Source organism: Amaranthus tricolor, chromosome 8, assembly GCF_026212465.1.
Source record: "Amaranthus tricolor cultivar Red isolate AtriRed21 chromosome 8, ASM2621246v1, whole genome shotgun sequence".
Classification (NCBI taxonomy): Eukaryota; Viridiplantae; Streptophyta; class Magnoliopsida; order Caryophyllales; family Amaranthaceae; genus Amaranthus; species Amaranthus tricolor.
In genome coordinates this window covers 15,686,084-15,758,172 of record NC_080054.1, presented here as the reverse complement: position 1 = coordinate 15,758,172, position 72,089 = coordinate 15,686,084, and the positions used below count along the sequence as shown (strand labels likewise).

Here is a 72,089-nt window from a genome sequence, read left to right as displayed (position 1 = left end):
AATTTGTAAATCTAAAGTTGATTTTAGACATGTTTAAACTGTTCAACTGAACAAGACCCAAGAAAAGGTAGCGTCATATATTAAAAGTTGCTTAAAAACCGATCTTCAAGTTAGTTCAACCGGTATGAAGTCTACCCTTATGATAATTGGTACGGAGATCGAGACCCTTCATGTTCATTTTTATTGAAAATAAGACGCGGTATTTAATGATCTTAGCATTCCCTTTTTACCTTACTCTTCCCAACACCCTCAATTCTCAAGCAACTTTATTTTTCCTTACCATTTCTTCTCTTCTTCCCAAGACCCAAACTAATATTATTTTCACCATCTTTTCTTTATAGTTACTTAATTTCAAATCAATTTTAGCTTTTATGATCACACTACAATTTTGTGATTGTGAAAATTTAGTGTATGCTTCCAAAACTTATGTTTTTATAAAATTTGAAGAGTTATACACGAGGGCCCCATTTTTTATACAAAATGTGAAAATAAACAGGGCCACAATATTCTTTGCGCCTCTGTGTAAAATATTATAAAAAGATAAAAAAATTACTAGTAAAATAAACACAAAAAATAAGTAAATTAAAATCACAAAACTCTCATTCTATCAAATCCTATCACATAAGGATGATTAGTTAATGATGCAAATGCATCAAGTGATCAAGACCTTGCAAAAAGCTCACAAGTACAAGACAGTGTTCATAACTTGACATTTACGCCAAATAATCATGAAGGGCAAAAGATGACCAAGCATGCTTTCCAAAGATTGAGTATAACCCCAAGATCATGTATTGGGTACAAGGAAGCCAATATAGCACCAAGGAACAGCATCACGCACATGGAAATGGGAACAACTCATGGTTTCAGAACAGCACAGCAGCAAACTAGCGACCATGCCACCTTGCACGATACGTGGAGACCAAACCAGTACGTCCAGGACCTGGGTTAAAGTGGAAATGGAATCTTGGTACTTGGATCTAGCTATCAAGGTCCTAAAACCATTCTAACAATCCACGTGGAGTCCTAGAAGCCGAGCTGAAGGAGGGCTGCTCGACAATTTGCTAGATCAGAATTGTTCAAGTGTTTTCTTTGTTTTCTGTTTCTGTTTTAAGCACCTAGTAATTAGCACATGTTCTTTAATTAGGTGTGTGATTAGAATATAGCCGTTAAGGTAGTTGAGGACTCTATATAAAGAGGGTCTCACCCATGTAATAGATAGAGTTCAAGCCACGTTTCATATTGATAATTCAATACATAGAGGTATTTCAGAAAAAGTGTTTTTCTGTTTTCTTTTTCGAAGTTGGAGGCAACTTCATCAAAGGCTACGGAGTATCCTTTGATCCTTGGAGTGTTAAGAGTTGTGGAGCAACCTTGATACTTTAAGGAAACCTCGTGTGCAAGGTCTGGGAGGCTTTGTACATATCAGTTTCGTGTCAATCATAGAGGAGAGTCACAGGTGAACACCATCAGAAAATCAAGAACGGAGTTCTTGGTTCTGTTTGTGGTTGTTTCGTGTTCTTTTCATGATCAATTCGTAGTATTGTTTGTAGTAATCATTAAAGCTTCCGCGCAACATTAATCCTTGCATAACCAAGGCCTTAATCAGCCCTGGTTTCGCATCAGTTAACTTCACAAATCATTGTGACAAATAGTGCAAAAAAACATTCAATTGATTTATGCGAAAAACATGTTGATAGTGCGAAAAAACAGGTTGATAGTGCAAAATCACATTAGGGTGATTTGTTAATTTCCTTCCTCAAATCTAGAAGTATTTGATATTTGATGTTTAATTTAATTGGTTTATGCGAAAAACAGGTTGATAGTGCAAAAAAACATGAAATTCTGCTAGAAGTGGTGCAAATCTTGACTGATTTAGACCTTTTGATCTCAAAATCTTACATTTGTTCTGATGGGGGATGGTTTATGGACGGTTAGTATCATATTTCATGTCATTTTCATTATTTTGATCTCAAAATATGAAAATCTTGACTGATTTGTCTTCATGGTTCAGTTTTTCACGTTACCGACCAAGTTGGCAACAAGATTACTGACGAAGCTCTTATTCAATACATTCAAAAGGTCTGCAATTCTACATGAAAAATAATTGTTATTTTCTATGAACATAATGTTGAAAAGTTCGTAAAATTTGAAGGCGGTATGTACGAAGAGAAATTCGAAGGAGGCGCAAGTGTGTCCAGGCCGAGAGGTGAGACCGCTACATGTAGCAATGGAACACACCACCTTAGAACTGACTGTGACGGATCAGTCAGGCTTACTATCCGAAGTGTTAGCTGTACTTACTGAGCTAGGGTGCCGTGTTAGCGCTGCAGTGGCGTGGACTCACAACAGGCGGGGTGCATGCATCATATATGTGGACGATCAAGACGAAATGGGAAGGCTAATTACAGACCAGAAACGGCTGTCTTACCTGCAAGAACATCTGCAGACAGTTGTGGAAGCTCATCATAAGAACGGTGAGAAGCAGACCGTGAAATTGATCACCCCTACCACCGCTCAGACTCACACTGAACGGAGACTTCACCAGCTCATGTTGATTGACGAGGACTACGAGCCGTGCAATAGATGTGGTGAAAGTAGCAGTGATGGTGATCGAGCGAAGTATAAGACCAACCAACCGAATAATGATGGATCGAGCTGTGGATGCACACAAGTAATGGTAGATACTTGTAATGAGAATGGGTATTCTGTGGTAAGCGTAAAGTGTAGAGACCGTCCTAAGTTGCTGTTTTGATACAGTGTGTGCGCTCACCGACATGCAATATATGGTGTTTCATGCAGCCATTTCTTCCGATTCCTCTATTTTAGTTCAGGTAACACCATCTCTTCTAGAATCGTTCCTAATGCCGAAGTAATTAATGTTTGAATCAGAATCATGTTAAACCGTGTGTGTAAACTGATTGCTCATTATGTAAGACAAAAAGACGGAGGTACACTAGACTCTGAAAACGAGAGGCGCAGAGTAAGACAATGCTTGATTGCGGCAGCAGAAAGAAGAAGCACACAGGTATGACTGTCACTTGCACCCCAAACCCCATTCAACTGAACTTAATACTATGAGAATACTGTCAAATAGCTCGGTGAGTTCTGATTTGAGGATTACTCCATCTGTCTCTCTTTTATGTAGGATTACTTTCAGATGTAACCAGGATTTTCCGGGAGTGTGGGTTATCCATAACTAGAGCTGAGGTCGGAACAAACAAGGACAAGGCAACGGGGACATTTTATGTTAAAGATGTTTCAGGGCGGAAGGTAAGCGAAGAAATTGTGGCAACGATAGAGAAACAGATTGACGGAAAAGTTGTGGTGCATGATAAAGCGCCCAGCAAAAGCTTTAGTAGTGGCACAAGAGGAATGGATGACAAGCCAAGGTTGTTGTCCTTAGGCAGCTTGATATGGTCTCGAATAGAGAGGATTACAGGGAACTTTGGACTCGTAAGGATGTGAATAGGTTGCACAATGTAATATGTAAATACTAATTACCAAAGCACATCATGCTTGTAAGTTGCAAGTATATGTCAGTGTACCAGTGCACAATGTTCAAAAAAAGATCATCATCAAGTTTTAACAGTTGTATATGATATGATTAGAAGATGACCAACATAAGAACTAAAGGCATAAGAGCTGAGTTTGATTAAACTTGATAAAATTAAACAATGGTAGAATATGTTCTCCCTATAGTACGTAATCTGGGCTACACAACAACAATGTTAAAGCTTTAATCTCAAAAGACTAGAGTTGGCTAAATGAACCAAAATATCAGTTTCAATGGTCGTCCATATGAATTCACATATCATTTAAACTTAATAGAACTAAACTTAACTTATCAAATATTAATTAAATCAAACTTAATCTAGCTTATAGGTACCGAAATAGTTACAAAGAAAGTAATGAGCAAAATGCAGAGAACAGGCCCTTGGTGAGTTTCAGAGCATTTTCCTCCAACAAAATAGATTATTGAGAGGAACTGCAGATGCAGAATACATTCTGTCCCGCTCAATTTCCTACACTTGTTCTCCAAATGTGAGAGCGTTTGAGAGCAAGTGTAGAAAGTTAGTACGGAGGAAATATAACACGTAAAGCAAGTGGTGCATATATGTGATCACAACGTAGGCAAACAAATCACAAGAAAAAGGGCAGAAACAGAGACAAAAGAGGAATGATATACAAGAGGCATTATATTGATGATTAATCTTACAGCTTATAAGATAGTGTTATTCAAGTAGAACTAAATCATAAACTGAAAATAGTATATTTTTTACAGAGGACATCCATGCGAACCAAATAAACCATAAAAACTGAAACCGGAAATAACACAGAGTGCCCATTTAAAATATATATATATAATAGTTAAGTAATGACATCAAGCATCATCAATATCTTCAACATCAAGCCAGTCACTAGATTTTTTATTCTTATGGGCACTAACCTTGTTGGATCTGGAACTATCCATACTCTTTCTATTGACGATCCTTGAAGAATCAGCTGATAGCTGAATCCAATCACTAGATTCTTTACCGGAAGAGCTAGGGTTTTCATCTTTCTTATAACTAGTGGGAACATCATCTTCCTCCTCAAGGTCACTAAACGATACATCATCATCTTGTCCTATATGATAAGAAGTTCCTTTGAATGAACCTCCTTCAGTGCTATCTTCTTTCAGCCAATCATCCACATCATCTTCATCTTTTTGATCTATGGTTCTAGAGGCACTTGGTGCAGGACTCTTGATGTCCTTTGAAAGTTCCACAGCAACTTCCCTGTCACTGCCTTCAGTTTGGTTAGCATTGGAAGTGGGTACTGCCACTGCTTCCGTGTTCTTAAAAACCTCATCAACAACCACCTTGTCAACAACCGGAATTTCGGCAGTAATGATAGGATGCTTATCTATTGCAAGATCTGCTTCAGCTGATGACGCTGGCTCTACGGCTGATATCTCAACTGGTAAATACTCTGAAGGATTGGCACCAGGAACTGATAAATACTCTTCATGAGAAACCTCGGCAGCATCTGTTGATGCTTTTCCACTTCTGGAGTCAAATGACATCGATTTACCGCGGGTATGGAGCTCTTGGGTTAGCATTGCCCTAGCTTTCACAATCTACAGAAAAGTAGTGAAAAAAAACCCCTCAATTCATGGAACCAAAATGTTTTTTTCAAGAAATCATGTGAAACTCAAAAATCAATGTCAAATGATGACTGAAAAACGGTAGACTGGTCACACATACTCCTTTGCCACGAAATTTGCCTCATTTTTCTTTTTAGTGCGTTCCACGAAATTTTCCCTATTTCTAATTCTACTCTTGATACACACTCTTTCTTTAATTCTAGTCCATACATTTAATTTACATTTTCATCTCATCTACATATTCCTCTTACTTTTTCATAAAATATATCATCTTACCACTTTTAAGTTTTACTTTCCCTAATTTACTCACAGTTTGTAAATTTGGTGGGATAGAGGGTTTGAAGGAGTATTTAAGAACAATTCTAAGGGCATGTTTGGCAAATGACTGTTAGCTATAGCCGAAAATGTTGGCTAGTTTGATCAACTGGAAGTATTACCTAAGAAGTCAACTGTTTAAGATAGTTGTTTACGCGGGCTATTAAGGAGATGTTTGGTGAAATTTATTTGTTGATTGTTGGTTTAGTTAGAGAAAAAGCATGTCAAAAGCCAAAAGCCAATGAAAAAACTACTAGGAGTAGCTCTTTGGTTTTGACTTAAAAGTTAGCTTTTCAACTAGCTTAAAAGTCATTTATTAAACACTTATTTTAGCTGTTTGACCAGCCAATAAGCCAAAAGTCAATAGTCAACCAAAAAGCCAATAAAAAGCTAATTGCCAAACACCTCCTTATCATGAGATAAACATCTTTTCATGTGATATGCCAAACTAACTATTTTGGTTTGAGCCGACCATAAATTAAATAGCATGAATAAATCCTGCGAACTCCAACTAAGGACAAATCATTCAGAGAACAGCAGCCAAACAGACCATTGTTAAGTAATAGGTAAAGTGTTGCATACACATTAGCTTAGATTTGACAGCATCTGACTTTAACTTATAGTGGAAGTGGAATAGTGAATCCCAAAAAACTTTGGTTGGCTTCACAAGTCAGTTCATTCCCAAAATTAGCTTTACAAAAAATCTAGCAGAACATGGTATGCTGCGAGAAGATATTAAACTTAAGGGTCTCTATGAGCCAATCACGCCTCCAAATAAAAGTGGTTATATCCATAGTAAAAACAACATCGCGTCGATTCGTACCAGCTATATTGTAAAGGTTATCAAATTTAACGAACACATATTACCCGCACTATCAAGGCGTAAAAAAAATGTTTTAAGGATATATCATATACACTAACCACATTGCTTCCATTGCCATATCAGCAATTCATTACAACATTTTTGCATCAAGACCCTCCCCCCTCCCCCCTCCAAAAAAGGAATAGATGACAAAGGGTCACACAAAAGCAATGCTAAAATTTTAGTCCCAACATATGGAAGTACATGTAAACACATCAACAATTGTCGGTAAGAAATATACTTTCGACCTTATCTAATGCTAATGTACAATTAAGAAAATTAATTTCAATGATCATCCATACATTCTCCTCTTTCATTCATTTTTAACAATTTTCATATACTTCTACAAATCTCAATTTTTTATGCCAATATGCACTCATGTTGTACAAATCAGAATCAAGCCTTCAACCTATAATTTCATCATTTACACAAAAGCTTGGTAGAAATGACGGCATTAATGCTAGCTCCTTTCAAGCCTTCAACCTATATTTTCATCATTTACACAAAAGCTTGGTAGAAATGACGGCATTAATGCTAGCTCCTTCAATAGAATTTTTAATGTGAATTACATAACCAATATCAATGATCCCAAGAGATAGCTTGATTATTGAGAAATAATAGAGTCTAGATTGTACAAAATAATGGTTGGCATAGACCAAAGACTTCTTTTGACTTGGTATTTCCTCAGTAGGATCACACCAAGGCTATGCCAAATTGCAAGTTCCTAAAACATAAATACCCAAAGCTATACTAGCTCAATGAAAAGGAGCATCAGACCCCAATAGTGTTCAACAAAAACAAATTCTAAACATCAATCAGACTCTGGGAAATTGAACTAACTACTAAACTATGATAATGTCTAAAAAGAAATTACCACACCTTTTACCAAAAAAATGCAAAATAAAGTAGTTGTGATACCCAAAAGAAATGAAAATCTAATCATGCATTTATGTTGCTTTCCATTTCATGTGATGCTCACATAAGAATTTTAGATAACTAGAAGCATCATTCTTACCCTCAATGCCACTACCAATAGTTATCAGTAATTGTGCTAATAGTGTACAACCTTTGCTACTTTAAGTGTCTGTTAAGATCATTCATATGAAAACAGATACCTTGACTTTCCAACACTATGGCTATTTCAGAAAGTGATCTGCCAAAAAGGGTGGGCCTAATCACATGGATGCTGCTAGCCTAGGAGCACAATATAGATAGCATCCATCCAATTATATGACAACACATCATCATCTAATGTCGGTATATAGGAAGTCCCTCTTCTCAAATCTTTAATCATAAAGCTTGTAAGTTGCACCACTATGAAAAAAATGCCCTCAGCATGTAAAAGGATACTAAAATATCAGCTCATGGGTTCTCAAGACTCACTTTTGGATGTAAAAGAAGTAATCAAAAGTGAAAATTGTAATGGTACAACAGCAAATTAAGTAATTTGACAATAGCATTGTTGTATGGACATTTGGACAAGGTTCCAAGCTTGTGAATCAATAAATAGTAAATAGCAACAGCAAAAAGAGTAATATGATGACAAGAAACACAATCTACCTGTGGTGTAGACAAAATTTTAGCATCTTGTATGCTAAGTCTAGGATGCACAAGCACAAAATAAATTTTCCAAAAGGAGCCTTCGTTCATGCAACCCAGGCAAAGTTCAGTTCTAAGGGCAGCCAATTCAGGTGCAAGACGTTCAACAGCCAATGCATGTTCTTGTTGAGCATCTGACAAGTCAAACTCTGAACACAAAAGTAGAAAACTTTATGAAGCTTAAGTTATATGCAGAAAAATACAAAGATTTTAGATTAATATTCAAACTTCTGTAACAACTAATGGGAATTACAATGAAATAGAATTTGGATACAGTAAGCTGAACATTGAATCATAAAAACTTTCTACTCCAATGCTATTAGGTGGCTTCCCACATAGGCGGGACCGCAGGATTAAGAGACTCAGATGTAAGTTATAATTCATTACAACAAAGAAATTAGAATCTATCGTTTAAGCACAGAATATAAAAATTGGGTAATCAAACTTGTTCTTCCATGCGTGATCTTATGGTTGTTATAAGATATAACTTCCCATAAGAAGAAATAAACAATATGACAATAAATGTGAACTGTGATTGTATTGCTTCCAAAAACGAAGAAGAAAGACTTCTCAAGTCTCAACAACCAAAAAAAGAATTCCTCGTCTCCACATGTTTGAAATGAACAATTTGAAAATCATATTAGAATGATCAAATACTTAAGAATGCATAATATTGTACTCATAACTTATGAGTAAAATATTATGCTATCTTAAGTGTTTGATCATTCTAATATGGTATTCAAATTGATCATTTCAAACATGAGTCATAGGCATTGCTCTAGATACAAGTAACCTGAATAACAATCCCGTACGGCAAATTATCTCCCTTAATTATGACGAGCATCTTAAATACAGTCCTTTGTAGCAGCACTTTATCAAACCACATGACAATTAATATCACAACCAGAATCATCATACATATATGTAATAAACATCTTGTTATCAGCACATATTGCATATAATCTTCAAACTGAAAGCATCCAATTCTTCACCAAAAAGTTCAAATAAAAAAACAATTATTCAACAAAATTTACCTTCATCCTCATCATCATCAGGCAAAGGAAAATCAATCCAAGTTTCAGGATGCACAGAAACATCACGAGCAAAAGCCACTACTTCATCAGTAACTCCAACAACCCCTCGCTGTGCATACTCTTCAATTGACAAGTCCTCTTCCGCTGCAAACTGCAGCAAATTCGTCGCAATTTTTGTGAACTCCGAAACCGCCTTATTAGTCGAAAGCTTCGAAATTCCAGTCCGAAATTTCCCTCCAATCTCCGACAAATCATTTCGAATGCCAGTAATTCCGGCAAGATCACTCGTATCATGGTCGGAATCATCAGTGTGCGGATCGCGATCGGAGATCTGAGGGGGAGGAGCAAGAAATGAGGCAACCCCCCAAAACTGACGAGTTAGGGTTTTGGAAAATTCAGATAGATCATCTTTAACGCCGCGAGGAGTAGTTTGATGATCTGATGATGAAGGTGAATCGGAGGAGCGTATTTGATGATTGTCGCCATCGTTAGGGTTAGGAGTTGGATATGGTTGATTATCTTCAATGGTGGTAGTGACGTGTTCTTCGGAGTCGTCAAGCTTAAGAGAGTTGGCAATGGAGTTTACCAGCCATGACATTGCTTCGTGGATTAGAGAGAGAGAGAGAGAGAGAGAGAGGAGTGTTTCTCTGTGATTGAGTGGATCGAAATGGAGAGAGGCGAGAGATAATTAGCACCGACCAGCCATTATTGAGTCAAAAACGACTAAAAATAATGCCAATTTTAGATAATTAGGTTTTACAGTACCTACCCATCATTGTAAACAAGAATGGAATTAAGCTTTCATTTTCTGGAATATACATTAAGAATGTTTTTACTCCTTTCTCTCTAAATTGTAACATGGTACACTAGTGGAAAAAAACGTATTTGTTGCTTATCATTTGCTGCGGTTTTTGTATATACGCAGCAATAACTAGAAAAAAGAATTAAAAAAAAAAGAACCCTTAATTGCTGCGGTTTTGTGCCTTGACCGCAGCAAATACACATGTGCACCTTCAATTGCTGCAGTTTGTTTCATGCCCGCAGCAAATATAGCTTGCAATTTCTTAAGCTTCTGTTTATACGCATTAATTGCTGCGGTTTATCCTATTGACCGCAGCAAATAGGGTTCATAATATAAAACCCTTAAGCTTCTGTTTCATTACCAGTTTACCACAAACAAACGCACGCGAACAGCAGTTTCTTCAAACTTCATCTTCATCAAACTTCATCATCTTCTTCATTGAAAAAACATCGAACATTATCAAACTTCTTCAAACTTTCCAGACTTCTTCAAACATCGAACATCATCATCTTGTTCAAACAGCCGTTCCATTCCATAATTCCCTCAAACTTCTCTTGTTCATTATCAAACTTCAAACATCGAACATTCTTCAAAACATTCTTCAAACTTCAAACTTCATTATCGAACATTCTTGTATTGTTCTTCAAGGTATTATTTTTTCAAGCTTAATTTAAATTCTTCAACTTCATTATGTTTTAGGGATTTAGTTTTTTTATACTAATTTTTTTCATTGTATAGGTTATACACAACCCACCAAAACCCACGAAATTCAAGGTATCCTTTTCATTTTGATTTTGTAAGTTAGGTTTAAATCTTGTTTCATGTAGCCAATCTCATTTGTTTGGTAGATAATTACTTGAATTGCAATCCTTGTCCCCAAAATAAAGTGTTTTTAAAGTGTTGGACAAATCCACCAGTCGAAAAATCCATCTCTCCTAATGATGGCTCCACTTTGACCTCTTTTCTAGTTTCACGGAGGTTCCATCTCCAAGGGCTCAGAGTTGCAAATTGAGGCTGCCGAATTCTTCTGGAAAGACGTTCAGGTAGAAAATATAAAAGGAAACTAGTAAAATGTCTTTGGCACTTTTAATTCTTGAAGCTGACTTTGGTGCCCTCTTTTAGCTTGATGGCAGCATGATCATTATTGCTGAAAATGTGATGGCTGCTATGGGGACTGATGAAAGTGGGGAACCTGTATTAGAGTATGGTCACAGGTTATTTTCAAACTCGTTCTATTGTCGTCTATATTACATAAGGGTACAACTTCAGCTCAAGTATTTTATGTTTCTGTAGATGTCCAAGGTGTAAGTTGCAGAACGTCAGGGTACTGAACAAAGGAATTGACTGGGAATCTGAAGGAAATATCTTCTTGAGGCATGAGATTCATCGAGATGAGTGTTTGAAGATTATGCTGCATGGAAATGCTGATTTTGAGGCTACTGATGTTACTCTTGAGGTGAATTACTAGACATCAATATTTTTATGAAAATTGTCATAAAGTATGTGTGCGTATCATGAACAATATTCTTAATTTTGTCATAACTCCTGATTGTAAGTGCGAGAACCACAAACAAGCAGAACACACCGACAGTCTAAACTTTAGCGTTGTCATGGGGTACTCTCTTGGGGTCTACTGATGTTTTAAATATAGACCTAGCTAACAACTTAGTATTTTAGTTTTTCAAATTAAGAATCTATTTAGTGATACACTAATTCACTAAAAAAAAGCAAACATATTACAAAGTTAAGCATTTGCTTTCCAAATAAAGGTTGAGAAAATTAATGATGAAATTGGCTGGACAACTAAAGATAAAACTAGAAAGATTACCTCTTAACATTAAATTTGAGGAGTACAAGATGAAGATTCTTTATCATCACCGCTTATATCCTAAACTATGCTTATTCTAGTCAGACTGTGCCAACTCTTGGATGTTAACAGCAACTTGCTAGTATAGTGGACCTTCTATCAGTTATGGAAGCATCCTATTTATAACTGATGAGAAACAGTCAGTCTTCAAGATATTTTCTGTGTGCCTTAGATTCATATTTGAAAGTTTACTTCCTTGCCCCAAGTTTTTCTTTGAACTGGAGTAGTTGCCACTCTGTATGAGATAATTGTTGGCTCAATTGCTTCTAATTTCTATAATATTAGGCATTTGGCTTTACTGTAGTTGTATCACATTAAGGCTTATGCAGATGAAGTTACATCAGATAGTATGACTAATTCCAATGCATTTCATTGATTTTATAGATCCTCGCATTTCCTTAAATAACATCTTACAACGTCTATCTGATGCAGACCCTGTAGTTGCATTATACACAGTCACTTGCTGGTTTTGTTAAGTGGGTTCTTATAAGGTGATTGTTTGTGATGCAGGGGAATCATGTTTTTGAGGTTCCTGATGGTTGTAGGTTGAAGGTTACCTCAACAAATCCAGGTTTGTGGAAACACTTATATAATTGCTGATTGATGCATTGGAATTTCCAGCTGATTTTGTTACGTATTTTGGAAATACGAATGATGTGATATCCGCTGAATTGTAGGTGTATCAATGCAATTAGAACCCATCGAAGATGCAAAGAAAGATACGGGAAGCTGGTATTGGAGTTACAAGATAGATGGACCTCATGTAAAGTTGGAAATTGTAGAATCTTAAAGGACATATAGCATATATCTCTATAGCTGATGTGAATAATTGTTCACAGAACTCGGGATTATTTTTCCTTGATAAATTGTAATTAGTATAGATTATTTTTTATACTTTAATGTATATATATATATATATATATATATATATATATATATATATATATATATATATATATATATATATATATATATATATATATATATATATATATATATATATATATATATATATATATATATATATATATATATATATATATATATATATATATATATATATATATATATATATATATATATATATATATATGTACGTACATAATATTATATTATATATACGAGCGAGAGTTTATTATTACAAAGAGATTAATGTTGATTATCTGTGATTATCATTGGATTAATCACTGTTATTACATTGTATTATTATTGCATTATTATAAGGATAAAACGGAAAAAGAAAAAAAAAAGAGAGGTATTTGCTGCGGTTTTGCCCTTGACTGCAGCAAATAATGCCCCACTTATTTGCTGCGGTTTTGCCCCTGACCGCAGCAAATAACCCTCCTTATTTGCTGCGGTTTTTGCCCATGACCGCAGCAAATAATGCCCTTATTTGCTGCGGTTTTGAACCGCAGCATTTAAAAAAGGACATTTGCTGCTATCACTATTGCTGGGGGCCAAAACCGCAGTAAATAATGACAAAAAAACCGCAGCAAACGACGTTTTTTCCACTAGTGGTATCAGATTGCTCAGAAATTCGATCCTTCCTTGCTTGATCCTCTTCATCATTCTCGTTTCTTGAATTGCTGCCTCTTCAATTTGATCATCTTGCCACTTTGATAGACTGCTTCTTTAAATTGCTTCTTTGCATGTATGTATTTTTTCTACATTTTCTTTGTTCTTTCTTCTTCAATCTTTCTTTTGCATGTGATTCTTTGAATCTGTTCTTGCTTTCCATTCATTCAATCTTTGCCGCAATTGCTCACTTTGTTCTTACTAGTTTCAAATTTCATTCTCTCATTCATTCTTTCCATCACAATTATGACTGAAACTCCACAACATATTTCTAATCCTAACCTTACCACCATATTTGGTGGAGTCTATTACATACATCCTTCAGACACTGCTTCCAAGCTTGTGACTGATGTTTTTGATGGTACTTCATACATTGATTGTCAAGAATCCATACTCTTAAGCCTTTCCACTAAGAACAAATTAGGATTCATAGATGGTAGTTTGCCTAAACCTCCTGCCACAGATCATACATACAAAGCTTGGTGTCGTTGCAATGATCTTGTTAAGAGTTGGTTGGTAGCATCGATTGACAAAACAGTCGGTAGAAGTGTGCGATTTAAAAAGACTGCTGCTGATGTTTGGACAGACTTGGCTGAAAGATTTGGCCAACCTTCATCTACCCTCTTGTATTCTTTACAAAAGAAATTACTACTACTTGAACAAGGCAGTGATTCCATATCTGAATTTTATACCAAAATCATGGTTATATGAGATGAAATAAACAATCAAGATCCCCTTGCTATTTGTGCTTGCAATAACTGTATTTGTGCTACAGGTAGAAAGAATTTGAAATCTCAACAAGATAGTAGGGTAATGATGTTTCTTATGAAGTTGAATGATGATTATGTTCAAGCCAGAACCAATATCTTGATGATGAATGAACTTCCTAGTTTGGGGAGTGCATACAGATTCTATGTGCAAGAAGAACGACATAAAGAAATCAAGCAGGTTATTTCTTCTTCCCATGAATCCCTTGCTTTTGCAGCTGATCGAAGAAAATTTCAAGATAAAAATAATTTTACCAAGAGCACATATCAACCACCTCAATTCAGAATGTCAGGTACTAAGAGATCCAACACCTGGTTCTGTGACCATTGTAAGTTGTCTGGTCATACGGCTGATAGGTGCTACAAATTACATGGTTATCCACAAGGATGGAATAACACTAAGGAGAAAAAATATGCACATATGACTCAATATAGTGTTGATGATGAAGACAATCAAGATTCTACTGCTTGTCAATCTGGAAACCTAAATACTGGAATTCAACCCTGGCACAATCTACCTACTGCAACCTCAGCATCTACTTCTGCAGCTCCTACTATAACTCAGGAGCAATATCATCAACTCATGAGCCTTCTCTCAAAACATACCTCAGATACTTCCGATTCTTTGAACAAGACATCTCCAAACAATGGAACTACATTCATGACAGGTAGTTCTTGTCTCTTTTCTGTTTATAGAAAGTGCATGTTATCCACTTTCACACCTATATGGATAATTGATAGTGGTGCAACTGACCACATATGCCATGATTTAAAGTTGTTTCAAAATTTTGAACCTGTCAAAAATCTTGATAACACTATAACTGATCCTGATGGTAGAAAGGTGGCTATTAAACATATGGGGACAGTTAAACTGAATGATAATGTGATATTAGATAATGTGCTTCATGTTCTAGATTTTCATTTTAATTTGATTTCAATACATAGACTTTGTGAGAGTTTGAAAGTTGCAGTTCAATTCACTCCTACTGAATGTATCATTCAGGGTCAACCTTTGATCAATCCACAAGTTCTTGGTAGGATTTTTCATGGTCTATATTGCACCAGTCCTTGGGATCAAGGTTCTTCTCATACCTCAAGACAAATCAGTTGCCATAGTGCTGCTCATAACACTGCTGTAGAAGAATTGAAACTGTGGCATTTAAGATTAGGGCATATTCCTTTTACTCTTTTGAAAACCATAAGGAAAAATGTTGTATCTGTGAATAAGATAGATTGTATTTGTCAAGTCTGTCCAGCGGCAAGACAAACAAGATTTTCTTTTCCACATAGTTCAATCAAAACAATTAAACCTTTTCAATTAATTCATGTTGATCTTTGGGGCCCTTATCATGTAACTACTCATAATAAATACAACATGTTTGTTACTATTGTGGAAGATTTTTCTAGGCACACTTGGGTGCATTTTGTCAAAAATAAGTCTGATGCTGTCACTATAATAAAAGACTTTGTGATTTATGCTGATATACAGTTTGGGTGTGTAGTCCAATTAGTAAGATGCGATAATGCAAAAGAATTGACTGAAGGAGAAATTTTAAGATATTATAATAGCAAAGGGATAGTGTTACAGAAAAGTTGCAGTTCTACTCCACAACAAAATGGAGTTGTGGAGAGAAAACACAGGCATCTCATGGAAACGGCTAGGAGCCTATATATACAATCTAAAATTCCTGTATCCTATTGGAATGAATGTGTTTTATCAGTTGTACATTTGATCAATAGAGTCCCATTAAAATGCATACAAAAATTTTCTCCTCGTGAAAAACTGTTTGGCAAACCACCTAATTTGGAGCACCTCAGAGTTTTTGGGTGCCTATGTTTTGTATCTACTCTTAAAACTCATAGAACAAAATTAGATCCTAGAGCCTTGCCTTGTGTTTTTCTGGGGTACCCCTTTAACCACAAAGCCTACAAAATTCTTGATCTTACTTCTCACAAAATTCTCATTAGCAGAGATGTTGTGTTTCATGAGAAACACTTTCCCTTCCATTTTTCTACTTCACCATTAACTCCATCTAAGTCTACTTTTCCTATTTTTCTTCCTGAATGCACCAATTTTCATCATCCCTCTCTCTATGAGTTGCCTGACATTTTTCAAGCCACTGCACCAGATACTACACATTTCAATACTGACCCAGACACTACACCATACACTTCAAATTTCCCTCCTGACACTTCTTCCTCTTCTTCCTCATCTCCTACCAACATCTTAGACCATTCTTCAACCCAACCAAGACGATCTTCTAGAGCTGTAAAAACTCTTTCACTTCCCACCACCAAATCCATTAATCTAACTCTTCCTTCTACCACTCACTGGTGTAACCTTGTCCAAATAAGCTCTACTCAAACTAATTCCTTATCTTCTTCCTCTATTCCTACCGAGCCACAATCCTATAAAGAAGCAGCCAATCATCCTAGTTGGGTTGCAGCTATGCAAAAAGAACTACAAGCCTTGCAGGAAAATCATACATGGGACATTGTTTCCTTACCTACAGGAAAGAAAGCAATTTCATGCAAATGGGTATACAAGAGCAAACTTAATGCTGATGGTAACCTAGAAAGACTAAAAGCCAGGTTGGTAGCCATGGGATACACTCAGAAATATTGCATTGACTATTCAAAAACTTTTTCCCCTGTAGTAAAAATGGCCACAGTCAGGAGTTTGATTGCCATTGCAGCCTCAAAGGGCTGGGATTTATTCCAGTTGGATGTCAACAATGCTTTTCTTCATGGGGATCTACATGAATAGGTTTATATGAGACTACCTCTAGGTTTGCCTAATCCTGAGAATAAAGTTTGCAAGCTTAAAAAATCTATATATGGGCTTAAACAAGCTAGTAGACAATGGTTTGCAAAACTGGTCCATGAATTGAAGCATCAAGGATTCATTCAGTCAAAAAATGATTATTCCTTGTTCATCAAGAGGCAAGGAAAGGACATAACAATGGCTGCAGTTTATGTAGATGATATCATACTTACTAGAACTAATAATACCACAGTAGATGCACTCAAACAACATCTCAATTCAATTTTTGGGATAAAAGACCTGGGAAGATTGCATTACTTCCTTGGTTTTGAAGTTTCTTACAGCACAGATGGATAATCCTTTCTCAACATAAGTTCACAAAGGAATTATTACAAGAAGCTGCCCTTACACAGATCAAACCAGTGGTCACTCCTCTTCCCTTACATCTAAAATTATCTGCTACTGAAGGAGAGTTGTTCCATGACCCTGAATACTACAGGTGTTTGGTAGGAAAACTTAATTTCCTAGCTAACATCAGGTCAGATCTTTCATATTCAGTCCAAGCCTTGAGTCAATTTCTTCATGCTCCCAGAATTCCACATTACAATGCTCTACAACATGTACTCCAGTTTGTGACTCATTCAAGTACACAAGGCATTCTTCTTAAAGGATCAGAACAGCTCAGATTGCAGGCATTCAGTGATAGTGATTGGGGTTCATATCCTGACTCAAGAAGATCAATTTCTGGCTACATTCTCATGCTAGGACATTCACCCATCAGTTGGAAAAGCAAAAAACAACACACTGTCTCTAAATCTTCCGCAGAGGCAGAGTATAGAGCAATGGCCAGTGCTGCATCAGAAGTCACTTGGCTTATTAGACTTTTGGAGGAAATGGGTGTTGACAAACTAAAGCCAGTAACATTACATTGTGATAATCAAAGCGCACTACATATTGCCAAAAATCCAGTTTTTCATGAACGCACAAAACATATTGAATTGGATTGTCATTTCACAAGAGACAAGGTGATGGAGGGTTTAATCGAACTGACATATCTACCAACTTCAAAGCAACTAGCAGATGTATTCACCAAGTCTCTACCATCAGCACAGTTCAATTCTTGGATGACCAAGTTAGGCATGGTTTCACCAGTTCCTAACTTGAGGGGGGGGGGGGGGGGGGTTAGTACTCCTTCTAATATAAAAGACTGATATACCCTTCATAGCTAGAATAATACTCTATATATAGAGTACCTTCCCATCATTGTAAACAAGAATGGAATTAAGCTTTCATTTTCTGGAATATACATTAAAAATGTTTTTACTCCTTTCTCTCTAAATTGTAACATAGGATATCTCAAATAGAAATTTAAGATACGTCAAATTGGAGTTCACAGCATGTCAAGTATTTATTTTAAACATGCATAAATTGTCAAGCAGACATCAGTCACATATCCACGATTAAGAGTTTAGGGTTTGAGAAAAAAATAATCTAGGCAATGTGATACCATAATAAATTATAAATTATCACTTTAGAGTTATGATTTCATAATCATAACAATAGTATTAGTATTTATAGAGAAACCTTATTAGGTTTCCTATTACTATGATATAATAAGGTAACAACATATTTACATAATCAACCTTCGACATATAAAAATATATACATATATTTTTTATAATATTCTATTTCTAATTGACTTGATTCCCTTAATCATAAATAGTAAGATTTGGAAGAATAATGATTTTTTTTTCTTTCCTTTCTCGGTCAAAACAAATAAGGAAAACATTTCTTATTATTGCTTCCCCTTCCCTTCTTCTTCTTTTCAATTTCTTTCCCTCCAAAATTCGTATCTTAACATATCATTAATCTTTTTTCTTATCTGCCAATATAGTTTTTTAGCCATCACCATCATCACTGATGTATCCAGGACTAAATCTCAGTGAGAGTACAATTAATATAAAAATAATTCAATATGCAAATTAAAAATAATCATAATTATTAATAAAAAATTACGTTTTCAGTTAAACCTTATAATATAATATTCTACAATCTATTTCGAGAAGTTTCCAAAACTTATAACCGAGAAGTAATAAGAATATATATGATCATTGAGAATACTACAAAATACACCCTTTTGAATAAAAGTTACCAATTGGTAGTTTTTTTTTTAATTTATAGAAAATGATATATACAGCCCTAAGGGTTGTATATAAGAAAGAATCTTATATTTAATGTATATAATTTAATATTTTTTTCTTTGAAAACATAAACATTTAATTATATTTAATTATTTTAACATTTATTCTTTTTTGAAAAGTTAAAGTCATTATATAAAACATTAATTGTTTTTCAATTCCTAAATTAAATTTTCTTAAAAATTTTAATATATTAATAATAAAAAAAATTTGTTTATTTCTATTTACAGCCGGTTATAAATATTATTGCCCTTAATTTCTTAATCATTATTAGTGCCGTATGTATATGTTGAGCATTTAGCAAGTATATTAATTATTAAATAAACTTATGTTCAAAAAAATTTGGCAGCATAGTTGGTTTAGTGAGAGCAAACATGATTCGCCTATGATCATCGTTGACTCAGGGCGAGGGTGATGTTAGGGTGAAATGGTTATCTATGACTATATCTATAACCTTTAAAATGTGAACAAACTTCTATCACTATTCACAATTGTGAAATGAACAGTGAAATCACTTATGTTTCCTCTCATGCTCCATTTTCACCGTGAGCTTTCTTTTTTTTTTTTTCTCTGTCAGAAATCGAATTATTGAATGTCACTTTATGAGTTTCTACTACTATATGTATCCACATTGAATGATTGTATACAACACATTTGGTTATTGATATTTAATGGTGACAATGGTAATGAAAATATAATCTAATTTTTAGCTAGATTATTGTGGGATGACTTGGCACATCTCATCAAAACTAAAGCTAAAACTCATTTTTTTTACTACTATTTAATTTGATTAACCAAACACGCTATATTAATAGTTAATTGTTGTTGCAACTTGCAAATGATGGGTTCAAGCATTAACTTTTGCCTGCTTGAGGTTTTAATATATCCTTGAGAGTTATTAATGTAGAGAAGTTACATGTTGATTTGTGAAATTGGAAGTTGTTATGTGTTATGTATCTATAAGGATATAACATATAAGTAACGTGTAGGTCAATATACTGTCATTGGCAGGTTCATCTAAGCTTCCAAGCTCGAGCAGCATCTCAGCTTGGTGGTTCGAAGGACTCATTTGCGTTTCTAAGGCCTTGACGACTACTCTTCTTCATACAATCAGTCAGTCTGAGAAGGGATGCTATGTTCATCATATAAATAGTTATCTTGGTGATGACCCTTTCCTGGAGCAATTTCTTCCTATGGATCCTAGTGATGATTTATTTTATCTTGCCAAGGACGGAGTGCTTCTCTGGTAATTCAATTAATGACGTTGATCTGAAGCATTTTTCTTTCATGCAATTTTGACCTGTTTGATTGAGGTGATGAGAAAGTTTGTATGGTTAATGCAGCAAACTTAAAAATGTTGCTGTTCCTGGCACAATTGATGAACGAGACATAAACACCAAATGGGTTCTTAATCCATGGGAGAGAAATGAGAATCATACTCTGTCTGAACTCTGCAAAAGCCATTAGATGAACTTTGGTCAATATTGGACCCCATGACCTGGTTGAAGGCAGGGTAAGTACCCACGAAGTCAGGAAATATATTCACGTATTCTCTTTTCAAAGTCTGATGTCTGATAGAATTTTCACATTCTTCAATTATAGTGATCGCTTGTGATTACATTGACTAATGTATCGTTACTTCAGCTTTATCATGTAAAGAGGATAATCATCAGAATCTCTGTGAAAGTCATGCAACATGTATCCTTAATTATGAGTGTTTAGGAATTGAGATGATACAACAAGCAACAATTGATTCCGAACCGCAGGAGTAGAGTAATGATTAGATATGAACTTCCGAAAGCTACCAAATTAGACCTAATAATGAAGTTTTTCTTCTGTTTTGCAGCCGCATTTGGTTCTTGGATTAGTTTCTCAAATTATAAAGGTATGAGAAATTGTATTTGGGGTTTGAGACTTTTGATTCTGTTTTGCACGGTCTTTTCATCAAATGTGATAGCAAGGCTATGATTGTATGCGACACTAACAGAATTTTCCTTCATACTGGTTTAGATCCAACTCCTAGCTGATCTTAACCTTAGGAAGCCGCCACAGCTGGTGGAATTGATAGTTATGTTGCACTGAGCTTGAGTTCTTTGATGTGTTTGGCAAGGCTTCGAACACCACCTTAATGGCAATTATTGAAAGGAAGCTAAGGCCGGAGGGAAACCGTATTGATGTTATTGTGACCACATTTTCACCGCATCATTTTGAAGGGGAATGGGATAAATTCGGGGCTTGCCCTCAGACAAAGCCGTACATGGAAGAGGATAAGTCCCTTGAAGGAATGGATGCCCATATGAGGCAAGTAGGGGTTGAAGAAATGAAAAAGGCTATGGTTCTATTAAATGCTGATAATGATGTTTCACGTAAGGTTAGGTTATCAGTGTTAGATATCACCAAGTTGGCAATGTTGAGAGCCGATGGTAACCCCGGTCCTTACATGTATCCCAACCTATTTGCTGATGGGATTAAGGAACGTGTTCAGAATGATTGCGTGCATTGGTGCTTGCCAGGGCCGACTGATGCGTGGAACGAGATCATGTTCGATGTTATGAAGAGATGGCACACTGCATCAATCAAATGAGAGTGATATTAACGTTCTTTTTAGTGCTAACTCAATGTTGAGTTTTTCTTAACCTTTGGGTAAACTGAATAAAAGCATGTTTCTGAAAAATAAAACTATTATAAACATGTTGCCAAATGACATTGGTTAAGGATCTTTGTTGTATTCTTCCTTCTATTTCGACGTATGTGTAACAATGCGTGAACAGACAGTGCCCTGAAGTCCATCCGCCTGTTGCAGGATCTGCAAAAGTGTGGCTACAGTTGTCAGGGTTTTGTTATAGATGGCAATTCTTGTTCTGTGAATCGTTCCAATACTCATGAATTGTCTTCAAACTGTAATTTTTTAGGATGGTGTTATTCTTGGTGCTGTTTTCTTGTTTTTTTATAATGTCTTTTGTAATACTGAGCTTATCAAATCCTATCTATATCCAAGTCTATTCAATAATACTGAACTTAATCTGTTATTAAGATGTACTTCTTAACACTTAATATCTATTATCCTAATAGTTTTAATACATTCTCATTCGTTCATACTAATTATAACAGAAGTGTCAACCTTGCTAACAATAAAATAAAACTAACATTCTATCACCCAAATATCGTTTAGTAGCTTTCACTTAAGGTGGGATATGAAATCAGATATACACAATATTATTCTTGTAAATAACAAGACGGTGTTCTGATTGAGTCTTTATAGCAAACATCATCTGCTACTTCGCATAAATAAAAAACATACATAATTGAGTCATAGTCTATCTTAATTGGAAGCCAAAGTACTATGCAGTCACGGTCATCAAAATATGGGACAAGTCACAATTGCTAACATAAAGTATGTGCTTGATCAGTTGAAAACAAAGTCAATTATATATTGTTTATTTTTAAATAAAATTACCCATATATTCATATAATATTTATTCATAATTTTTAACTTGTAAAGAAGTTTTGAAAATAGTTATAAATAATGGGTAGACTTATTTTAGCAAATATACTTAATAAATGAGTTTATTTAAAAATAAATAATAGGTGAATTTATTTTCAAATTATCAAGTAAAATTTGATTTATTATTGAAAATGTACCCATTTAATTATTAATTAGTTGACCACTTCTTTTATAGAGTCAAAATTAATGATAGAGGTGAGAAACATTTACCATTCAATAAGACTTCTTAATTATTTTCGTTGAACATTCAACAAAGTTAATCAGTTCGGATAAGACTTCCGATAACACATCCATCAAAACCAAAATAATTCCAAATGAACAAATCCAGATGAAAATAAGGAATCCATAACTTTATTATTCATTTGAACCATGATTTAGCCATAAGAAAGTGTACTAAAACTAATCCTAATCAACAAAACTAGCACAAATTTTTGTTAAGTATACAATCAAAAAGTAATAAGAAAAAATAAATTATTCCTTAAAAAGTGATCGTTACTCCAACTGAGATATAGCAGCACGTCCAGGACTTAACATAGCAAATGAAAACCAAGCTTGAAAATTAGGTGACATAATAAATTCACTAGTACCCATATCATTATCTTGTGCTTGCTTATTCTCATTTTGATTATGAAATTTTAATTGATGGGGTTGATGTAGTAGTGACAAAGGAGGTGGTGCAACACTTGTTTTAGGTCGAGTTTGATCGGGTTTAGACTGTTTTTGTAGTAATTGTATGTGATCCGATTGAGCTCCGGTAAGCTTTTGAACAAGCTCACGAAAATGGATAGGTTTAACCTTGTAAACCTTAGGTTGCAATGAAGCATTAGATGGAGGTGCTAACGAAGATAATGACTTCAATTTTACAATTTTTGAAGTCGAGTTTTTATTAAGTGAGTGAAGATCATGGCCATGATCTTTGGATGTTTGAATTTGATGATGCTTCATGATATGTTTAGTTTGATTTTTGAGGATGGATGGATGGATGGATAAGGAAATGAAGGAATTATAGAAAGAGTAAGATATTAGGTGAAGTATGAACAAAATGTGGGTTTTATGGACTTGTACAAGTAGAGGGAAGGTGGGTATTGGGCAGCTGTTTAATAATGTGACGTTTATTAGAAGGTATGCGGTCAATATTTAAGTGCTTGAAGTTATTATAAGTGTATAGTGTTGTACTAACATTAAATATATTGGTAAGATGGAATGAATGTGTAAGAGGATAACTATTTAACATGTGGAACATTTGGCATATGTGATATTATATGGCCCATAAGAGTTGAGTGTTTGACCAGCCGCCTTCTAGTTGGCGTCTAGAGAAGATATGATGATGAGTATGACTTATGCCCTTAGGTAAGTAATTTATCTTCCGGCCATTTGATAAAGCTTATATTGATGAGCTATGCTAAAGATGTTCTTTCAGGTTATTGGGTTGATTTCGGGTTAAATTTGAATCGGTTTAAAATCGGATTTTTTTGTTTATTTTGTATTTTGCATAATTATAAATTATTTTTGAAGTCTGATCAAATTGGATATGGTTACGAGGTTAGGTTCAATTCAGGCTATCAGATCTATTTTGAACACCTCTAAACTATGTTATGCCCACAATGTTTATGCAAGAATACCTTCTGTCTGGTGAAATTCACTACATGTTGTTACCGTTTCTTTTGAGTTATTCCAAAAATTTTTACTTTTTTTTTAATTTTGAAAAAAGTCTTTAATCTCTAGTGTACCACTTTCTTATAATCTAATACACACATTTAAACTATATTTTGATATCGTTAAAACAATTCAATTTCTCTCCTTATTTAATACCAAAATTTACATTTTCCTTAAAAAAGTGTCATTTACATATTGCGAGAAATTGAGAGGGACGAAGTAGTATTTTATTTTGGATTTTCTCATAGGATTAGTTACGGTTTTAATTTTTGCCAAGCCTTGTATTCTCTTTTTATTTCTCATTCGCATATTTCCTATGAGCGGAATACAACAAGTATAATGAAAATGATGAAGTTTATATATTAGTATTATTATTCTACTTAAAACCAAATAACAAAATTAATAAAGTAATTCAACTTTATGAAACATAATAATATAATATTACATTTAATTATAAAAAATAGATCTTTATATAGTTCTTCGTTTCACATATTTTGCTTTGTTTAATATTCTTAATTTTGAAATTTATTCCATATAGTGAGAAAAAAGATAAACAATGCCTCTTCTGAGAGACCGTCTTTATAAAAGACGGCTCTCCAAGCCCAAGCCCAAGCCCAATAATTAGAAAAAAATCTAAAAGTTGATGCACGCGGTTGAGCCTATTTGGAGTTGGTATTAAACCTATTAAAGTTGGTGTTATAACCTATTAAAGTTGGTATTATAACCAATTAAAATTGGTATTTGGAGTTGGTGTTATAATCTATTAAAATTGGTGTTATAACCTATTTGGAGATACCAACTTTAATAGGTTATAATACCAATTCTAACAGGTAATAATGTCAACTTCAATAGGTTATAACACCAGCTTCAATTAGGATTACATAGCGCGCGTTTTTCTGATAGTTTTTTTTCTAAGTAATAATGAGTCGGCCCATTTGAAACGTCTATCTTATAAAGACAGTCTTAAGTAAGAATTTTTAAAAGATAAAAACAAAAAATAAGCTGTTAAAAGTACATGAGATGTAAAGATACTAGATTATAACTATTGTAAATTCATGTCTATATAAAAATTTTATTTTTCTGAAATGATATGTATATAATATAAAGTCAGTGATTAATAGAACACATATTATATTAAATATTAAAAAAATTGTAGGAATGATGGACTAAAAATTATTTAGTTATATATAAGTAGTAAAATAAGTTTGAATGTAAACATTAATTAGAAGATTTATGATAAAAGTACTCGTGTGCTTAAATAAGGACGTTTGACCTATAGAAGCATGTTCATTGATGTTAGTTTGTTAGCTTTTAAGTAGACTTTTTAGTTTGGTTACATTCATGTGTTGAATTGACATTATGTTTAAACGAGTAATAACAAGCCCCGCCCTAGTTGTCCCTATTAGAATAGAATCTTTGAATAAAATAATATTTTATATGTTTTGTAAATTTTTTGATTTGATTATTATTTTGTAGTTATTTAGTTTTCTAAAACTGGAGATTACATTTTGTATATATTCATCAATTTATGAAATGAATGGCAAGAAATTATTTTTCAATATGATATCAAGAGCATAGGTTTTTGATCCTATCATCTTTCGCCTCCCTCTTCTAGCCGTCCACCACCTCTTTTGGTGGCTACCAGTTTATTTATTTATTTATTTATTTATTTTTTCTATCTCCTCCTCTCTTTTTTGTTATTCTCATGGCTTACTCCACAAAATTCCCCACTCAAAACTCCGCTCTTGTTCATACTCCACAAAATTTTGAAAAATTTGAAGGTTTTGACTCATGGACAACCACCACCCATCGTGGTGGCAGCCAACAGCCTCTCTGTGGTGGTCGAAACCACCACAACCCTCCATTCCAACCACACAGTGGTGGGCGTGGTCCTCACTCTTAGCAACCCACTAGAGTTACTTCCTACAACCCTTATGCTATTGGCCCAACTAGAGAAGGCCCACCTTATTTCCCTCCTTGCTCTTATCTTACATGGGCTGGTTGGCATTCTTTATCTTGGGCCCAGCTTCCACATTCATTCGCTACACTCCAGCACCTACTCACCAACGGCCCAAGTCAGATTCTGGGTTTGGAATTTGTAGCTTACGCCTGACGCAAGGTTTTTGTTTGGGTTCTTCATCATCTATGGGATATTTTCCTACCAATATTGATCAAGCCATGCATTCTCTCTCCTTATCTTCTCCGAATGAGCAATATTACATGGATACTAGTGCTACTTCACATATGACTCAATCTCAAGGTAATCTACTTTATTATTCTTCTTTCAAGCATCCTTTACATAATGCAATTGTTGTTGGTAATGGTCATATGATTCCAGTTCAAGGTCATGGGTAAATTTCCCTCCCTTCAATTCCTTACCTTAAAAATGTCCTACATGCACCTCAGGTTATTAAAAATCTCATTTATGTTCAAAAATTTACTTGTGATAATATGGTTTCTGTTAAATTTTATCCTTTTGGTTTTTCTGTGAAAGAGTTGGCCACGAGGAATATCTTTCTTAGATCTAATAGCAACGGCGACATTTATCCTTTCCAATCGACACATGGAGCTTCCATCCCCTCATCCACATCTTCAGCTTTTTCTATTTTATCTTCTAGTATTTGGCATTCCCGTTTAGATCATCTAGGAAATGCGATTTTGAATTCATTGTCCTCCTCAAATTCCATCAAATGTAATAAAATCCAACTTTTGTGTGTCATTCTTGTCCTTTGGGTAAACATGTTAAATTGCCTTTCGTTCATTCTCAATTTATTAGTACTCGTCCCTTTGAGATTCTTCATAGTGATTTATGGACTTCACCGGTTTCGAGTCCTTCGGGCTACAAATATTATATTAGTTTTCTTGACCACTAAAGTAATTTCTTGTGGACTTTCCCATTATTTCGCAAATCTCAAGTTTATGATATATTTGTGAATTTAATGCTTATGTCAATACCCAATTTGAACTCCAAATCAAATCTTTCCAATGTGATAAAGGGGGTGAATTCGACAATAAATTATTCCATCAATTTTGCAATAATCAAGGTATTCATCTTCGTTTTTCTTGTCCTCACACATCTTCACAAAATAGAAAATCCGAAAGAAAAATTAGTTCAATTAATAATATTATTCGCACTTTATTATTTCATGCTTCTCTTCCCCCGTACTTTTGGCCTCACGCCTTAAATACCACCACATATCTTCTCAACAATCTTACTCTTACTCACCTTCTTTACCATAAATGTCCTTCCTATAAACATCTTCGAGTTTTTGGGTGCTTATGTTTTCCTCTAAATTCCTCCTCTAAAATTCATAAATTACATCCTCGTTCGTCTCCATGTGTCTTCTTGGGTTATCCATCTTCACACCGCAGTTACAAGTGCTATGAACTCTCCTCTCATAAGATTATTATATCTCGTCATGTTCGTTTTGACGAAGCCACTTTCCCTTTTTCTCGGTCTTCTAAATCTACTCCTCACGAGTACAAATTCTAAGATGACTCCTTCCCTCCTTTCTTTTTCAAACCCCTCAAAACAGCCCATCCCCAACTCCTACTAGGCCTGCTATCTCCGGCCTAGCAGCACCTACGTCCCCTTCCACTTTTCCCCATGTTGGTCCTCTTACCCATTCTACCTTTGGGCCTGCTCTCAGCAGCCCACCAACATTTTCTCCCTCATTTGATGGCTCTTCTGCCTTGCCATATGGGCCTTCATCAAGTAGCCCAGTTTCTTTGACCAGCCCACAAATAATCCACAGCCCACCTCATACTTCTCTTATATCTATTCGTCCTTCCTCACCTCCCAACCCACCTCGTATCGGTATGACCACGCGTAATCATAATGGTATATTTAAACCCTATCCCAAATACACTTCTCAAGCCCTATCCGTTTCTTTTTCCCCTCTTCCCAAAAATCCCTTACATGCCCTCCGTAACTCAAACTGGAAACGGGCTATGCAAGAGGAGTTTGATGCTTTGATTGAGAATAATACTTGGGATCTTGTTCCTCGGCCCCCTAATGCTAATGTGATTCGTTCTTTGTGGATTTTTTTGGTCAAAATCAAGTTTGATGGTTCTTTTGAGCGCTATAAGGCGCGTCTAGTTGGTGATGGTATGTCTCAACGTGAAGGCATTGACTATGATGTGACTTTTAGCCCAATGGTCAAACCTGCTACCATTCGCATTGTTTTGAGTATTGCTTTGTCTAAGTCTTGGTATATTCATCAATTGGATGTTAAAAATGCATTTCTTCATGGTCACTTGACTGAAAATGTCTACATGCATCAGCCCTTGGGTTTTCGTGATCCTACTCATCCCGATCATCTTTGTCTTCTTCAAAAGTCACTTTATGGTCTTAAGCAGTCTCCACGGGCCTGGTATCAACGATTTGCTGATTTTGTGACTACTATTGGTTTTGTTAACAGTATTTCTGATTCTTCTCTCATTATTTATTGACATGGGTCCGACATTGCCTATCTTTTGTTATATGTGGACAATATTATTCTTACTGCTTCATCTGATTTACTTCGTTAATTTATTATGGCTAAATTGAGTTCTGAGTTTGCTATGAAGGACTTAGGTCCTCTCGGTTATCTTTTGGGCATCGCTGTTTCTCGAAATTCCGCAGGTCTATTTCTTTCTCAACACAAATATGCTACTAAGATTCTTGATAAAGCAGGCATGTCTCAATGCAAGTCTGCTCCTACCCCTGTTACTACTTCTAGTAAACTTTGTGTTGATGTTGGTTCTCCTTATGATGATCCTACTCTGTATCGTAGCTTGGTTGGGGCTTTGCAATATCTCACTTTTACCCGACCGGATATTTCTTATGCTGTTCAACAAGTCTGTCTTTTTATGCATGATCCTCGGGTTGAACATATGACTGCCCTTCAACGCATTCTTCGATATGTCAAGGGTACTCTTGATCATGGACTGTAACTATATAAGTCCTCCATCTCTTCTTTTTATCATACACAGATGCTGATTGGGGTGGTTTTCCTAACACCTGCTGTTCTATTTCTGGCTACTGTGCTTTTCTCGATGATAATTTGATCTCTTGGTCTGCTAAGCGCCAACCTACGATTTCTAAGTCCAGTGCTGAGGCTGAATATCGTGGTGTGGCTAATGGTGTTTCTGAGACTTTTTGGCTTCGTGACTTACTTCTTGAGCTTCATTTTCCCATTTCTATGGCTACTCTTGTTTATTGTGATGATGTTAGTGCTGTTTATTTGCCGGGCGATCCATTTCACCATCAACGCACTAAACATATTGAGATGGACATACATTTTCTTCGGGAAAAAGTTCAACATGTGGATGTTCGTGTACTTCATGTTCCATCTCGATATCAAATTGCCGATATTTCTACCAAGGGCCTTCCTTAGATTGTCTTTGATGATTTTCGATCCAGTCTCAGCGTTCACAAACCTCTCGATTCGACTGCGGGGGTGTATTAGAATAGAATATCTTTGAACAAAATAATATTTTGTTTATTTTGTAAATCTTTTGATTTGGTTATTATTTTGTAGTTATTTAGTTTCCAAAAACTAGAGATTACATTTTGTATATATTCATCAATTCATGAAATGAATGGCAAAGAATCATTTTCCAATAGTCCCATTATATGAATAAATTACTTTGCTCCATTTAATCTGAGGCAAAACACCTTGGTAATTTTTTTATTAGTTTCAAGTTCTAGTTATTTAGCCTGATAAAAGTTGATAAAAGTTGATTAGATTTGAACTTATTTAGAAATAAGTAGAGTTGAGATGAGTTAGATTATTTTTAAAATTGTAAAACAAAAAAAATTTGTGTAGCCCATTTAATTAAAGAGTTAATTTTAGATCAAGTCAGTTTGTATAACATGAATTTTACTCATTTAAAACATTCCTACTTGCCGTAGTAATATATTGTTTACACAAATCATAAATTGAAAGTTTGAAATTGAGACATAAAAATAAGGTGTTGTGTATGTTGAAAACCTTAACACTATATTTATAACAATTTTACAAATTTTTGTATGAAACGGTTTCACTAAGAGACATGCTCTATATATAGATTGAATAGTCCAATTATATAAACTACAACTCGTCTTGTGAGATTGCCTCAGCATGAGATATTTTTATAATTAGCTCATTTCTATAATTGATTATGTTAAATAAGCGTGGGCCAGTTCAACAGAGATGATTTTACCATAAGACCATTTTATTTAAAAATTTGCATATAAACTATCAATGTATAAACTCTTTGTTTCGAAGTCTTCACACCAAAAGACATTCTCTCATAAAAAGGCTCCATTGATCTTTAGTCTTTTACGGCCCGTTTAGTAGGTGGTATTAAATGGTGACAATGGGAATGGTTTATAGTATAAAATTTCATCAAAAGTTCCATATAATTTCCATGGTAACAAAACTTTGATCGCACATAAGTTTTTTTGTTTACAAATTTTCATTACCACCTAATACTACATCTCCCGGTGGTAATGCATTGGAATGAATTTTATGAAGAAAATGAGATGATTGAAGTTGGACAAGCATGACCATCAAGGTAGTCAAGAGATTTTTCAACCAAAATTACTTTAGTTTTTCATTTCTATTACCATCGTTTATTACGACCTACCAAACGGACCGTTAGTGTTTAAATTGTTGTCCAATAGTGATGATCAAGGAGTCCGAACAGGGCCTAATTTGCTGTCTTTTTTGTTCTGTTGTCTCTTTTATGTCTTTTATTTTGAGATCTTAAACCCGTGGGCTGAATTGGCCCAATCTGTGGGAGGGGACCATTCACAGCTCCAATGTTTTAAACTCAGAACATGTTATTGTATATCTATTTCAATTTTTCTTTCACTAATTCTATATGAGGTTATCTTACACTATTTCAACTTTAATTAGGTCAATCTAAACTATTTTTAAAAAAATACAGTTATATTTATTTGTTTTTTTAAAAAACCACTTTCTATATGTAAGTTCAATTTTCATTTTTTGTAATGTTTTTGACTAATGGGCCATTTGTATGGATCCGTCTCACAATGAGACGGTCTCTAACAAGACAGACTGATTTTTTTTTCCCGGTCACACTATATTCTCGTTTAATCTTATTTGCAAATTAAAAATTTTAACATTCACTAATTTATTTATTTCTTTTTGGCAAACAAAAATTTTATATTTTTAAGCCAAAACATTCAAGATAGTCAAAACTAAAGGACCAAAACCACCTTATCCTACATCAGTATGGAAATAGGGCACACCTTCTAATTCATCTTTTCTCATCAACACATCATTTTTATTCATTTAGTTTTTGTCGTCATGACTAACATTCAACAAAAAATAATTTGAGAACTAAGTCTTGTATTAACAGTGAATCTCTTATATGACGGCCTTACTTCTGCGACCACTTCTAGCCCAAGCCACAATAAAACATTTACGAATAAAATTTATATAGTTTTTAAAAATAAACTTTTAGATTTGCCATTTTAAAGCTTAGCATGGTTTTTAAGTCTAGAAATAAGGTGATTTAAGGCTTGGTGTTGGTAGGTGAGATCGAAGGTCGCACGGGTGTGGCGGCAGTCTCATTGGAGTTTATTATTTGTATTAATTTGTGCCTGTACCATTAGATCAAGGGTTCGAATCTTGTTGCCCGCCTCCCCTCAGACTACTTGTACTCAAAATCAAATAACTACTTTTATAAATTAAAATCTTTTTTCAAAATAATGCTTTGGAGGAACTTAATTCTCTTTGTTCAATGAAAAGAAAAATAAAACCTAGCATATATTATATTTTTAAAACTTTTTTTAATAGTAAATTGTTAAGTCGTATAGCGCTTTATTCGACAAATTGCTTTATAGTTTACTGATTAAAATTTTGCTTTAGGATTTTAAAACTTTTAAAAAAGAAAAGTATAAATCGATATATTTTTATTGTTGATAAGGGTATTGGTCCGTCTTTTTTCTCTTATTTCCGAATCTTATTTTGGGCAAAACTCATTTAGCTGATGATAATAAAAGAAAAGTATAGCATAAACTTGAGTTTTGGTTGTTCACAGAAAGACTAACACAGTATGCTTGAAGGAATGAGAGTGTGAAATGAAAGCCGTCGATGTTGGCCGGTGATAAGTGCAATTATTTGCACTTATTTATATCATTTTAATCTCCTTAATGATGTTCTTGTTAATAATTTCATGCTTATTTTGAAGATTCATGCTACTTAACCATTTTGGTTATTCATGTTAATTTTGAGTAGTTTTGATTCTTTTAAGCATAATTCTTATGGTGTTAATGATGAATAATGATGGAGTTTACTAGAGGGATTTTAGCTCGGTTGAAAATCTTATACAAAGAAAATGAGAAAAAGAGTAGAAGAGTGTTTATAATGCAAAAGTTTTGAGGTGAAATTTGATACATGTCTACTCTTTTAGTCATAACTTTTGATAGGAAGATTGTATTGATGCAAGGTTTATGGCATTGGAAACTAGACTTCAAGAGCTTTTCAATGATATATTATATGCCCAATTCTGACAATCGAGCAAGAAATGACGACCGTTTGAAGTTTGCTGAAATAGTCAACCAAAATAGCCGACTCGGCATCCTTGTTGTGGAGATGGCCGCCGACTGGGCCTTTTCTTCTGGATTCCGTGCAGCCCGTTTTTTTTAATACTTTAATTTTATATTATTTTTTTTTATCTTTATTTTTAATTAAATTCGTAGAGTTTATTTAGTGGTTAATAAGGAAGATTTGAAGTGAAGCCTCCTTTGGGGGAGCATAAGGAGGGAGATTGAAAACTTCTTCTCCTTCCTCCTTCCTCCTTCCTCCTTCATCCTTCATCTTTCTCCATTAAATACCATTTTTAATTCTTGAAAGGTTTTAATTTCTTGTCATTTTAATTTCTTATCTTTGATTTACTTTCTCATATATTAGTTTAATCTTTCTTTATCAAATTTGTATTAGTTTAATGTTTCCTTGTCGTACTTTAATTGTTTTGTTAGAAATTGTCATTTAATAAAAGTAGTATTGTTATTCCTATTTTTGTCTTTTGGATCTTTAATTGTGTGTTTCATAGTTTAATTATTGTTTTTCCTTTAAAATTTCATTATTATCATCTTTTATCATGCTTAGTTTCATTATAAGATTTGTGTTCATAATATTGTTTCCACCATGAATGGTGAGTGGATCCACATTTTCTAGGGTTATGGTTTGAACCTATAATTCAAGTATGATTTGGTAATTGAAAGTGTCTATGAAATTAGGATTAAAGTGATTGAATTATGCCAGTAACCCTAAATTAAATATGCTTTGTTGGACTAGTCAATAGAACTATCGTGTAAGATTATAATCAACTTTGCTTTAGGATAAATTTTAGTTAAATTCTTATTATTTCATTCAACAAAACTAGCATGTGAAAATTGAACTAGTAGGGTCTAAATCTAATAGTTAATCAACAAAGCGAGAGTTTGAGACTAACAAGATCATATTTAATCACATAATTTGTTGGCCTCTCAAGGTTTTGATGATGACTTCACTTTTAAATAAACAAACATATTTTTAGAGATTGTTTTGTAGGTATATATCCAATTTTGTTGAATCGTTGATGAAGCCTATGACTTGGTTCGTGGAAGATGTACATGTCTTAATATGTCCAAGATGTTAGATAAGTGTTATAATGTTCAAAGTAGATGTACAGTCTACTGTTCCTAAAATGAACATTCTGACTGAAGTTGAAGCTGGAGACAGTACGCTGTTCCTACGTAGCAGGTCTGGAGAATAACATCGACTAGAAAATTGCGAATTAATTATTTTCTGTTTTTAAGTTGATGTAATGGTTTAGAATTAATTTAATTGCTTAAATTAATTAGTAAGTTAATTGGTAAATCTATTTTTAGGTTTTCTAAAAATAGCCCAAGACTTTTTCTTAATTAGATTTAGATCTCCTATTTTTTAGGATCTTATGTTTTTAACTCCTATGCTATTTTTAGCATTAAGGAAACTGATTTTTCTTTGAGCAAATAACAGCCGGACACTTTCATAAATCCACCACCTTTTGTTTTGAGAACGTGGGGGTAGTGGGAGGTATGTCTGAGGAAACTGCTGGCTGTTCCCACTATAAATAGAAGGGACTTTGCTCGAACCAAAAAAATCCAAGAGGATCCAAGAGTGTCCATTAAAAGGGAGATCATTTTAAGAAAAATATTTTCTGTTTTTAAATGCCAATTAATTTATTATATTTTTCTTAAGTAATTATTTTAATTTTTAATCTCTTGAGAATTGGCCTTGCAAGGGTTGATGTGTGAATTGTTGTAATTAGACTTGTGGGAAGTCTAAGGGTATAAGAAAAGAGAATTGTGAGAATAGAGAAAGAGAAAGGGAGAATAGAGAAAGAGAATTAGGCCTAGAGAAGAGAAGCTTCAAGTGAAGCAAATTGTTTTATGTAATTGTAATTGATTGCCTAAAACATAGTGAGAATTTTGAAATCCCGGGGGGTCGTGGTTTTTCCTTCTTATTAGGCCAAGAAGGTTTCCACGTAAAATCTTTGTCTCTTTTTTATCTTTTGCTTTTTAAGTTTATGTTTTATTTTGTTTGTTAAAATTCCGCAAGTTAGAGCAAAAATGTAGTACAACTCAATACACAACAATTCACCCCCCTCTTGTTGCATTTGATCATCTCTTCATATTCCAACATAATTAATCCGACATTTCATAGACGCTAATAAGAGTTTGATCATACAAGAATTTAGGGGATTCTCGACGCTCTAGATCTTTTAAGATATAGTTTTAAACCCATTTCTTATTGCATTTTTAGTTTATTAGTCAAAACAACCAATCAATCTTTTTTCTCTTCAAATAATATAATTAGTAGAAATAAACAAGTTATTTGTCCTAGGTTCCTTGTGTTCGACCTGCATCTACACGCATACCGTGCGCTTACGGTTAAATAAAATTTTCACAGCAAAATGGAGTATATAAATTAATATATCTACTACCTAAAAGATTATATCTTTTAAATTTCTGTGAATATTTTTGTAGAAACTATCATTAAGGAACAAAGTGAGCTGTAAATTTATTAAAAAAGCAGAAGAGTATATAATTTAATTACCCTAATCAGCAGGCTTGAAGAAAAGTGGCCGTGGCCTGGTGCCTGGTGGGGCTGCGGAACTTTATTCTGTTTTTGTAAATGGATAAGTTATAACATTCTACTTGGTAGCCTGATAGGTAAGCAGTTTCACATGGAGTAGACACTTTGTTTTGTCTAATATGCTGAATGGACATATGAGTTTCTACAAAATGTTGGTCCCTAATGAACAAGGATTTCATTTTAAATTATGGATTTCAATTATTAAATTATAAATAAAGAATTTGAGAATGACAATGTTTAGGTAGTCATTTTTAAATTCTCAACTTTAACTACTTTAAAAACAATGGTAGTTATTGATCCAAATCTAAATTTGAAAATTTTAATTTGCTAAATAATAAATTTGAACTAATTCTAAATTTCTAAAGGAAATCATGATTCCCAAATATGACATAAAATTCATGTAAACCATTATAAGAATTAGGACATAACATGTGTAATATTGTTTAGGCTTACGCTAAACCTTCTTTTTCCAAGTGCATGGAAGGATTAGAATTGCAAAAGCATAACTTAATAATCTAAGAAACAACAAAAAAATGAATAGATTTCTAGTGAAAAATATGTGGTCGTAACAAATTAACAATTTAAAGGTATTCATTATTATTATGAAAGAGATTCGGTTAAGTTTAATTTCAAAATTTCATTTAATCTTTATTGTGAAATCAATTATTTCTTGGTTTAGAAAAAATTTTCTTATTTCATTCGTAAAAAATAAAGACATTTCACAATATCGAATAACAAATTTTACAGTTTATGATAAAAAAGAAAAGGCAAAATTATAAGAAACTACCTAATCTATACCCTTTTTTGTAAAAAATTACCTTATCTAAAATTTTTTGCAAAAAACTATCTTATATAATACATTTCTTTGCAAAACACTACCTTATAACGGTTTTTACCTTTTGACCGTTTAACTTAACCCTTGACCGTCACGTGACAGTCACGTGATTCTTTAAACTCATCTTCTTCTTCATTTCAGCGTTATGGTGAGGGTTGATCCAAGAACCCGCTTAATACCTTCAAGATTGATGCCAAGAACACTCTTAACACACAAAGAACAAGTAAACCTCCTGTTTGGTATGAAAACAGAAGGGTGACAAGAACAATTCCTTAGAATGGTTCTATGTCGTGGATGGAGACAATGAACCTTCACTCAGTCCCTGGCCTCCTCCTCACACTCAAGTTAGGATTCACTCTCTTAAATCTCGTGGAAATGACTGAATCCTCTCTTTGCTTCACTCACAAAGACAACACTCAGGTTTGTAATCGCACACAATCACTTGAATGAAAATTTCATTAACCAAAAACTGAACTCCATGATACAATGAGAGTGCTCCTTTACATAGAGCTTTTCTAACGGCTAGTTGGGGAGCCTAACAAACATAACTAACCCCGTGCCTTATTATTTAAACACGTGCAATACAAAACATTAAGACTAAAACAGAAATATAAAAAATAGCTAAGTATTCTGAAATCAGCCATCATCAAATATCTGTCGAGCACGCGCCCTTGTAGATGTTCTTGTGGGCTTTGTGAGGACCCTTCGTGTTAGCTCTGAGTTTTGGCTTCTTATTTCTGGTATGAAGATGCCATTCTTTGAACTTCCATGCTCATACATACACCAGGCTAGACGTTCCAAGGCTCGCAAGGTGGGCTGCAGACAGCTCGTTGTATTTGTTGTTCTGTTGTTTGCTGACTTGGGGACAGTCTCCTGTTCCTGTTTTGTATGATGGTTGTTGGGGAACTGTTTGCTGTTCCGTTCTGGTCTTGCCATGCTTCTATGTTCCTCTTTATTCTAATTTGAAGGTGATCCTCCTTAATCTTCAGGCAAAAGTCAGCAAGTGTAGTAGGCTTAGTAAGTGTGTTGAAACAATTATGCTCTTCATGTTTAGACTTGTATTGTAGATTGTCCATAATTATTGCAGTTTTGCAAAGAAATGTATTATATAAGGTAGTTTTTTGCAAGAAATTTTATATAAGGTAGTTTTTTACAAAAAGGGGTATATATTAGGTAGTTTCTTATAATTTTGCCTAAATAAAAGACAAATTAAAAATGGGTATGTCCAACCACTATCTTTAAATTCCCCTATACAATATTTCATCATCCAAAGAGTTTTTACTCAATTTTCATAGTGCACCTAGTGATGATCTCCAAGCTTAAATCAATAAGGCTAATTAACCTTTGCAAATAAAAATTATCTTCTCATACTCCATCACTTTAAAAGGATGAGTCTAAAACTTAGCCAAACCAAATCATTTTTTGTGTCACCAATCATAATAATCTCCACAAACAAAATTCCCAATCACCACAATCTCTATAAATAAAGTCATCAATCACAACAATTTCCACAATGAGATTAGTTCACACATCAAATCAAATAAAAGCATGCAAAATAAGACCTTCATTAAAAAACATCCAACGGTATACTCTTAATACTTAGCCTACTAGTGTGTTTGGATAACTATTTTGGAAAGATGAAAGGGAGGAAAGAGGAAGGGAAGGAAAGGAAAGGAAAAAGAAGGGAAGAAAAATAAAAGGGAAACAACTTTTATATAAAAGAGAATGGAAGGAAAAGAAAGAGAAATAAGAATTTTTCCTTCAAATCTTTTTAAATTTTTTCAACTTTGAAGAGATTAAATCCTTAACAAAAATATCCAAATCCTTCTAATTCCCTCCTCTTCAAATCCCTTCCCTCTCAATCTGTTATCCCAACAAGGGATTTTTTCTCCCTTCAAATCCCTTCCTTTCCTATCTCTCCATGTCATCCAAACTCACCATAAACATTAACATACTTACACGCATAAAAGTACATGTGCGCAACATCTTACGCACATAAACATCTTCCAGTGTGTTACAAAGAGTTTGAATCTTTACCAATCAAATCCATACAACCCTATGAGTATATTGGATGTGAGGAGACCTAAGTAAATCACAGTTATTTATTTTTATATAAATTATCGCAAACTAGGCAAGATTTGATAGGGGAGGGTTTTTATTAAGCTTTTTCATTTTTCACTTTTTTTTTATTTTATTATTATTTATTTTTATCTTTATATGATTATTTACAAATAACTGTGGTTGACTTAGAATTCCTATATCGGATGTGAAACGAAATTTGTCAAATCAATATTACATGACATGATCAAGAGGTATCGTCAACAATTAAATTGGTCAAAGTAGAGGATAATTCGACTTTAATTAATGATAATAATATATAAATTTATTAATTAAATTCTAAAATACATACAGTATTATTTTTCAGTTTTTTTCATATATGTTGCTACATTTCTATTTTAATTCAATAATAAATCATACTTTCTTTTTAATTTTCATTTAAATATTTTTTTATCCTTTTATCTCATTTATATATTTCTAAGACATAAATTGTTTTTCTCCCTTTTGGTATTTGGACACAATATACGTGTAGCAAATGGTGAGAGTAGATTGTATTATTATTTGAAAAGTGTAGTAGTACTCTAGTATATTCTTGATAAGTACTTCATAATCAATAGAACTTGATAGAGATGTACATGCGTTGTCAGCGTATTATTTGAACAGCAAATTAATTGTACAAATCCATTGTTTATCTAGATGAAGATGCCGATAAGATTCTCAAATAGCTTTGGAATTTTGATTGATGCTTATTCATTGATTTCAAAATGATAATGGAAGCATTTTTTACCCCTAAAGTTTTGGCAAAAGCAAAAACACAAAATCGACAACTTTGTTCTCTAAGAATCATAGTATTAAATAATTCCTCCGTTTCATAATACTTGCTAATGATAATAACATTTTCCCACACAATATGTCACACCATATATCACACTCAGTAGTAAGTATTATAGAACGGAGGAAGTACAAATAGTAAATTGTCGTACACCAACTTTATGCACGATTTTCGATAATTCTTAATTAATAACCGTGATTTGTAAATTACCATAAAAAAACAATAATAATAATAATAATAATAATAATAATAATAATAATAATAATAATAATAATAATAATAATAATGTCATGGTATCATTTATTTAATTTATTTATTTATTTAAATTATTTATGTCATATTACCTTATTGCCCCTTGACCTTTCGCATTGACTTTGACTTTTGGTCAACGGGCCTTTTTCTGAATTTTCCATCTCCCTTGAATAGCCCATGGATTAGTGACCCCTCAATACCTTAACTACCTTCCAGTAAAGTAACTTCCCACTCTCCCTCATTCCTTGGCTATCCTTCTTCCAAGGTTGGCAACCTCCCACTTCCCCTTAAATGCATGGTCACCCTTCTTCCATAGGAGCTAACTGCCCATGTCTCCCATGATCTTCAACTCCCCCTCTCTGATGTAACCTCCTCCTTGAGCATTATAAAAAGAGACAGCCTTCAGAGAAGAGGGGAGATCTGAAAAATAATCCTTCTTAGTACCCTTACTCACTCTCCATTTCATTAGCCCACTGAAATCCAAGCTATATCAATCTCGAAACACAATTACATTCAGTTTATAATCCTCTATTCAATCTCATATTAACGTTCTAACTTGAGCGTCGGAGGGGTTTTCCGGGAGATCACCCCCCGGACAAGGCTAACGTGTTGTTTTGCAGGAATTCAAGTCGCTTCCTCCCACGAGTCGCTCCTCTTGATCACACTTCTACCTATCTCCAGGTATTTTAAGTGTTTTTTACACTTCCTCGTTTCTTCACAGAAACAAATAATAATAATAATAAACAAATTCAAAAAAGTAAATTAAAATCAAAAATTTCACACCCTATCAAATCCTATCACATAAGGGTGATTTGTTAACTTTATAAATAATTATTATCTAGGACTAACTATTAATTACTATCATAATCCATTCTCGGTTTAAAAATTTAGTATATTATATGATAATGAAAAAAATATAAATAAAAAACATATTTGAGTGTAAGAGCTTTGATAGACATGATTGATGTTCAAAAATAACTCACAAATCTATAATTCTACATGTTTGTTTGTGTGCAATGAACTAATCTATTGCATGGAGTTTGCTTTGCAGAAGTCTAATAACAAATTAATCAAATGGTATAATTCATTTCATTTAAATTAATTATGGGTTATCTAGCCTACCCATACCTTCCACAAAACATAGGCTAAGCTAAGAAACATTAATTACATTAATAATCTCATCCAAACAAGCTCTTTTACGTATTCTATTGTATATAATGATTTGTTATCTATATTAATTGTTGTATACTTATAAATAAGAAAACAAAATATTTTCTAAAATCATCTTAAATAAGTTTGCTAAGCAAGGTGATTAATATCTCTTTTAAGTCTTAACATATGCTCTCATCTTGTATCATAGATTAGATAAACTCAATTGACAATAATACTTTTCCATCAATGAGAACATGATAAATTATCATTTGTATTTTTCAACAATTCATAAAAAAAATCACAAATTATTGTGAGACATGGTTTCTCCGATAGACACATTAAATATATTGCTAAATAACCCAATTATATAAATTAAAGAGAAAATAAAAATTTAGGCTCCTTTTTTGAAGGTCATTTCTTTAAGAGACGGTCTCTCACGAAAGTAGTTGAAAAAAAATTTCTAAACAAAGTATTTTGCATAAACCAAACACCTCCTTAATATTGTTAATTTTTTATATTTATATTAATTAACAAAGGAGCACTAAATACAAAATTTCCTTGCACTCTTGTTTTTTTTTCTTAAACTAAAACAGAGGATTAGCTCAAATCCTTAAAAACAGAACAAAATTAAACTCGGACTACCCCAAAAATTTACAACCTTTGAGCAATAAACCCCCCAAAAACATAACAAAAAGTGTAAGATTTTATACATCATCATCAGTGAGTTCTTCATACCCCTGTCGAAACCATTTATCTTGTATAATCTCATCAACACTAATCCGGGTCTCCGGGTTCGGATCCAACAATCTTAACAACAACCATTTCAGACCCGATGACATTCTTTTAACCAACCTAAAGTCCCCTCTTTTCATCTTCCCTACTACCTCGTCCAAATCACCATTATCATCAAACGGTAAAAACCCTGCACTCATCACATACAAAACGACGCCGCACGACCACACATCCGCCTTCTCACCATCATACCCTCCACCCCTCTCCGCCATAATCACCTCAGGCGCCGCATACTCAACCGTCCCACATGGGTCAGTCAAAACCGGCCCGGGCTGAGTCGGGTCATCAATAATAGCAGAAAGCCCAAAATCAGACAATTTAAGCCTCCATTTATCATCGAGTAAAAGATTCTCAGGCTTAATATCCCGGTGAAAAACACCATGAGAATGACAGTGTTTAACGGCTGAGATTAATTGCTGGAAGTAATGACGGCTTAGATCTTCAATTAATGGGCCCCGTTTAGAGATCATCTCGAACAAGTCTCCGCATCTAGCAAACTCAGTAATAACAAAGATTTGACCGCCGTCAGATGTGGCGATAACTTCGTGGAGTTTAAGGATATGTGGGTGGTTTAACCTACTCATGGCTTGTATTTCGACGACGTCGAGGTTGTCGGACGATTGGAATGACTTGATTGCCACCTCTTTACCAGTGCACGTGTCTCGCGCATGGTAGACTTTTGCATACTTGCCATTGTTTAGAAGTTTGGTTACTTTGTATTTCCCGGAGAAGTATTTTTCCGGCATAGTTTTTGGTTCTATTTTTCGAGGAGTAGAAGCTGTTTTTCTAGAGAGAGAAAGAATGGTAAGTGTATGACCGTATCTCTGATAAGTCGGGCGAAATGATCAACTTATATAATAATGATCTCGTAGTTTGTAAATTATCATAAACAAAAATAATAATAAAATAAATCAAAAAAAATAAATTATAATAATAAAACTCTTATTCCATCATATTCTATCACGTTAAGGTGATTTATTTACCTTACAAATAATTATTAATTATTAAAACCTTCTCATTAATAAGTGAGTACTCCTAGGTGGTAAAATCTTTTTTTTAAAGCAAACAATCTTTAATATTTAATGGTAAATCTAGATACGTACCGTAAGATAGAATTATTTGTTAGTTTAAGAATTTTAAAAATAATTGATTTCAAAATTTTTATTTTAGATGTTAGTAACGAAAATTTACGAAATTAATAAATTACTTTTATATGGTAGACTGGTAGTATTTGATAAGGGAGAGTTTTTGTGATTTTATTTTATCTTTTTTAGTATTATTTTTTTTTTTGTAGTATTTTAAATTACGGTGCTTGATTAAAATTTTCTGATAAGACAATATATAGAAGATAAGGTGTTCGATTGTAATTAGTTAGCAAAGATGAATGATATATAAATACAGGATTTTAGATTTTTTTTTATTTGTGGGTTATAGTCAGGGTCGTTCCTGATGGTAATTTTAAGGTGCAACCGTTTAGGGCCCAGCTAATAAAAAAGCTCAAATGAGTTAATCTTCATAATTAAAAATTAGTATTTGCATAAATAGCTTTTAGTATGGATTAAACTTGCAGCATTAGGTTTTTTAGTTAAGCGCATGACTACTGAACTGCATAATTGGAGAAAAGGAATTTTTTTTTTTGCTAAGGCCCAAAAATTGTCCCACTAGGTATAGCTAATTTATAAATATTTTGATTTTGGTTTATACACATTATTTATTAAGATCCTAAATTTTTGAAAAATTTGAAATGTGAATAATCTTAAAATTAATTTTTATATATTTAAAAAATTGTTTGAGTAAAGATGTAGTTTTAAGAAACCTAAATCCTAATATATATATTTTATTTCAATTATAATTATTTAGAGGTGTTTATTCGAGGGATCGAGTCACCGATTTGATTTTAGGTCGCGTATTCAATGTGAGTATAATTATCTGAAATTTATCGAGTCAAGTCGAAATATGTTACAAAGTCAAATATATATCAAATTATCGTAATTGTTTTGAATACCTCAAGAATCATTTAAGTAATAAAAAAAATAAGATATAGAATGATTTAGAATTAATTGATTGCTTAGAAATTGTGATAAATAATGAAGGGGTGTTAATGAATGCTGACTAGACGATGAGACAAGCAAAGAGAAGTTGAAAGAAAAATGAACCAAAAACCACGTGATATTGAGGTGGAATAGACTTATTTATTTAGAATAAATCATGAAAAATGATTTTATAAATAGTTTATTTTGATAAGAAATGCGGTTTCAAGTTCGCGCATCTTTGGTGTTGGGTCAACTATAATAGGCGTGGTGGACAATTAAGACAAAAAGAATAGTTAGTTGCTACTTCTACACTAATCATAACAATATTGTGTTCAAAATTTCCACATGATTCTTGATTCTTAACTTAGTCTTAATGCTTTATGTAGATGATAATATTGACTATATACATACATATCATAAGTTGAATACCATATCATAAGGGATTTATAGGAATATTCTAAATTTATTTTTAAAGTTCAGTTATAAAATTATATATTTAAAAATTTAGAATTGTAAATTATAGGATCAAAGTTATTTTAAAAATAAAAATTTGGAGACTAAAGTGTGAATATTATATACTCTTTATCATTAAACTATATCTTTTATTGTAAAATATAGAGAATATTTTAATTTTGTAAATTATCCAAAAATTTACAGAGGGCCAAACCCCTTCCGACCTTAATGAGATCTGCTCCTAGATACATACTTCTAGAACTACTACTATTTCAATATTCAAATTTTGATAAAATATAGGCTAATTCGATTTTTCTTTTTGGATTGGAATAGTATATGAAAATTTTGGTCAAATTAAAAAACAAAACGAGTACATTCAAACTATTATATATTAAATTAACAATAGTTTTATAAAATATAAGATACATATTTTCTAAAAGTTGAGTTCGATTTTTTATACTGATGTTTTTCATATCGGACTTGTTAGGGGTGCTCAGTTTTAATGTGTATTGCCACTTGTTTTGTTTGACTTTTCTTGGTAAGTAATAAAATTTTAGTTGCCAAAAAAAAAGTTTTGAGATAGTTTAATAAATTATATCGTCTGTTGTATAGTTATATTTATTTTAAATATGATAAAAAAATGATTAAAATCATTAAAAATACGTATAATTTGCATAGCTTTGTAAATTATTTCAAAACACAAGAAAGTAGATGTAATTTTTTCTTTAATTTATATGAATTACTAAGGACTTCAAATTTTTTTAACTTTTTGTAAAGACTTAGGTATTGGTAATCCTTTTCATTTATTAATTTAAAGAAGTCTTATAATTTTTAATATATAAAAATATTTTTTCTTTCTTGTCAAATTCGCTCCATGTATATTAAGTAAAAAGAGGGGTAAAAAACGATATATATATATATATATATATATATATATATATATATATATATATATATATATATATATATATATATATATATATATATATATATATATATATATATATATATATATATATATATATATATATATATATATATATATATATATATATATATATATATATATATATATATATATATATATATATAACTGAGTGTATATAGATAAAATGAAAAAAAAAATTAAATGTATAAATGAAAATTAAATAAAAAATATAAGCTATAACTAAAAATAAAAATAAGGGTTATATATTTATAGCACTTAGGGCTATACATAAAAATGTAATAATTTTATTTATAATTAATGTTTTTTACTTTTCAAGAGAATCTAATCTAGAAATTAGAAAACAATTAATATTTTATATTATTATTTTTACTTCCCAAGAAAGAATAAATGCTTAAGTAACAAAATATAATTAAATTTTTATGTTTCCAAAGCAAAAATTATATTAAATTACATACATAAAACGCAAGATTCTATTTTACATATATTTTACATACAACCTTTAGAGTTGTAAATATCATTTTCCTAAAAATAAAGCAAAATTATTAAACAAATTAAAATAGCAAAAATAGTAAAAATTAATCTTAAAGAATCAATCTTCAACAAAGACAAAGAGGAATGTAGCATAAGATAAGTGAGAAATGGCATCTTATCTGAGCTGTCACGGATCATAATTCATAATTGATAATAATGGAGGTTGGAATGATTAGACAAAGTGCCAACTGTAAATTGCTTGAACGTGTAGCTACGTATAAATAACAATTCGGTTAGTTCCAATTCAAACGTTATCAATCACTCATCACTTACAATTAGTTACAAACCTCACACATCAATAATACTCGTACAGAGAATCTAGGTAAATTATGATTATTTGGGAGACTGGCCTAATTTTGTAGGAGGGATTTTTAGTGTTTTGTTATCTATTTCTCTTATTTTATTTTATTTTATTATTATATTTTTTTATTTTTTTTGTGATTTATAAATTACGGTTATTAATTAGAATTTTCTACTTGTACAAGTAGAATATGCTCCTTTATGCTTTTAGTGGATCACTTTTATTATAACACGGATCTTTCGAGGTAGCTAAGCCTAATTGAGAAAGTCACTACTTTAAAGTGCATCAATTCTAATTGAGTAGTAAGTTTTTTCCGCTTGATAAATATAATTAAGTACAATCATAAAATAATTAATAAATTATCATATATTTCTCTTACATTATTTCAATATGTCTTTCATTTACACATACATATTTTTGTCATTTTATAGGGACAATAATGGCATTCAATTATCAATCAATCATTCTCTTAATACTTATGCCAAGCCAAAATAATGCAAGTACTATACAACAAAGGTAGTATATTACTACTTTCAATAAGTTTATTAAATATCCAAATAAATATAAGATTTTATTTCATTTGTAGACTTACAATAAGTATTACTTTTTCAATATTAGATTTTAAATTTAATTTTTATATAAATCATCCATTCACTTTTTCAACAACTACCTAGTACCTACATACCAACTTTTATTTATCTTGAAAATATATAATTAAAACCCAACCCCAATATATCTTCTTCATTTATTGTAAAGGACATTTGGTAGGTGGAAATTGAAATTTGAGAATTAAAAGATTAGATTGTGATTAGAAATTGATTATAGGGAATTATAAGAATATAACTCAATCTCTTGTTTGATTTGTTGATGAGAATAATTTAAAAATTGTAATATTTCCTTTTTAGTAAATAGAAATAAGATTGTGAACAAAATAAAAATTTTACCAATTTACCTTTTTTAAAAATAATTTGAGAATTGTAATATCTCTTATTTAGTTTGTACCAATTTATAAGGGTATAAATGTATTTTAATATTTTTAATCCAATTTTCATCCATCTAATACCACCCCGGAAATAATTTGTTGGGAATTGAACAAGATTTTATTTATTTTAATCCATTCCCATAAACTAAGCATTGGATATCTACATTTTAGAATTTTTGATCTCATGATCATCATCTAATCCCTCCTACCAAACACACCCTCTAATGAACTCCCAATCTAAAACCCTAATCTACCTGTTTTCCTTTAAATTTCGTATCCCCCAACCTAATAACTCCCAAAAGGTCGGTTTAAACTAGTTTAAAAATTAAAATTCATATTTGCCTTAAAATATGATTTGCAAGCTGGGATAATTAGACAAAGTCTACGCACAAGTCGTTTTTACTTCAATCTATAAGACTTTAAAAATTTTGTGGGGCAATAATATACTCAGTTTATTCTAGTTATTTTGCTATACCTTATATAAATGTCTTATTGATCTTGTGATAATTTTTTCCGATTTGATATAAAAGGATAAATTTTAATGGAAAAATTGTTTTTTATAAATATTTATTTTTTAAAAATACAACATTTTACTCTTCTCTATAAATAAAGAGCTTATCAAATTTCTTAACCTACAACAATAACTAATTTTAAAATGATAAAAAAAAAATGCCATATGTTGTTCTAAATTCTAAATTCTTAAAATAATAAAGAATTTGAAAACATTAAACACAATTTAATAGACAAAATAGATAAAAAAAATAAATTTAAAAACTAATAAAACATAACAAATGTGTTCCTTGCTTCTTAACAAAATGCAATAGAATATCAAAAATTAAAATGCAATAGTGAAAGTATGTATAATATTAATAAAATGTGTAGCTTAGTAGTTAATGCATACATCAATTTGCTTACATGTCCCAAGTTCAAATCCTAGCAACTATAATAATTATAATTTTTGTTAATGGGCTCTGGGCATAGGCCCACCTCGCCCTTGTCCAAAGTCGACCCTGGACCCAGTTAATAGAGAAAGGTAGGGCTCACACGTGCATGGGGAAGAGTGGCTTTCAATTTGGGGGTCGCTAGTTGTTGGATCGCGTAGGAGTATGGAAGGGAGGCGAGTTTTGCTAAAGTTAGGGTACGTGGTGGCGGCCGCCGGAGTTTTAGAGATTATGAAGGGGGCGTTGCACTAGGAGGGAAGGGGAAGTAAGATGCGTGTTGTGGTGGGTTGGATTTTCTTTAATATTTCTTTTTTTGTTTTTATAAATTTCAAAATTTAAAATCTAAATTTAGAAATAATTTAGCTTGTTATTTGCATAGGATAAGTTGAGGGACTCCCTACGGTTACAACCTCCTCGTGATGAGGGTATTAATCTGCGTTTTCTCCAATTCTTTCCAGACCTTGCCTTGGTAGGACTCATTGGAATGATGATGATGATGATTTTGATTTGCATGATTTACACCTCTCTAAGGACTTGACTAGGGATAAAGGTAGTTGGAGGCGCCTTATCCGTATCTTAGACTACAAATACCCTTTCGCTTACCAGTTGTTGTTCTTGATTTTGCATTTGCCTTTTTACGTAGTATTCTTTTATCCGTTTTTACCTAGTTATTTTTATTTATTCATATGTATTTTATTTGTGTATATGTTTTTGACTACTAAGGTCATTTCTAAGGATTTGTTTGTGGATCTTTCTCGAACTGAGGGACTCTTTGGCCGCACTCTTCTTTATAGGTATGAGTTGCCGCCTTCCTTATCTCCCCAGACCTTAATCATTGTTCCTATGTGCTATACTTAGGAACGATGATTTCAGTTGGAACAAAACTTTTGTTGAGGCATGGTTCGATCCCTACTGCGCAGGTATTAACTAGGGGGATCTTGACTGCGCGTATCCTCTTTAATCCTTTCTTGAGGGGAATAGGTATGGTTTGTTCAAATTTTTCAAGGAAAAAAACCCCATCTAAATCCTTCCTTGTGCGGAATATTGGAATTGTCCTTTATCTTTATCTTTACCTTCATTCAATAGAGCCAGACCTAAAAAGGTAAGGTTAGAAACTACAAAAGGTCTCCAAGAATATGATTCTTGAAAGAAGATAACAAAAGAAAAGTTGAAAGAGGTCCTTGGGAAAATGGAAAAAGCTAAGAAGATATCAAAAATTAGAATTTAAATTTAAACTAATTCCATCATTACTTTAAAGTAATTAAATTTGAGAATGAATTCTTAAATTTTGTCATTCGCAAATTTTTTATTTTTATATCACTTATTCTCAAACACAATCTTATGTAATTGGAAATTAGAAGTTACAGCTCGTCTTGTAAAGACCGTTTCACCATGAGACGAACTCATATAATTAGCCTAATTCTTTAATAGATCACTTGAATTTTATAAACGATCACTCTAAGGTTATAAATGATCACTTTAAATTAGGAAAAATTATCAGAAAAATACTATATTTTGCTTATTTCCCTACAATAAAACTAACTTTTAATTAACCATGAATAATACGAACTTGGGGGTATTTCCCTAGAATATCACTAACATGTTAAAAAATCAAATTATAGGAGATTATATGACAAAAAAATTGATAATTAGTTAATAAACTAAAGTTGGAATTATTAAAAACCCCTCAAAGTTGATGTTATTCATGATTAATTAATTTAAAATTATAAGCAATCAATTTAAGATTATAAATAATCACTTTAATACATTAAAAATACATTAAATCAATTTAATAAAAATAATATCATCATACAACCACTTCATAATTTGTGTTGAAGCTATAAAAGAATGTACCTAAGTTTAGACAGGCCCGACCCTGGGGAGTAGGCGAGGAGTGCCGCCGTCCAAAGCCAACATATAAAGGGGCCCTATTTCGGATACCGGAATAAGGGAGTTGCTGAATAGCGGTGGTCGACTGTATTCTGTGATGATGAAGGGAAGATGCAGGAGGTTGAAGAAAGCAAATTTGTTTTTCATAATTTTACATTTGAAAAGTCAATCCTTATGAACTTCTAAAAATTACACTCATTATGCAAGAGTAATACACATTAAAAGTTGAAAAAAGTATTGGCTGATCGGGCCCCAATTCTATACGGCACTTCAATTTATATTTCATTCTTCTATATCTGCACTTCAATAAGAAATATTTAAACAAACTCATATAAAATAATTTTACTATCAATCAATTAATCGAATCTTAATTTATATTTTATTCTTAATTTACAAGTTAAAATATATTTAAGTAAAATTTTATTTATTTCGTCTCTGTGCAAATAATTAATATCAATTTTATTTTATGACGGTGCATAAATAGTATGCAAAAATGAGAAGGGTGAAGATATATTGCAATAATTTGATAAAAATAAAAACCTTCTTTTTCTTATCAATGACTAAACTGTATTAGCTAAGTAAAACAAACCCATGTAGTCATTAATTGAAAAAAATTGAAAAGTATATCGATGTTTGCTACATTTAGTTATCACCAATATAAATAACAAATTATACAATAAAATCACAATTGAGCTTCCACAATAAAAGTAATTGTGCTTGAAACACTAATTTTCAATCATCGGTTAATACCATGAAATAAAAAAGTTGTTTTGTATAAATCATTAAAAGCATATTTGTATAGCGTTCCTCTTGAATTTTTTCACTAGACTAAAATTTATATTATTCTCTCGTTAATACATTTAAAAAAAAAGGCATAATAAAAAATTATGGTTAGAAATTTTTTCCCAAAATTTATAAGAAGGCCCCATTTATAATTTGGCCTAGGGCTTTCAAAATTTCAAGAACGGCCCTGAGATTAGAGTGACATATACACTACCAATACTATAACTATAATATGATCTGTGATGACTAATGACTAACCGACTTTAACGAACAAATGTGACATGAAGTACCTCTAACAAGTAACAAGTAACAAGTAACAAGTCAGATTAACACTTAATAATAAGATGATTATCTAAAAATGAACCACTCACTTGCCCTTTAAGTGCTCTGCTTAGGTATTCATATGACTTTGTCCCACCCCTATTAAATATGTGATTACGTCTACCAACTACAAATGCCATTTGTAAGTTGTAACTTACTTATTATTCTAATTACACAAAGTCAATGAAACTATTGTAGTCTATCTTTTTTTTAGAAAATAATTAAATTTTATTTATTATACTATTAACCATTTTTTTTCTATTGAGAAATATAAGAATATAATAATTTTTGATTATTACTTAATGAATTGATATTATGCCTTAATTTCATTTTGAAAGTTGAGACTTATAATTATTTCTAATATACCCTAGCAAGTCAAACATCTTAAGGTAAGTCAAGACTTGAAAAATATCTTTAATCAACAATTATGCATTTAAGTTGATTCAATGTATATTTAATATCTTAAAGTGATTACTTATAACTTTAAAATGATCACTAATAATTTTAAAGTGGTCACTTTTTATTGGGTTAAAGACTTAAACTAATTATTTATAATTTTTCAAATGACTATTTATAATCTTTAAATTAATAATTAAAGAAACCATAGTGAAGGAAGGCTTTTTGATATATCTTTGTTTTAAAACGATCAAACTCGCTATTTAAATGAGAATTATTTAAAAGAGCAAGACTTCCCATAAGTTGTACGAACTACATAGCTCATAGAATCTATAAAGCGTTACATAATTAATATCAATAATAATTTTAATAAAAGTAGCAGCTTAAATCAGTTAAAAGATCCTTCATTTAGGTTCGTCTGTTTTAAAGTAGGCCATAATCCTTGAATTACGCAGCTCTTAATTGAATGATTAATGTGTATTGTGTAATACTTCTAATAATATTCAAACAATCCTTAACAAGTTATTCTTTTCAGATATCTTTTTTATTTTTGATATATACTAATAATGATATTAATTGGACTATTAGGCCATATAGAGAGAGAGCGTCTCACAAATATTAATAATTGTATTAATTAGGCTATTAGGTCTATAAAAACAGAGCGTCTCACGATGAAACTGTCTCACACAAGAATTTGTGAAATACAATATGAAATTCAAAATATTGTGTCCATTCAATATTTAAAAAATTGAAAAGAAAGTGGAGTAATATTATGCAAATCTTTTATATTTCCATCCTTTCAATAGTGTAATTTTCAATACAACCTCTCTTTTATGAGACTGTCTCACAGGGAGACGACCTCAAAATAAGAAATACATAAGCTAAAAGTTTCTATTATATAGCTATTTAATCCAAGTATGAAACATGTCTTACAGTGAGACCGTCTCATATAAGAATTTGTGTTTTCAATAAATTTCCCAAAAAATAGCATTACAAATTTACAATATACGGCATTAAGCCCCAACGAAAAGAGCCTAAAAACACAAAGGCCCAATAAGCAAAACAACCAAAACCTTAAACAACATCAATATGGAGAAAGTATAGCTCACCTTTTATGAATGTTTGTAACTTGTAACATAAATTGTTTTATGAGGCGAATTTACCGAGAAATTTGCCAAATAATTTAGACAGTTCATTTTATATATATTATGAGAAATATAAACTTTTTATTTAAGTTGGTCTCAGCTAAAGTTAATATTTCAGCCGAAGGAACTAAAACTACCAAATGGACAACCTCAACAACCAAAAGATATAGACAAAGGAAGCCCAACAACACGGCTAACGACCAAAAGCCACTCCCATCATCAACCTACACAGAGTATGAATAGCAAAAACAAAAACTAACAGCAAAGTATAGGCCGCAACAATGCCAATACAAGAAGCAGACCACGATGACCAGATAGCCCAACAAGGCAACAATATATCGATTACTGCAGGAACAACAATGTCAACAACACCAAACCAGGAACAACATTAGCGAGATTTTTCCGATCTATAACTATAATAATGAACTTAATTGAGCAAGAATAACCAATGAATGTAGGGGCAGATTTAAGAGCACTCAATGATGTCAACTGACAACAGTCAAATTATGAATAAAATTATATATCTAGAAAAACTAATATATAAGCTGGTTAAGTTTGTAGAAGCTTTGCTATATGAGGCATTGCCCTAGCTTATATAATCAACATTACTTTCTTTTCAATTTTTTTAATATTGAATTGACACAATATTTTGAAAAATATAAGATAACACAACATGAGAGAAAAAGATAAGAGCATTTTAATTTTACAAACTATAGTGTTCTTTTTTTTGAGTTTTTTTAATGTTTTATTACGAGTTATAAGTCAAGTCCTAGATCAATAGACCTTATTTTTAAAGTCATCAAGATCAATCACATCTCAATATGTGTCTTTTGAATTTTAGCTTAGTTAAGTCCAAGTTTAGTTAGGATTGCGTGTTGTGGTACTAGGGAGATAAGTGTAATTTCTTCTAAGTTACTTTAAAGGATAATTGAAGTTTCTCTCAGGTTGTAATAAGCTCATTAGTGTAGTAATAAAGACGTGTGGAGATTGTAACTCTAGCATTAAATTTAAAGATTCTGTTTATTTTATTTTTTTCTATAAGTTTAGAGGAAGAACGACTAAATCAAAAGTAGTGTAAACTAACGTCAACTAATATTTAAGTCCATTTAAATTAGAGGTTTCTTTGCAAGTAAACACCTTACACAATTTTATAACCAATCCTGAGAGAGCTGATAAAAGACACTATTTACGACGAATTTCAATCGGCATACAAAAGACACTTATAAGCCGTAATTGGCACATTGGCATGACATATAAGATTTCCAATAGCCAAGTCCCTAGAGATAGGCCTTGCCCCTAACAATTACGTGTTTCCTTCTTGGTCCATAATGCTTGATACTGATAATGATATTTTTTTCATATAATATATCACATTTGTTTGCAAATTTTGGAACTGAGGAAGTACTATACATACAACTCATACAAGTACTTGTATCCTCAACTAAAAAATAAAACTTCTAGTGAACTTGTATCTCAACTAACGGAGCAGAGAAAACCCAGAAAATTTATACTCACAGAGTAAAACAAGTAAATGTTTTAATACTCCAAATTTAAGAATTCTATACTATTACTAATTTACTATACATAATAACTAGTATTCTCTTAACTACTACACATTAGCCTTTTATAGGAGTAATTAAAAATAAAAATGCAGCTGAGGAAGATGAACTCTGAAACATATATACTTCCCCCATTCATCATACTTTCTACTAGCAGTGATATTTTTAATATAATATATTATAATTGGGTGTAAATATTTCAAAAGAGATGATGTATAATTGAATTAGAGACAATGTACCCAAAAATCAAAGACGAATAGGTTCAACAAAAGAAGTATTACCCAAATAGGATCGAAAATACCCAAAATTCCTCAGCACTTGATTATCACCAAAATTCAAAGCCATATTCGTCCCCTTTAAGCAAGCTTCTCTACTATACTTTTCATTATGTTTTCCACTGCATGGTTCACACCCTGTAAAATGTGTTATAAATGGCCTTTTCATTTCTATCCCCATTTCTTTTTCCCTTATCTCCTCCCACTGCGCACGATACTCTTTTCCTGCTTTCTCTCCATTTTTCCTCCTTAACCTGCGCTCCCTTTTCTCTATCTTGCTATAATACGCTGTAATGTTTTCTAGTTTATCTAAAATTTCTAACCAATACCCTTCAAAATAATACTCTTTTTCTAAGTATATTTTCTCATTCCATTTTTCCCCTTCTTTTACCATTATATATGCTATCCCTGTTTGATCATCTGCTTCTGGGAAACTTTTGTCTTTGAAGATTGATTTCTGAATTTCCCCCCTTTTTTTATACTTGATGGCCCGAATTTAACCCATCTTTCTAACAAATCCATCGACCATTGACAGTTCCTGATCAGGAATACCCCAGCATTCAACCCAGTCCAACTCTTCTTTTGAAACACCAGGTGATCCCAACCGTGAATGATCAAATTATGGGATTTGTATTTTTCTAGTGGAAGATTGAAATCCATGTCAGTAATGAAAGCGTCGGAATCAACCCACCAGATCCATTCAGCTTCCGGGTGGGCTATCATGGCTGATTTTACTACCGGGTATTTGGCCCAATAACTAAACATATTCAGATCCAACTGTAACATCTCAGAATAACTCGGGTCGTACGAAAAGAGAAAATGACCTTTTAAAAACGAGACAACTAAAATCCGAGTCAAACCGGGATGTTAGAAAACAGTTTAAAACAGTTTTGAAGTTAAGGAAAACGTGCGGATCGAGTTCTATTAGCGTTATTAAGAACTACTAGATAATAAGAAATTCTTAGCAGCGGATAAGAACGAAAAGTTAAATCTACTTATTACAACTTGAGAACGAAAGTCGCCTCATAAAAACCAAATGTTCTTTAAACTAAATTTTGAAGTTCTTATTAAGACTTCTCTACCCTAATAATTTATTTCTTCAAGGGACAATCCTCACTCCCCAGACCTGCAACTTAACTTACTGCTAGTCATTGCCCAGATAGGAAACAACATCATCGCAGGGTCGTTAAGACCAAAAGTACACGTCAGCAAACGTCGCATACCAAATAAATAATAACACAAGAGAAAGTTTTAATTAATTAGCTGACAATTCACAGAACCGTACGCTTCGATCATGCTTATTAAGAATATTTATTTGCATGTAAAAGTTAGTCAGCCATACTGCTGTACTATCCAGCCATACTGCCGGTACACTCCAAACTCCATAAGTGAGACAATACATTAGGGGGAGCTAACCCCTAAGCAAGCCTCTACCATAGACACTCGCCTTACTTCGGTGCCTATGGTTAAGTATGCATACCCTCGCGGTGGCTCATAATGCCCTCATATACCGCGAGTAATTCTTTTCCACCAATTGACGTCATACTACGTCCACTTTAAAGTTAGTGAGGTCATACTACCTCTGCTTATCAAAACAATGTATAAAAATTATTTATTCGAAAGATAACATTATCCGTACTATATATCCATGCCTTACTTTTGTATACCATTATTATATGATACATCGGACTAATGCGAACCACGCTGCGTGTACATACCTTAAGCAAGATAACCAACTCGCAAGCGTCTTAATCAATTCCCGGTCACGAATCGACTTCCTACAAGGTTCAATCGTATTCGGGAAATAAGCACACATACACATTTTCCTCAAATCATCCATAACACACATATACAATCACATCCATACCTAGAATACTACACCCAACATGAACATCCATCACATACTATGACATGGTATATACACAAAACCGGACAGCCTATACAATCTGTCCAGAAACTCATCTTAAAACTGTCAAACTGAAAATCCGACTTCACCGTTCGTCCGGAAGGCGTCAAAACCCCCGAGTACCAATTTTCATAATTTATAACATAGTATAAGTATTTTTAACTTAATTTTAAAGCCAAAAATGCTCCAAAAACACAATTTTTCCATCATCTTCAAAACCTACGGGATCTCATTTTTTTATCACAAATATATAAATTTCAATGCTTTATTCCCTATTAAATCTAAACAATAAAATTTACATAATTTTTATGATCACATCCAAAAATAAATTTTAATTATTTATTTATATTTTTCTCAAAAATAAATCTTTTTACACCAATTTACACACACAAACACACCACACATATACATGTATATTTCTCTACCAACATTATAAATCTCCACTATTTATCAATAAAAATAAAAATAAATTTCCATCACCACATATATTTTTTTTTTTATATGAGCAACCATTTTTTTTTTTGTATATACATATATATATATATATATATATATATATATATATATATATATCTTTTTCAATCATTCTTCAAACAATTCTTCATACACATGTAAACATATCTAAAACCCTAAAACCATACATTAATTTAAATGGAAAAACATCATACTTCCACACATGAATTTTAAATCATGAATAAATCATAAACTATAAAATAACACACATAAAAATCATAGAAATTTAAATTAAAATTTAAAAAATAAAAACTAGATTAAGGATTACTCACAATTGCTTCAAGAACAAAACACCAAAATTGATGAACCAAGGTGGAGGATTTAGGCGTGAGAAATGTAGTGTTTTGGGAGTGTTTTCTTACTTGCAAATGGTTTGAAAATGAAAAGATGTAAGGTAATTAGGAGATTAAGGAAATTAAGGCAATAATTATAGAAGGCAATAATTCCTTGATCTTCAATCTTCCTAAGAGGTTACTAATCCCCCCTTAACCCTCCATATGGCCGGCCAAATGATTCCACTTCCCATTTATTTTTTTTTTTTTTTGTTTTTATTTTTATTTTTATTTTTTTTTTGAAGTTAAAGATAGATTAGGAAAAAGATTTGGGCTTAAAATGATTTTAATTGCCTTAAAAGTTGAAGTCTCATGATTTAATCTACTAACAAAATAAATAATAAAAAGAAATATATATTTTTTCTAAAAAGAATAATAATAATAAAAATAATAATATTACTAGCAAATCATTTAATATATCGGGAAAATATCGGGGTGTTACAGACTACCCCCCTTAAAAAGGTTTTGACCCCAAAACCTCAACGTACAAACACAAACACACAACAATCACACACATAAAAAAAACGACAAAACATGCACACAACAAAAGAAATAGATCAAAATAAACCTCAAAGCGCGTAAAACGCAAAATTCTACCGCTTCCTACCCCCCTTAAAAAGTTACGTCCCCGTAACTTACTAACCTGAGGAAAAAGATGCGGATACTTCTCTCGCATTGAAGCTTCTGTTTCCCAAGTTGCCTCTTGTGACCGATGATTTGACCATAGAACCTTAACCATTGCAACATCTTTTCGCCGAGTACTGCGAACCTTTCTATCTAAAATCTGAACAGGTTGCTCTTCATAGGTGAGGCTTTCATCAAGTTCTAACGGTTCCGGGTCTAAGACATGCGAAGAAGCCGCAACATAACGTTTTAACTGGGAAATATGAAAAACGTCATGAACTTTACCCAGCGCATTAGGTAACGCTAACCGGTAAGCTAACTTCCCAATCCGCTCCACAATATCATAGGGGCCAATGAAACGCGGGCTTAACTTCCCACGAGCACCAAAACGAACCACACCTCTCATCGGAGACACACGGAGTAGAACTTTGTCGCCCACTTCGTACTCATCAGGCCGTCGTCGGAGATCGGCGTACGATTTTTGTCTATCCTGGGCTGCCTTCATTTTTTCGCGAATTAACTTTACTTTCTCAGTCATTTGTACAAGCATATCAGGTCCTAAGGTGACAGATTCAGTAAAATCATCCCAACATACAGGACTACTGCACTTACGACCATAAAGTGCTTCAAACGGAGCCATTTGAATTGTTGCCTGATAACTGTTATTATAAGAGAATTCCACTAAATCCAAATGTTCATCCCATGAACCTTGCCATTCCATGGCTATTGCTCTCAACATGTCTTCTAGTATCTGATTGACACGTTCAGTCTGACCATCCGTCATAGGGTGAAAAGACGTACTATGAAGAAGAGTAGTTCCCAAAGCCTGCTGTAATGATTTCCAAAAATGTGACAAGTATCGAGTATCACGATCAGAGACAATAGTACGAGGTATTCCGTGATATCGAACAACGTATCTAATATAGGCACGAGCAAGTTGTTCCATATCCCACTTACAGTTCATCGGAATAAACCTTGCAGACTTAGTAAGCCTATCCACGATAACCCAAAGAGTATCATTACCAGCTTTAGTTCGTGGCAACCCTAACATGAAATCCATAGATATGTCATCCCACTTCCAGACCGGGACTTCTAGAGGTTGCAGTAACCCAGGTGGTCTTCGATGTTCACTCTTAACCTTTTGACACGTTAAACACTTGGAAACAAATTCAGCAATATTCTTTTTCATACCAGACCACCGAAACATGCATTTTAAATCTTGATACATCTTATCCCCACCAGGATGAACCGAGTATCTAGAATAATGAGCTTCGTTCAATAATTTTTCCTTCAAGGAGTCACACCCATCCGGCACACACCACCGTCCCTTAAAACGAAGACTACCGTCCTCATGAATTGTAAAACCTTCAGCTTTCCCTTCACTGATCTGCTCCCGAAGTTTAATGAACTTTGGGTCTTCCAGTTGCTTAGCCATAATCTCTTCGAAAAAGGTAGGTTGAATAGACAAGGCACTCAACTTGGCTTCCAATTCCCCTTCTTGGATTATCTCCAAGTTCATTCTCCCAAACTCCTTACACAACTCCTCAGAGGTTATTAACGCTGAGACGGAATGCCTCGATTTCCTACTCAAAGCATCAGCGACTACATTCGCACGGCCTTCGTGATATGAAATCTCTAAATCATAATGACTGATAAGTTCTAACCAACGTCGTTGGCGCAAATTCAACTCGGATTGAGTGAACAAAAATTGCAAACTTTTATGATCCGTAAAGACCTTGCATTTGACACCATAAAGGTAATGTCGCCAGATTTTCAATGCGAAAACCACAGCAGCTAACTCCAAGTCATGTGTTGGATAATTCACCTCATGAGTCCTTAGTTGACGTGAAGCATACGCCACCACCCTTCTATCTTGCATTAAAACACAACCTAATCCATGTTTAGAAGCGTCACTGTAGACAGAGTATTCCAAGGATGGATCAGGTAAGGTCAACACAGGGGCTGTAGTTAACTTCTCCTTCAACAACTGAAATGCCTTCTCACACTCCTCAGTCCATTCGAACTTCTTTTCTTTCTTCATCAAGGCTGTTAATGGACGAGCGATGCGAGAAAAGTCCTTCACAAAACGACGATAGTATCCTGCTAATCCCAAGAAACTCCGGATATCTGTAACATTCCGAGGTGTAGACCAATCCCGAACAGCTGCTACTTTTGCTGGATCAACGGAAATTCCTTCCTTAGAAACAATGTGACCCAGAAAAGCCACTTGCTCTAACCAAAATTCACACTTCGAAAACTTAGCATACAACTGATTCTCTCGCAGAATCTGCAAGACTATCCTTAAATGTTCTTGATGTTCTTCTTGGCTCTTGGAATATACCAAAATATCATCAATGAACACCACCACACACTTATCGAGGTACGCGTTAAAAACCCGATTCATCAACCCCATAAATGCTGCAGGTGCGTTGGTCAACCCAAAAGGCATCACGGTAAACTCAAAGTGTCCGTATCTGGTTCTAAAAGCTGATTTACTAATATCCTCCTCCTTGATGCGTAACTGATGGTACCCTGACCGCAGATCAATCTTGGAAAAGACTCCTGCCCCTTGCAACTGATCAAAAAGATCATCGATCCGTGGTAACGGGTACTTATTCTTAACAGTGACCTTATTAAGTTCTCTGTAATCAATACAGAGACGCATCGTTCCATCCTTTTTCCTTACAAACAACACTGGGGCTCCCCAAGGCGACACACTAGGTCTTATATAACTCTTCTCTAACAACTCCTCCAATTGGATTTTCAATTCTTCCATCTCCCTTGGGGCCATTCGGTAAGGAGCTTTTGAAATCGGTCCTGTCCCAGGGATTAAATCAATCGAGAAATCCACGTCCCTTCTTGGCGGCATACCAGGAAGTTCTTCTGGGAAAACATCTCTAAAATCACAGACCACTGGAATGTTCTCAAGCTGCAACTCCCGCTCCCCTACTTTACTTATACTACACAGAAACCACGGTTGCCCTTGCTTAATTAACTTCTTGACTTTTAATGATGATACGATTTTTATCCTCGGTCCCTTAGGAAGACTCCTATATTTAACCTTCTCCCCCCTAGGTCCACTTAAGGTCACTGACTGTTCTTCACAATCTATTATCGCTTTGTATCTACTTAGCCAATCCATCCCAAGTATTACATTTAAATCATCCATTTCTAGAGAAAATAAATTACTTGGAAATTTCACTTTCCCTATCTTAACCGGCACTTCACGGAACAACGTATTACATTGAAAAGTCTCCCCAGAAGGAGTAGAGACTGAAAAAGATGTTTTCTCGGGGTTCTCCAATTCTAAATCTTTAACTCTAGACTTTGAAACAAACGAGTACGATGCACCAGAATCAAACAGTACTTTAACGGATTTTGTATTAATACAGAACGTACCTATGACCACATCCGACGCTTGCGTTGCCTCCCTCGAGTTAACTGCCGAAAGCCTGCCGTCGTTCTGGGTAGAAGTAGTAACACCTCCTTGATTACCACGTTGGCTTGAAAAGAAATTCTCGTTTCTAGCATTTCCCGGTCGTTGCTGAACACCGGAGTTATTTCCCAGAAACCTAAGGTTTGAGGCACCTCCCAAGTTTCGGCCAAAACTTCCACCATTGTGATTCCCCCTTCCAGCTTCATTACTACTTCGTCCGTTAGTGAGTCTTTGCTGTTGGAAACCTCTATGATTTCCCCCTTGCAACTCTTGTTGTCCTATGCGAGTATAACACTCGTACATTCTATGGCCCGGCTTACCACAGTAAGAACAGTCCACTAACGCCCCCCGGCAGTCCCTTCCTGGGTGATTCTTTTGGCATCTCCTACAGTTGAAGATTCTTTCCTTCCCATTACGATCATACAAAGGCTTCTGCATTCTAGCCTCTATTCTCGAATTTCCCCCATTCTTGCTGTTTTGACCAGAATGGAAACCTTTCTCCTGAAAGCCTCCAAACGGTTTGTGCTTCTTAAATTGATTTTGGACTTGATTACTCGCATTCGTATCATTCTGAAACACGGGTTCTTTTCTCTTTTCTCCGCTATGGCCCAACTTCTCTTTTTCCTTCCTAATAACATTCCCAATCTGCGCAGCTCTCTTATATAGCTGGTCTAACGTATCATATCTATCAGTCTCAATGTGTTTTTGGATCTCATACGATAGACCTAACTCAAAACGCTGTATTTTCTTTCCCTCAGTTGGGACATCGTCAGGGCAAAACTTCAAGTATTCCATAAATTTCTGATAATATTCATCTACCGTTAGGTTTCCCATTTCGAACCTAGCAAACTCATTTGATTTGTCCTTCCTAACATGAGGCGGATAAAATTGGTCCCTTAACGCCCCCTTAAATCCTTCCCAGCTTAAGTCACCGTCGTTTTCTGATATCAACCTCATCTTACTATGTGTCCACCAATAGTCAGCGTCTTCCACTAGGAAAAACGCGGCTTGGTCAACCATGAGCTCAGCAGGACATCTCACCACACTAAAAAGCTTGTCAAATTCTCTCAGCCAGTTTTCCAACATAGAAGGTTCACCTTTTCCACTATAAGTCGAGGGTTTACTCTGGGCTATTCTCTTACTAATTGACGAAGCCTTTTCCTCCAAGGATTTCGGTCTCGGATTCCTTGCACCAGCTAGGGCCTTAACTAGGTTTCGAAGCACGCGATCAGAGTTTCCTCTTGGCACGGACCTTTTCAAAAAGGGTGGCATGATGGCAGGTATACTGCATTAGGTTAAACAAGGTATGTAAATACATTTCTATAGCGTTTGAGGTTTAAGGAAAAACTCATTCTGTTATTGCTCTAAAATATACAAGGTAGTAGCCCTAAAGGTAAAAAGGTTGAACAATGAGTCTATAATCAGATTTATTCATTTTTCCATAAATACAACACTGAATCGATCCTACTTACTAATGTTTATATTTTTAAAAACAAAATTCAAATTCAAAACAAATATACCATATACTTCCAATCTAGAAAGAATAGAAAGAATACTTGGGTATAAATTCCCACATAGTCATTGTTCAAAACTACAAAAGTCCGAGATTAACAACCAAATCATTTAACCAACAAAATTGTTCGCAATTTATTCTACTAAGGAACTAGACATACGAACTCTAACACATGCATAATCAAATAAAGTAAAAAAAAAACAATCAGGCAAATAAAGGTGACGTATCCATGCGGTCCCGATCCTCCATGTATTGATCAGGGTCAAAATCAGCATCACCAGAGTCATCGCTAGACGCGCTATCGGAATCAGATGGGGTTCCTACAGATAAGGAATCACTCACAGTAAGTCGCGCTACGGAATCAGAAAGCTCTACAATTATTGGCTCGGGTGGTTCCTCCTCCCACATCATGATTTCACTCTCTTCCTCGCTCATAAGATCCTCTCGCCTCACCGGCCAACCCCCTAAAATAATTACCCCGCTATCATCATCACTCAACATTCCATCTTTATCAGCTAGTTCCCCCTCCTCATCAGCATTATATCCATCCCCTAAGTTATCCTCATCAGGATCTTCTACCACTCCTAAAGAGACCTCCTCCATGAATTCTCCCTGCTCCTCATCAGAATTTCCTTCGAAATCCTCCTCAAATTCTTCTTCTGGGTCCTCCTCCGGATCGTCTTCTGGATCCTCTTCGGGATCCCTCTCGAAATCCAACTCATCGAAGATTATAAATGGCACTGAGTTTGGGTCTACTACGGGAACATCCTCCTCATTATTATCTCTCCTTGCCCCACTAGGTTCTGGAACGTCAAGTACTCCGACCCGACCCTCAGTTTGCACTGCTCTTACCCTTCTGTCAATCTCTAGGTGAAACTGGTCACTCCTCTCTTTCAGTGCAATCATCTCCTCTTCCATTATTCTTTCATACACTAATTTGGACCTTTTGTAGATCATTTCCATTCGTCGGGTGTAATCCAAATCACTTTCTCCCTCTTTTCTATCCCAAATTCCCAGAGCCTCTATTTCTGCCCAGGCTGGGGCATTAACTAAAGCTCTCCAGGGTTCCTCTCGGGTATTAATTCCCTCATCGGCCGGTCTTTTTCCTTTATCCATGAAAGAAAGTAATAATCGAACTTCCTGACTCACAAAGAAAGAAAACAAGACAATTAATTTCTGAGATAAGACAAAGATAGATAATTCAGAGCATCAGAGATATAAACACAGAAATCCTATCATGCACACATCAAAGTTATCCATGACATCATACTTAAAGACACCAAGCACAACACATCATATCCCCTTAATGTCTACCCCTTTTTACTCTCGTCAATTTTTTTTTCTACGTTAGTCTATCAGTACAGATAAATAACACTAAATAAAACTCCCGCTCTGATACCAGTTGTAACATCTCAGAATAACTCGGGTCGTACGAAAAGAGAAAATGACCTTTTAAAAACGAGACAACTATAATCCGAGTCAAACCGGGATGTTAGAAAACAGTTTAAAACAGTTTTGAAGTTAAGGAAAACGTGCGGATCGAGTTCTATTAGCGTTATTAAGAACTACTAGATAATAAGAAATTCTTAGCAGCGGATAAGAACGAAAAGTTAAATCTACTTATTACAACTTGAGAACGAAAGTCGCCTCATAAAAACCAAATGTTCTTTAAACTAAATTTTGAAGTTCTTATTAAGACTTCTCTACCCTAATAATTTATTTCTTCAAGGGACAATCCTCACTCCCCAGACCTGCAACTTAACTTACTGCTAGTCATTGCCCAGATAGGAAACAACATCATCGCAGGGTCGTTAAGACCAAAAGTACACGTCAGCAAACGTCGCATACCAAATAAATGATAACACAAGAGAAAGTTTTAATTAATTAGCTGACAATTCACAGAACCGTACGCTTCGATCATGCTTATTAAGAATATTTATTTGCATGTAAAAGTTAGTCAGCCATACTGCTGTACTATCCAGCCATACTGCCGGTACACTCCAAACTCCATAAGTGAGACAATACATTAGGGGGAGCTAACCCCTAAGCAAGCCTCTACCATAGACACTCGCCTTACTTCGGTGCCTATGGTTAAGTATGCATACCCTCGCGGTGGCTCATAATGCCCTCATATACCGCGAGTAATTCTTTTCCACCAATTGACGTCATACTACGTCCACTTTAAAGTTAGTGAGGTCATACTACCTCTGCTTATCAAAACAATGTATAAAAATTATTTATTCGAAAGATAACATTATCCGTACTATATATCCATGCCTTACTTTTGTATACCATTATTATATGATACATCGGACTAATGCGAACCACGCTGCGTGTACATACCTTAAGCAAGATAACCAACTCGCAAGCGTCTTAATCAATTCCCGGTCACGAATCGACTTCCTACAAGGTTCAATCGTATTCGGGAAATAAGCACACATACACATTTTCCTCAAATCATCCATAACACACATATACAATCACATCCATACCTAGAATACTACACCCAACATGAACATCCATCACATACTATGACATGGTATATACACAAAACCGGACAGCCTATACAATCTGTCCAGAAACTCATCTTAAAACTGTCAAACTGAAAATCCGACTTCACCGTTCGTCCGGAAGGCGTCAAAACCCCCGAGTACCAATTTTCATAATTTATAACATAGTATAAGTATTTTTAACTTAATTTTAAAGCCAAAAATGCTCCAAAAACACAATTTTTCCATCATCTTCAAAACCTACGGGATCTCATTTTTTTATCACAAATATATAAATTTCAATGCTTTATTCCCTATTAAATCTAAACAATAAAATTTACATAATTTTCATGATCACATCCAAAAATAAATTTTAATTATTTATTTATATTTTTCTCAAAAATAAATCTTTGTACACCAATTTACACACACAAACACACCACACATATACATGTATATTTCTCTACCAACATTATAAATCTCCACTATTTATCAATAAAAATAAAAATAAATTTCCATCACCACATATATTTTTTTTTTATATGAGCAACCATTTTTTTTTTTGTATATACATATATATATATATATATATATATATATATATATATATATATATATATATATATATATATATATATATATATATATATATATATATATATATATATATATATATATATATATATATATTTTTTTTTTTTTCAATCATTCTTCAAACAATTCTTCATACACATGTAAACATATCTAAAACCCTAAAACCATACATTAATTTAAATGGAAAAACATCATACTTCCACACATGAATTTTAAATCATGAATAAATCATAAACTATAAAATAACACACATAAAAATCATAGAAATTTAAATTAAAATTTAAAAAATAAAAACTAGATTAAGGATTACTCACAATTGCTTCAAGAACAAAACACCAAAACTAGATTAAAAAATTTTGGGACGATCCAACGGTGCAATTTCCGGCAAACGGGAGTTTTCTGATGGCTGCCCTCAAAGCTACGAGCACCCTCTTCTCTCTTTTTCTCCTCCTTTCTTTTTTGTGTGTTTTTCTGATTTTCTTTTTGATTACATCAAGCCAAGTAAAAAAAAATGACCCTTAAGCTTCTCTTAGAAGCCACATAAATAGGTCCATTAATAAAAACCCAAAAAAAAAGGAAAGTATAACCCAAAGCAATACAAGTATTGGATAAATAGGCTGGACCCATAACAATCTCCCCCTCCAGCCCAACACGAGGAAGACCAATATGCTTCAATAATCACTTGAAGCTCATTCCCACAAGCTTGCTACAAACATCAAGCTTGCTCCCGAGAACCACTTTTGTAAGCATATCTGCACCATTCTTATCAGTGTGGACTTTCTTCAGCTTCAAATGCCTTTCTTCAATCACATCTCGTAACCAATGATATCTAACATCAATATGCTTGGTCCGAGCATGGTACATAGCATTCTTGCTCAAATCCATAGAACTTTGACTATCACAAAGTACTACATACTCACCTTGCTCCAAACCCAACTCTCGAAGAAACCTTTTAAGCCATAGCATCTCTTTGCCTGCTTCCACAGCTGCAATGTACTCTGCCTCAGTTGTTGACAATGCTACACATTTTTGTAGCTTGGATTGCCATGAGATGGCTCCCCCTGAAAATGTAAACACATAACCTGAGGTAGACTTTCTGTTATCAAGATCACCTGCCATGTCAGCATCTGTATATCCTTCAAGTAAAGGTTTGCCACTTCCATAACACAAACTCAACTTGGAAGTGCCTCGCAAGTATCTGAAGATCCACTTCACTGCTTCCCAATGAGCCTTACCCGGATTGGATAAGTATCTGTTCACTAAACCAACAGAATGTGCAATATCTGGCCTAGTACACACCATAGCATACATCAAAGAACCAACAGCAGAAGAGTAAGGAATAGATGACATACTTTCTTTCTCCTTCTCTGTTGTAGGACAAGCTTTCTTGCTTAGTTTGAAATGTGTTGCAAGTGGTGTACTAACTGGCTTGGCATGCTTCATATTGAACCTTTCAAGCACCCGTTCAATATACTTCTCTTGTGAAAGCCACAACTTTCCAGCCTTCCTGTCACGAGTAATCTCCATGCCTAAGATTTGCTTTGCAGGACCCAAGTCTTTCATGTCAAATGACTTGGACAAGTCTTTCTTCAAATTTTGAATCATGCATGCATCTTGTCCAACTATCAGCATATCATCTACATATAATAGAAGGATGATGAAGTTACCTCCAGGGAATTTTCTGAAAAACACACAAGGATCTGCCATAGTTCGTTTATAACCATTGCTTGTCATAAACGAATCAAATTTCTTGTACCATTGCCTTGGTGCCTGTTTAAGCCCATAAAGACTCTTCTTCAGTTTGCAAACAAACTTTTCTTTCCCTTTCTCTTCAAATCCTTCAGGTTGCTCCATGTAGATTTCTTCATGCAAGTCACCATGTAAAAAGGTAGTTTTAACATCAAGCTGCTCCAACTCAAGATCAAGACTTGCAGCTAATCCCAGAACAGTTCTGATAGAAGTCATTTTGACAACAGGAGAGAAGATCTCATCAAAATCAATGCCCTTTTTCTGATTGCATCCCTTGACCACCAATCTAGCTTTGCGCTTCACTATCTTCTCACCATCTTTCTTATTCTTGAAAACCCATCTGTTTTTCAAGACTTTCTTGCCCTTGGGAGGCTCCACTAGCTCATAAGTTTCATTCTTCTGTAAAGATTCCATTTCTTCCTTCATTGCATCGAGCCACAGATCTTTCTCTTCAAGAGACAACACTTCTTGATAGTTTTCTGGCTCTCCATCTTCTGTGAGTAGAATGAACTCTGAGCTTGGATACCTAGTTAAAGGCTTATGCTCTCTGGTTGACCTTCGAACTTGTGTATCCTCAACTTGAGGGGTAGGATGCTCCCCCTGCTCATGAACCTCTACATCATGTACTTCTTCCTCATCTGATGAATGCTCCTCAAGATCAACACCATCATCCTCATTATGAACTGGTACATCACTATCAGGTTGTACCTCACCAACATCATCATGAAACTTCTCAATATTCTCATCAGCTGGCTGGTTAACAGGAGGTGTAGTAGAAGAAACATCATTAGTAGTATCAAAATACAGCTCTGAAGTAGAAGTATACCTTGTACTCAGAAGATCTGCACCCTTCTCGTGCTCAAAGAATACTACATCTCTGCTTCTCACAACCTTCTTCTTTTCAGGATCATATAGTCTGAAACCATACTCTTCATCACCATAGCCAACAAAAACACATGGGTTAGTCTTGGAATCAAGCTTCGATCTCTGATCTTTCGGCACATGCATGAATGCCTTGCATCCAAAGACTCTCAAGTGTGAATATGAAGGAGCACACCCTTTCCATGCTCTCATAGGAATGTCAAGATCAAGAGGAATTGATGGAGAACGGTTGATCAAATACACGGCACACTGAACTGCTTCAGCCCAGAATGTCTTAGGAAGATCAGACATTCTAAGCATACATCTCACTTTCTCCACAATGGTTCTGTTCATCCTTTCTGCAACTCCATTGTGTTGAGGTGTACCGGGCACTGTCTTCTCATGGCTAATGCCATGCAGTGAGCAATAATACTTGAACTCTTTTGAAGTATACTCACCACATTTGTCAGTTCGAAGACACTTCAGCTTTCTTTCTGTCTCCCTTTCTACCATGGCATGAAATTTCTGAAAGACCTCGAACACTTGGCTTTTTGTCTTCAACATATACACCCAAGTTCTTCGAGTAGCATCATCAATGAAAGTGACAAAATATCTATTGCCAACAAGAGATTCAACTTCAATGGGACCACAAACATCGGAGTGTACTAACTCCAACTTGACTTGCTTTCTAGTAGACTTCCGAGAAAAGGAAGCTCTACGCTGCTTTCCTGCCAAACAATGATCACAAGGGTCAAAAGAGATAGCTTTATCAACAGGAATCAACGTTTTACCTGCTAAAAGTTTCAAGCCCTTATTACTCATGTGTCCCAATCTTCGATGCCACAGATTAGGAGAGTTCTTTTCTTCAACTACATTCAACTCACCAGAACATACACTAAAGTATGTCTTATACAAAGAGCAACACAACTCGCCTCGAGCAACTGTCATCGAACCCTTAGACAACTTCCACTTACAATCACCAAAAATATGTCGGAAGCCTTCTTGATCAAGGACATTTGCAGACAAAAGATTAAGGCGTAGATCTGGAATATGGCGCACATTCTTTAATGTAAGCATGCACCCAGCACTTGTCTTCACACGAATATCACCTAACCCAACAATGCTTGCTGAGCTCTGATTTCCCATATTCACACTACTAAAGTCACCAGCTTTGTAGTTCATGAAGTACTCTCTCTTGGGAACACAATGGTATGAAGCCCCTGTATCTACAAGCCACTCAGTGTCTGAAATATCAACATGATGACACTCACTAGTTGCACAAATCAAAGTGACCTCATCATCACTTATAGAAGCTGTTGCTGCAGTATTCTTATCATCCCCCTCTTTCTGTGAATCATTTTTTTCTCTGTTCTTTCTTCAGACGAAAACAATACTTCTTGATATGACCAGGCTTCTTGCAGTAGTGGCAAGTAATCCTTCCATCATTGGACTTGGATCTTTCCTTTGAGTTACCACGGCCTTTGGGACCCCTACTCTTGCCTCTTCATCTATTCTCAACAACAAGAGCATGTGAATTGTCAACTCCCATCTCCTTTCTTCTAATTTCTTCATTGAACATGCTATCTTTGATCACATCCAAAGATAACACACCATCGGGAGCAGAGTTACTAATAGTCACAACCAAGGTCTCCCAACTATCTGGCAAAGAACTCAACAAGAACAAAGCCTGCAACTCATCATCAAGAACAACCTTCATAGTAGTCAACTTGTTAATAATATCTTGAAAGTCACTAAGATGCTCAGAAACAGACTTTCCACCTTTCAATTTCAAATTAAAAAGTCTTTTGATCAACAAAGCTTTATTATGAGCAGTCTTCCGCTCATACAAACCTTCCAACTTCTTCCACAAATCATATGGGTCGGACTCTTGTGACACATGATTGAATATGCTAATATCGACCCATTGTCTAATCGTCCCTAAAGTCTTTCTTTTCAACTTTACCCAATCTTTTTCATCCATTTTATTTGGATTAGATGGTTTGATAACACTACCATCCGAATTGGTGACAGTTTCAAGTGGGTCATACAAGTCCTTGCAAAACAACATGTCTTCCATCATAGGTCTCCAAATAGAATAATTTGTTGATGTCAATTTAACCATCGAACTACTACTACTCGACTCCATACTGTAACAAAATATAATCCGGCTCTGATACCAAGTTGTAAGGATCGAATGGGGTCACTACGACACCCACAAAGTCACACAAACAAGACAACAAACAAAATCAACACACACACAAGTTATACGTGAAAAACCCCTTCGATGTGAAGGATAAAACACCACGGGACCTCTTGAGGAGTCCACCCTATCTTCTCTTATTGATAAATTGAGGGAAAAAGAACCTCAAAACAGTACACAGAGGTTCACATACCCACCAACAACAACCAAGAACAATATGAGATGAATTAGAGAGCAAAAGGAGTGAAATCACCAAAAGTACAGCATTCTGTCCAAAGACGATTCTGACCAAACCAAAGCTCAAAAGACGATCTCCACCGTCCAAAATGAAGCCCTTGATGTCAGCAACAAGCTGTCAAAATTTGGGGACGATCCAACGGTGCAATGTCTGGCAAACAGCAGTTTTCTGATGGCTGCCCTCAAAGCTACGAGCACCCTCTTCTCTCTTTTTCTCCTCCTTTCTTTTTTGTGTGTTTTTCTGATTTTCTTTTTGATTACTTCAAGCCAAGTAAAAAAAAAGTGATTACAAAGTTTAGATCGAATTGCTGTAAACCTAAACCAACTTTTAATATAAAAGTATGATCGACTCATATTCAATCATCTTATTAGTTATTCTAATAAAGTGATAAATATTTTAATAAAATAAATTTTATAAATACATGATTTCATATACTTAGAATTAATAATCAATGGTCAATGTTTATTTAACTACTTTTAATTGAATTAGATGAAAATTAATAGAACTTTATAATTTTAATTTATGGTCAAACAACTAAAAGTAACATTGTAATAATGATCACTAATTGATTTGCATTTTCACTATTTTGCTTTAAGTAAAGGAACCTTATCATCAATTAAAAAATGACTAACAACTTAATCTGATACTGACTCGATCAATAGTAATTAGTAATTTGCAATTCGTAGCCGAATTCCACTTGAAAATATCCGAATCCGATCTGTACCCGGTAAAACCGAACCAATTATTAACCGATGACATCTCGAGACCGATTGAAACTCGACACGAACTTCAACCGACATCGAACTTATGCTAAACTGATAGCTCGAATAACGGATCTTCAACCGAACTGTGACTAACCGACTTGACCCAAGTATGACCCGTCGCAACACGCAACCGAAATATAAACGATCCGAAACCGACCCAATCACTCGAACACCTCTAATATTGAGCATATTGTTAATTAGTTACTTCCTCTCGTTTTTTCTACTTGTAACATCGTTGATTTCAAAATTATTCATTAAATGAAATGATTTTTTAGATTCTTGGTAACAAGTTAAAACATAATTATATGAAGTTAAAACATGTTTTCAAATCGTTTTGATTTAACGTTTATTAATTTCTAGTTTTTATAATTTTTTGATATACATAATTAGAGATATTAAAAATTTAACGTTTAGTAATAAAGTGTTATTAATTTTTTTTATTTATGTTTGATGTATAATTTATACATTAATATTTGTCGCATAAGATACTATGCGTAAATTATTTTTATTTTATTTATATTAGATTTTTTTAATTAATTGATAAATGACATTATAAATTTACATCACTTCCAATTTTAGATGTTATTTTTAGTTATTTATATATCAAATTGGTACAATACAATAAAGCGACATAAAATATAAGCTTTACAACGTTCAAAAACTCTAGCCTCTCTCTCTCCTCTCTCCTTCTTCTTTCTCTCAAAAAAACCATAGCCTTTATTATTAATTTTTGGGCTATCTTATACTTGATGGTAAGCCTTCAATCTCTTTATTTTTGCTTTCCTAATTTTTAGTAACAAATATAATTCATTTACGATGATTGAGTGATTTGATAGTAGAAGAGAATTGAAACAAACTAGGGTTTGAATTTGGAGGGAAAAATGTGATTTTGAAGGAAAGATGATAAAATTAGGGTTTATATTTTGTGGAAAATTTATGAAACTAATGCAATTTGATCTGGTGAAATGAATAAATAGGCGTATAACAATATTTAAGCTTTGTAATTAACGTTTTTAAATGTATTCTGTGTAAAAAAGTTACAGAGAAAGAATTTAGTTACTTCAGAATTACCGCGTAGATTTTTAAAAAGTTTTAGCTGACAACATACCACGAGAAAAACCCAATACCTTAAAATTACCACCTATAATTTACTTTTTATATTATGAGTGTAGAGCACTACGGC

At 33.7% G+C, this 72,089-nt stretch overlaps 4 protein-coding genes, 2 long non-coding RNA genes and 1 pseudogene across 6 annotated transcripts; 4 read left to right on the top strand and 3 right to left on the bottom strand.

Moving 5' to 3' along the window:
• Window positions 1-2,873, top strand: part of LOC130821585 (ACT domain-containing protein ACR1-like) — a 7,296-nt pseudogene extending 4,423 nt beyond the window's left edge.
• A 1,305-nt stretch (window positions 2,874-4,178) lies between these two features.
• On the bottom strand, window positions 4,179-9,734 carry LOC130820859 (uncharacterized). The gene is made up of 3 exons (XM_057686398.1): window positions 8,957-9,734; window positions 7,884-8,071; window positions 4,179-5,119 (listed from the first exon to the last, which is right to left on the bottom strand). The coding sequence occupies exons 1-3, from the start codon at window positions 9,552-9,554 to the stop codon at window positions 4,382-4,384; spliced, it is 1,524 nt and encodes a 507-aa protein (XP_057542381.1). The 5' UTR covers window positions 9,555-9,734; the 3' UTR covers window positions 4,179-4,381.
• A 1,427-nt stretch (window positions 9,735-11,161) lies between these two features.
• Window positions 11,162-12,453, top strand: LOC130821279 (uncharacterized). The gene is made up of 3 exons (XR_009045319.1): window positions 11,162-11,214; window positions 12,136-12,196; window positions 12,303-12,453. It is a non-coding gene; the product is annotated as an uncharacterized LOC130821279 (long non-coding RNA).
• A 10,310-nt stretch (window positions 12,454-22,763) lies between these two features.
• LOC130821289 (uncharacterized) lies at window positions 22,764-23,619 on the bottom strand. Its single transcript, XM_057686982.1, has one exon. It carries the CDS (start codon window positions 23,377-23,379, stop codon window positions 22,927-22,929), a length of 453 nt encoding a protein of 150 aa, XP_057542965.1. The 5' UTR covers window positions 23,380-23,619; the 3' UTR covers window positions 22,764-22,926.
• A 5,007-nt stretch (window positions 23,620-28,626) lies between these two features.
• On the top strand, window positions 28,627-29,468 carry LOC130821584 (uncharacterized mitochondrial protein AtMg00810-like). Its single transcript, XM_057687372.1, has 2 exons — window positions 28,627-29,002; window positions 29,065-29,468. The coding sequence occupies exons 1-2, from the start codon at window positions 28,627-28,629 to the stop codon at window positions 29,466-29,468; spliced, it is 780 nt and encodes a 259-aa protein (XP_057543355.1).
• Window positions 29,469-39,416: 9,948 nt separating this feature from the next.
• On the top strand, window positions 39,417-49,886 carry LOC130821221 (uncharacterized). The gene is made up of 3 exons (XR_009045314.1): window positions 39,417-39,865; window positions 45,827-45,911; window positions 48,042-49,886. It is a non-coding gene; the product is annotated as an uncharacterized LOC130821221 (long non-coding RNA).
• Window positions 49,887-53,658: 3,772 nt separating this feature from the next.
• On the bottom strand, window positions 53,659-54,473 carry LOC130821583 (putative glycosyltransferase 7). The gene is given in 2 exon segments (XM_057687371.1): window positions 53,659-54,173; window positions 54,176-54,473. Coding segments are annotated over 2 exon segments (813 nt in total).
• Window positions 54,474-72,089: the final 17,616 nt, after the last annotated feature.

Bases quoted from the DNA above. Each gene is read 5' to 3' on its own strand.
- LOC130820859 (XM_057686398.1), bottom strand. From the start codon at position 9,554: ATGTCATGGCTGGTAAACTCCATTGCCAACTCTCTTAAGCTTGACGAC. The intron at 8,072-8,956 runs GTAAATTTTGTT...TTTTGTGTTCAG, and splicing joins TGATGATGATGAGGATGAAG to AGTTTGACTTGTCAGATGCT. The intron at 5,120-7,883 runs GTAGATTGTGTT...ACTTTTCTGTAG, and splicing joins AAATTTTGTCTACACCACAG to ATTGTGAAAGCTAGGGCAAT.
- LOC130821289 (XM_057686982.1), bottom strand. From the start codon at position 23,379: ATGAAGCATCATCAAATTCAAACATCCAAAGATCATGGCCATGATCTT.
- LOC130821584 (XM_057687372.1), top strand. From the start codon at position 28,627: ATGGCTAAATTGAGTTCTGAGTTTGCTATGAAGGACTTAGGTCCTCTC. The intron at 29,003-29,064 runs GTACTCTTGATC...TATCATACACAG, and splicing joins CATTCTTCGATATGTCAAGG to ATGCTGATTGGGGTGGTTTT.